General features: G+C 38.2%; 1 protein-coding gene and 1 non-coding gene across 3 annotated transcripts; both read right to left on the bottom strand.

Moving 5' to 3' along the window:
- Positions 1-8,035: 8,035 nt before the first annotated feature.
- On the bottom strand, positions 8,036-8,142 carry LOC145013571 (small nucleolar RNA R71). Its single transcript, XR_013665121.1, has one exon. It is a non-coding gene; the product is annotated as a small nucleolar RNA R71 (small nucleolar RNA).
- Positions 8,143-27,363: 19,221 nt separating this feature from the next.
- On the bottom strand, positions 27,364-34,727 carry FANCM (DEAD/DEAH box RNA helicase family protein). 2 transcript variants are annotated; one of them, XM_078969323.1, is made up of 21 exons: positions 34,616-34,727; positions 34,195-34,525; positions 33,702-33,851; positions 33,506-33,588; positions 33,284-33,398; positions 33,057-33,148; positions 32,899-32,953; positions 32,635-32,756; positions 32,293-32,406; positions 31,932-32,125; positions 31,695-31,828; positions 31,532-31,592; positions 31,344-31,414; positions 30,979-31,028; positions 30,728-30,893; positions 30,073-30,200; positions 29,602-29,998; positions 28,781-29,521; positions 28,629-28,680; positions 28,203-28,340; positions 27,364-28,070 (listed from the first exon to the last, which is right to left on the bottom strand). In XM_078969323.1, the coding sequence occupies exons 1-21, from the start codon at positions 34,655-34,657 to the stop codon at positions 27,542-27,544; spliced, it is 3,765 nt and encodes a 1,254-aa protein (XP_078825449.1). In that variant the 5' UTR covers positions 34,658-34,727; the 3' UTR covers positions 27,364-27,541. The 2 variants fall into 2 exon arrangements, with proteins under 2 accessions (XP_078825449.1, XP_078825448.1); XM_078969322.1 differs by having other exon boundaries at positions 31,344-31,592.
- Between the last annotated feature and the right edge of the window lie 37,362 nt (positions 34,728-72,089).

Genomic DNA, 72,089 nt, shown 5'->3' with positions numbered 1-72,089 from the left:
TCGGGAGGCGGAAAGTGTCTGTGAAGATAGTGGTAGTCCCACATATCCTAGACCTTACAGGAAGTGGATGGAAAGGACTACTCCAGTCTACTAACATGAGTCGTCACATCCTGAATGGCTCAGGTGTTCTCCTGTGTTTGAGTGTTATTGCGTTGAACGGTGGAGAACATTATGGTGAATTGGTCAAATAATGTAGGGGGAAATATGATGGGATCTCATGTCTCCCCTGCTATTACAGCTGATACTAAGGTTGGTCAAAATGCTATGGAGGAGTCTGGAAGTGGTCATGCTGATACATCGGTTGCTGTATAGGAGGCTGGTCAAAATGGTCTTCTGTCTCGGGCATCTCATCATCATCTTCTTTGTTTTCTTCCTCTGCTTCTTCATGCTTATCTTTACCAAACTCTAGAAATATGCCCGCTTGGGTAAACTAGTCTGGAAGAAGCAAAGTGTCGGGGTCGTGTGAGTCGAATGAAGAACCGATCCAACTCAAAAGGATGTAAACCATGGTTTTGTCAGAGTCTAGCCAATTGTACGTGTAGGTTCCCCGATAAAAATTTCCCCTGTAGTGCGCTGACGCATGGAGTCGCACTTGTCTAACAAAATGGTTGAGAAACTGGGGGAGCGCCTATATCTCATGCTTTGGAGGAAAAAGAGTTCACATCTATTAATTTGACCGGGCTCGAGACGGCTGAAGATGCTTGTTGTGACAACTCGGTATGCAATTCGCGAGCAAGGGTGAATGATGTGCTTGGCCCGCTGTCGGCGTGGATTGAAGGAACTGAGATCGGAAATTTTCATCCAAAAGCGTGCATCCAAGTTACGTAGGAAATCTTGGTACACTTGATGTTTGGGGGGGGGGGGGGGGGGGATGTAGTATGGATCGCGAACACCCATGATGGAATCAAGACATGTGTATGTGAGCCTATGGTATTCCCCTATTAACTGGAATTAGAGGACTCCCACCGCATCGTCTCTAGCATACATGCTAAGAAATTCCATGGTGGGTTCCTTGTAAGTTCTGGCACAGAGTCTAAGATAACCACGCCAATCCAATTGTTGGAACAAAAATCCTACACCATCGTGCACCCCCAAGCTTCTTCATGGACCATTTATGGTAGAATTTCGTTGGCCGGATTGTACAACCTCGTAGGTTGGAGCAATAAGCTTTGATTTCAGCATTGGTAAGGGAAGGATTGTTTCCCTCTTCTCCTCCCTTTTTCGTTTACCCGCTGCTTTGTGTGATGTACCGACGACAACCTTTTGCGGGTTAGGATTAACTGAAGATCCATGGGAGCATGGCTAAGTTGCATTTTTGCCCATTTTTAAGACCTACAATAACAAAAACAATCCACCAATGTAATCTCTCCCTTACCACTCTCAAAATAATATAATAATGTTTAAATCATACACAAACAATTCCAATAAATAATTGCACCCAACTTTCGACAATTCAAAACGGTTTTAAACAACACTACTCAGTTCCATTTAGCAATTCCAGTAAAAATTTGACAGTATTTCTAGTAAAAATGAACAAATTCCAACCAAAGTTAAACACTTTTCAATCAAGTTTCCAAGCAAAATTGACAAATTTCAACCATTCTCAAACCAATCTTTCTAAATAATCTGGGTAATAACTAACGATCCTAGGCAATCTTCAAAGCATAATTGGTGGAAATTATTGTATTAGAGCAATGCAATGTAATAAAAGCCAAGGAAAGAGTATACCCGATTTGATTGTTTTTCGTCCCAAAATTGAATTTGAACCTGAAATCCGCTTCCGTGCACCCCAAGATTATTGGTTGTTCATGGGTACCAAAATACAAGACTTGTTCAATAAAACAATATTTTCAACTTGATTATTGCAAAAAATCCAGCAGCGGCTCGTGGTCGCTCAAAATTTCCGGCGAATTTTTGGTGAGATTTTGTGGTTTTGTTCAGTTAGATGTATAGACCTTTGAAAAAAGAAACACTTTGGTGGTGTTAGAAATAGGAGAGGTGGCTGGAGTTGGCCGGAAAATGGGCAGAAAGCAGTGATTTGGTGGTGATGGTGCCCCTGATTCCAGTGACGGATCGAAGGAAATTTTGGGTGGAGTTTGTAGAGGAGGAAAAATGGTGAAGAATGGCAGTGGTCTCGCTGGATTCTGACCGGTAAAACGCTGGGAAATCAACTTTTTGTGGGAAGTGAGTGTTTGTGTTCTTGAGAGTTTGAGAGAAAATGATGGAGGTTTGATAGGGTTGAATGGAGAAGAAGAGCGAATGGAGAGTTTAAATCAATGGGTGAAGTAAAGTCATACTCGGTCAATGTTGGTCAACTCATTAACCATTCGGTCAAAGAAAGTCAAAGATTGGTTAGCAAAACCGGATTTGGTCACTGGCATGTGCACGGGTCGCGCAGGTCCCGCAACTCCTACAATTACGAGAGGTGTCTTCGTTACATGATCGAGTTCAGCCGTGCAACTCTGCGCGGGTCGTGCAGGCTTCAGCTCATGTTTTCCGTTTTTGCTTCGTTTTCTTTCGTTTCTTAACTAGTTCTTCCTTTGGAAGGCTCCAAACAACTAGAAACTCCTGAATGCTTAAAAAATAACTCCAAAAGACACATCAAAACATCTTCAAAACTTCTTTATTTGAATTCAAAGACATGAAAGCACAATGTTTTCCAAAAATGCCCCTCTTTAACGTCTTTAGCGAGACGTCCTCCTAGCTTGATTCAACACCTCGGGACATCCAAATGGATGATTTCAAGAGCATTTGCATTAAAACCTTCATAAAATGGCTTCAAACAGTGCCCATTGACTTTGAAATTTTATCTCGTTTCTTCACTATGAATTTCTACCACCCCACGGTCAAAAGTTTTGATTACAACAAAAGGCCAACTCCACCTTGATCTTAACTTGCCCGGAAATAACTTCAATTGTGAATGGTAAAGTAAGACCCTATGTCCTGATTCAAAATGCTTCTGGGTGATGGACTTGTCATGGAAAAGTTTTGTTTTCCCCTTGTGAATTCTCGAGTTTTCATAAAAGTCATTTCTCAATTCTTCTAACTCTTGAAGTTGGAGCTTCCTATGTCTTCTCGTTTTATCAATATTGAAATTGCATTGCTTGACAGCCCAAAATGCATGGTGCTCTAGTTCCACAGGAAGACGACATGGATTTCCAAAAACCAACCTAAATGGAGACGTGCATATTAGGGTCTTGTAAGCGGTCCGGTAGGCCCATAAGGCATCATCAAGCCTTAAAATCCAATATTTTTCTTGTCGGATTCACCGTTTTCTCAAGGATAGACTTCACTTCACGATTTGAAACCTCCACTTGACCATTCGTTTGAGGGTGATAAGCGGTGGAGACACGATGGGTCATGTTGTATTTCCACAATAAAGTCTTCATCATCTTGTTGCAAAAAGGCATCCCTCTATCGCTAATCAAGGCCCTATACACACCAAATCTCACAAAAATATTATATTTTTAAAAGTCGATAACTGTTTTGGCATCATACAATCTTGTAGCTTTGGCCTCAACCCATTTAGAAACATAATCAACCACGAGTAAGATGTAAATGTTGCCAATTGAGACGGGAAATGGGTCCATAAAATAAATCCCCCATACATCAAAAACTTCACAAACAAGGATTGGATTTTATGGAATTTGATTCTTTTGTGAAATATTCCCTGTCCTTTGGCACCGTTCATAACATTTACAAAATAGATAACAATCGTGTGACCTGCTTGGCCAAAATAGTCCACATTCAAGAACTTTCCTCAAAGTCCGGTTAGGACCGAAGTGTCCCTCACAAGCAAATTCATGACAAAATTGCAAAATGGATTGGTGTTCTTGTTGGGGCACACATTTCCTAATGATTTGATCGGAACAATGTTTCCACAAATAAGGCTCATCCCACACATAGTATTTTGCATCACTTTTTAATTTATCTTTTTGAGCACGTGTGAATGTGTTGGGATACCTTTTCGTGACCAAAAATTTAACGATGTCGGCATACCAAGGAATAGATTGAGTAAGGGAAAAGATATGCTCATCAGAAAACTCGTTCTGCAACAGGAGAGTAGTTTCATTTGAAATGATCCTGCTTAGATGATTGGCAACAAGATTTCTGCATCCACTCTTGTCTCAAATTTCCAAATCAGATTTTTACAATAGTAGGATCCACCGGAGGACTCTTGGCTTTGCATCTTTCTTCATCATCAAGTACTTGAGAGTTGCATTATCCGAATACACAATGAATTTGGTACCAAGTAGGTATTGTCTAAAGTTATCCAAAGCGAACATTATGGCCAGTACCTCCTTCTCTGTGGTAGAGTAGTTGCTTTGAGCATTGTCTAGTGTTCTTGATGCATAATAGATCACATGGGAGGTTCTTCCTTTCTTTTGACCCAAAACGGCGCCTATAGCATAGTTTCTTCCATCACACATGATCTCAAAGGGGCGATCCTAATTCAGTGCTTGTATGATCGGGATGGATGTAAGCAACTCCTTGAGCTTGTCAAAAGCCTCTTTGCACGCCTCATTGAACTCAAAATCAACCTCTTTTTGCAAGAGTTGGCACATTGGTCTTGTTATCTTTGAAAAGTCCTTGATGAATCTTTGGTAGAAACCCGCATGACCTAAAAAACAATGAATTTCCCGAACACAAGTCGGGTAAGGTAAGCTTTGAATAACATCATTTTTTGCTTGATCTACCTCGATTCCTTTCTTTGACATAATGTGGCCCAAAATAAGACCTTGACTCACCATAAAATGACATTTTTCAAAATTTAAAACCAAATTCATTTCAATGCATCTTTTCAAAATCTTGGTGAGATTGTTCAGACATTCTTGAAAGGAGTTTCCTTATACCGTAAAATCATCCATAAAAACTTCAATTATTTTTCAACATATTCTTAGAAAATACTAACCATACATATTGTAAAGTGGTGGGGCATCATACAATCCAAATGACATTCTCTGTTATGCAAAAGTGCCAAATGCGCATGTGAAGGTTGTCTTTTCTTGGTCTTCCGGTGCCACCAAGATTTGGTGAAAACCGGAATACCCATCTAGACAACAATAATGAGATTTCTCGGCCAACCTTTCTAACATTTTGTCAATGAAAGGCAATGGAAAATGATCTTTTCTTGTGATTCCATTGAGTTTGCGGTAGTCAATACATACTCTCCACCTGTTTTTTCACACGGTTGGGGACCATCATACATTTGTTGTTCTCGACCATCATCAAAGTATGAAGATCAAAGATCAAAAATTCTGAAGTCTCAAAAGTTGAAGATACGAAAGTTACACAAAAAGGTGGTGAATTCAAAGAAATCAATGATCAAATATCAAAGAAAAGAAGAATTCAAGAGCTCCAAGTTGTGGTATCTTCTAAAAGTTGTAATTCTCTAGTTTATGTATGATTGGGTGGCTTCACAAATATACCTTGAGGTTAGAAAGCTTTCTGAGCATGGATTCGGAGGGTTGCATAAAATGAGCGTTGTTCAAAAGAAGTGGGCAGGTGTTTATGAGGATTGTGAGTATTTAGAACTGAAGGGGGTTACTTAGGAAAATTTTTAGACACAAATGCATGCGTTGAGGTCTTAGCATAATGGTTGAGCTTGAGTTGGATCGTTCTATGTGATATTGGTGATGAAGGTTTGATTTAATAATTAGATTTGCTTGAGGGCAAGCAAAGAACAAGTGTGGGGTATTTTGATATTGCCATATTTATACACATTTTTAGGCAATATTTATTTATATTTTCATTAATATTTTGGTTATTTGCATAGAATTATGATACTTATAAGGATAAATTGTAATTTGCAGCAAAAGTAAGGCATTTTCGAATTAAGGGACCAGAATTGACAACATTTGAAACTTTGGAGGCTCGAAGGGAAGAAGGATAAAAAATTCCACCAAAAAGATGTGCTCACGACGTGAGTAACTTGATGCTCACGACGTGAATCGATTGTTCCAGAAGATTTTCATCCGGGTGGAAGAGTCCTTGTCGGATATGAAAAGATCGCATTCACGGCGTAAATCCTTATGGGTCACAATGTGAACTCGGGAAATCAGAAAACTATAAATTCCCTTGCCCATTATGATTTGTGGAGTTTTTGGCTGATTAGAAGGTTACCTAAACACGATTTTGAGCAGAAGAAGAGTTTTGGAAAAGGCTTTCAACATCAAAAGGAGTAAACGTTCATAATTAGTTAATTAGTTTGATAGTTATGAACATGTTTGATAATTTGATTTGTTTTTGCTTACTTGTTACTATGAGAAGCTGAATCTAGCAGCTCTTGTCTAGCTAGATGAAGCTTCTGAATTATGTTTTAGCTCAATGACTATTGAATTTGATTAGTTGGTAAATTGCTTGTGTTTGATTATCATTACCTAGCATGTTATCTTATTTTCTTAGTTTCTTAAATTCATGTTCTGTGTAGCTTAGTAACCATTAAATTACATGAACTTGAAACCTAGTGATTTAGTGAACATTGAATTGCTAGAGCTAGGATCGACCAAAATCTTAGATAAGTCATAAAAGTAACTAATTTAGTTGTGCTATAGGACATAATTTATGACCATAATTGTGTTTGCTTAGATAAATCTTACATAGCTCACCTGTAATTAATAACTAATTATGTGTTTTGCTTATGTGTGACCATACAAGGTAGCTCATGAATTGGTAAAAAAAATTAGTAAATTTGGACTTCAATTGCTAATTACATAATAATTGGTGACCAACTTTGATAATCCATAATTATTAGCTAAACATAAATAAAGAAGTGAATTCAAACTAGACAGAAGTGTTTTGAATTAATTGATTGAATTTTGTGATTTAAGTTCGTCTGGTCTAGCAAAATCAGATAAAGCCCCTTCTTTGCTCTAAAATTAGGTTAATTTAATAGTAGATAAATTAATTAGTCAAAACCGTTCCCTGAGATCGACACCCAACTTACCCAACTATTCTATAATTTTGACTAGGTACACTGCCTAGGCGCAATTAGTTAGTTAAGGTAGTTAGGTTATAAATAATAAAATTAGGTGTACGTATTTGCACGTATCAAGTTTTTGGCGCCGTTGCCGGCGAACAGCTTATTTGATTTGTTTGATTTGTTTGCTTTAGGTTGATCGATCCTTTTTTTGGGGTAAAACCTGCAAAAACTTATTTTTCAAATTAGTTTTTTTTAGTACTAGGATCACGACGAGAACCTTAAGTTGACGACGTGAGTTCAGTATTTTTCTCGTTTTTTTTTTCTTTTTTTTACGTTTTTCTTTTTTGCGACAACACGAGGTGGTAGCCTTTACCACGCCGTGGTGGCTAGTCTGTGAGAAATTTTTATTTGGTTTTTGTTCAGTTTTACGTTTTTATTTTGTCTGTTTTGCAGGAGATGATGACCATAGGATCCAACACACCTTTGGTGCCACCGCTTGAAGATCCGGAGTCTACGTTGCACAAAAAGAATAATAAGAAGTCGCCTTTACAAGAACTGAAATCATCCTTTTTGAGGAAGTCAGGAAAGAAAATGGGAGAATCGAGTTCATCCTCAAAGAGCAAGTTTGAAGTCTTCGATAAATTTCCTAATCCACAAAAGTCCGAGTGCGAATCAGAAACAGAATTTGGACTTTATACAACTGAACCCGAGAACAAGCCGGAGAACGAAATTGCGAACATTGATGAGATGGCCATGGGGGACTACAAGAAGCGCATTCGAGACGATGTGGGGTCGGGTTTAGTATATCCTATGATTCCTACCAATGCCACATTCGAGTTAAAGGGACACATCCTTAGTGCACTTAAGGATATTCCATTCTATGGGAAGGATCATGAGGATGCTTTCAAACATTTAGACGAGGTCAATGATATTGCAGATTATTTTAATACTCCTAATATCCCAAGGGAGACAGCTTTGTTAAGGATGCTACCAGTCACTTTCAAGGGAGATGCAAAAGACTGGTTGAAGGCACTTCCATCTGGTACAATCACTACATGGGCCCAATTGCATGAGAAATTTCTATATCAGTTTTGCCCACCCTCCAACATCTCTAAACTCAAGAAGGCGATTGCCAACTTTGAGCAAAATCCGGGGGAGTCATTATACAAGGCATGGGAGCACTACAAGCGGTTGTTAAGGAATTGTCCTCAACATGATCTCAATATTCAGCAAGAGATGTCGATATTCTATGATGGGGTGAATGTCATGACTAGACAACTCCTTGATTCGCAAGGACCACCAAACGAAGAAGAACCCAAATCAGGCCAAGGAGCTAATTGGAGAATTTTCAAAGCCCTCTCGTGAGTATCACAATCCAGGGTGTGATGGTATAAAAGGCAATAGAGGTACACAAACTGAAGAGCTGGCTATTGTGATGGCAATGCTTAATAACATGGATTGGAGATTGACCCAAATGGACCAATCAATTCATGCGATTTGATTTGGTTACGAAAGGTGTAGTTTCCCACATTTGACAAAAGATTGTAATTTGGATGATTTTGGAAATAAAAAAGCTCAAGTTTGTTATTCAAGTGGGGACAAGTATGATGAATATTGGAGGAAACCAAAGAAGGAGTGGCTGCCATATGACGAGTACAAGAAACAGAAGGATGAGAAATTCAGGCAGACTGGCTGGGGTTTCTATCAAAAGGAGCATCCACCAGCTGAGAAGAAAACTAATTTGGAGTCCATGTTAGTTCGTTTCATGGAAGTTTTTGGTAAAAGACATGATGATGTTGATGCAGCATTTCAAGATCAAAGGATAATGATGAAGGAACAGGAAATTTTGATGAAGAATCATCAGGCCATGATGATAGACCAGCAAGCATCATTGAAGAATCAGCAAGCCTCCATCCATAACCTTGAAACCCAACTTGGCCAACTTACAACTTTGGTGAATGAGAGATCGTTTCCACATATTCCTGAAAAGAAGACCCAATCTCACGTCATGGCCATTGATACGGAAGAAGAGGTGATTTATGAGTTCCTGGAAGCATTAGAAGTGGAGCCAAAGCCATCTAAACCGAAGCCAAAGAAGTCCAAGCTCAAAAATGAAGAAGCTGGTGAAACGCCAGATTCACGTCATGAGCTCGATATGCTCACGACGTGGGCTTGGTCTGAACAAAATAAAATCGTATATGCTCCAGCTTATAAAACGCCTTTTCCATTCCCATCTCGAGCACATATTAGCCCACTGGAAAGGGAACATCTGGAGTTTATTCAACAAATAAAGGGTATTCCTATTAATACTCCTTTCATTGATTCGCTTTTGAAAATTCCAGAATACGCGAAGTTCCTCCAAGACTTAATAGATTCTCATCAAGAATTAAGGAGGAACTCCAAGGTCATTCTAAGTGAACAAAGCTCAATGGTTGTATTGGGAGAGATACCTAAAAAGATGGGAGATCCTGGACGCCTCACTCTTCCATGTAAGTTTGGAAATAATTTTAAGACATATGCTTTAACCGATTCTGGGGCTAGCATAAATTTGATGCCATTTTCATTCTATCAAAAATTAAATATTCAGAAGATGAAAATCCACATGGAAAACCGTTCAGTGACTCGCCCAAGAGGGATAGTAGAAGACATCCTTGTAAAAATTGGGAAATTCGTTTTCCCAGTTGACTTTTTAGTGATTTACATGAAAGAGGATGTGAATGTCCCCATCATTCCTGGTCTCCCTTTACTAAATATTGTTAGGGCTCTTTTCGATATTCGAGAATCCAAGCTCACGTTGAGGGTTGGTGATGAAGAAGAAACTTTTGGACTACAAGATGGTTTCCAAGGATATGATGTTTAAGGTGAAGTGTTGAATATTCAAGATGACAATGAGCTTGCAGAATTTGAGAAACTTATGAAGAAGAAATTAAAACAATTCAGCAAGTCAAGTGCACCAAGCCAAGAGCTTATGTTCCACTTGTATTCGAGGTGTTTGCATATAAAACACCAACATCTTGGGTGAGTAAGGAAAGTGATGACATGTCTAGTGATGAAGAGGAGGTTACATCAAAGGTGACTAGCCTAGTGGTGAAGGGGGAGGAGGATATTATGAAGCTTAAAAATGATGAAAAATTGAAGACTCAAGGGATCAAACGCAAGCTCGATGGAAACGAAGTCAAGGCTAAAAAGGAGAATTCTAAAAAGGCGTATATTCATTGAATACAAGCTTACAAGAGGTGTTTCGAGGAGTAGAAGATCCTGATGGTGGACCTTCTGAGGAGTCAACATAGGAGGCACGGAGTCCAGCTCACGACTCCTCAAAAAGAAGCGCTTCTCAGGAGGCAACCCAAGTTTGGTTTGCGTTTTCTTTCTTTTTCTTTTTGCATTTTTAGTTTTTAGGAAATCGATCATATCATCCGAATCACTATATTCATAATTAAACACTGAGTCTGAGGTCCCTAAAAATTAAGTGGTAATAATTAAGAATCTAGTTAATAGACAAATTTAGAATTAATAAAAATTTTACAGTATTCATGATGTGAATTATTACGATTCACGATGTGAGTTCAGGATGTAACAAACAATATATCATTGATCCATAATTAGCCCATTTTCTATTAAATTAAATGGCCCATTACTTTTAGTCCAGTCCAATTTTGGTGTAGATTGAATGGGCCAGTTTTAAGCTCAGACAGAATTCACGACGTGAACCTTTTAGGATTCACGATGTGAATCCTAAAATACTCATGACCACATATTAAAGAACACATAACCCATTTGACCAAAACATTTCTTTATTCCCACGAAGTGAAAGAGGCGACTGGTCCCCCCTTGTTTGATTTCGGCCAACACACGTTCTTTAATCCTCTTTTGCTTACGTAATCCTCCAAAATAGGTACATTAATCTTCTTCCCATTGTTTATTATTGCATTAATTGCTAGATTTAGGGGTTAGGGTTTACTTTTCTTTAGATATTAAAAATTGACACCCTAAATGTTGAAATCGTTACTACATGTGCCTGCAATGTACTTAGAAATGATCTAGCATAAAACCCCAAGTATTGTATTGGCCCGATTTGTACATAAATTGGATAGTTTCATGGTGTGATGACGAACTCATGACGTTAATTCCTCGGAATTCACAACATGAATTCTTCGGAATTCACAAGGTGAATTCTGGACTGGACATTTTTTCTTTCTTTTAATTCTACTCTCTTGGTTTGTTTTTGTTGGTTTTGTTTGCTGCTTATTATTGCAGAAATGGCTCCTAGAAGGTAAGTACCGATTGGAGTGGCGGGTTTACATTCGTTCTATAATTTCCCAACAACGATGTCCTAAGAAGTCTTGACCCATTAGACTAATCGGTTGGGGTGGCTTTACAACCGGGATATTGCAGTTGCACCCACCATCAATTGGACACGGTTGAGGGAAGTTGGACTCATGGATAGATGGTCCCCGTTTCTGGCCAAAATATTTATTGGAAATGGTTATTCGTTCACTTGCTCGAGATGGCTCAACCTTTTTCGCATCCAAGAGCGGGTATATAAGGAGTTTTGTGTTGATTTTTTCTCAACAGTGACATTCCAAGAGAATGTCCAAGACCCCCATTATCAACAAGCTTTCGTAGTCCATCTCGGGGGTGAGTATTGGGAATGCAGCCTCATGGAATTTTCTTGGAGGCTGGGGATATATACTCCCCAAAAGGCTATGACTCCCGAGTTTGGCATGTTTTTGAGGGATGCAGCTAGAGGGTATGCGGATGGTGTCACTGGGTTTGGTTTCTGGCATAATATTGCCTCCGGGATATTCCATTCCGAAGTGTCCCCCGAGAGCAACATTCGATCTCCTATCCACCGAGTACTACACCGACTTATCACTTTATCCATCAATCACAGAAGGCATGAGGATAAGGTGACAAAGCAGATTTTATTCTTTTTATGGTGCATTTTGCAGCCAGGAGTGTGTTGCAACATTCCCTACTTTTTCGCATGCTTTCTGGCTGACTCTGTTGCCAGTTCTCGCCCCGGGAGCACTATTTGTGGAGGGCAATTCATTATCCGTTTAGCCCGATCGTATGGGTTTCTTGTTCCCGGTATCACTCGTTCCATGACTTGCATGGATGAACATGAGTTTGGTATGGTTTATTTGGAGACCATGCAGGTGGTCAAAAATTATGGAACTCACTGGGGTATTTTGGGTTCGAATGATGAGGATGGTGGTGAGCAGCAGGGTGATCAACCCACACTACAACCAAGGTCGAGGAGAAGAAAATTGAGAGGATGAGGGGAAAGAGGATAGCCAGTTCGCCAATCAGCACCCACTGGAGGACCCGACTTTGGGGGTGATATGACTGGGTATTTTGACCAACTTTCCTTGAGCATGAACTGGATTGGTGTGTCATAGCTAGAAATTTTTGTGCCTTGTAACTACAACACTTAAGTCACATTGTGAATCAAATACATAAGAGCATGTATGATGGATACTCTATGACAACAGAATTTCAAACAAACACCCCATGCAAGCATTTCAAGTAGTCAACAAGCAATTGGAAACCCTAGGAGTTCTTGTTTAAGTCCATTTTCGACTAGGACTTCCTTATTGGGCCCAATGGACCAATAATCTTCCAATTTGACTATCTTGGGCTTAGAACTCTTAGATGGGCTCTAATTGGACCCAATTCCATGTATTTCAATATTTTGGGCCATATTGGGCCTAGAATGAAATAAATTAATTATATGAGCCATTTTGGGGCATAATTAACCCAATTGAGCCCTAATAGGTCATAAAAATCACACTTATATTTATTAGGACCAAAAATCACTACACATTACTATGAAAGTGGGCTTAAGCCTTTAAGGCCCAAAAATCTCCTCTTTCCCTCTCCATTCTCGGCCCAAGCCCACAAAGAGGAAAGAGTTGACTTTGTGTGTGCCACCTCACAATTATTCAAGGGATTTCCATGCATTTCCCATACTTCCATGCAACACTCTTTTCTTCTCCCTCTTTATTTTGCTCTCGGCCGACTTCAAATACACACACACATTTCATTCACCATTCTCTCAAGAAACTCCCTCATTTCTCCTCCATATTTTTGAAGATCTAAGAAGAGTTCAAGGGCTTCTTCCATAAAAATCATCATCTAAGGTAAGACATCTCTTAGATACAAAATCTAACTACTTCATTTCATCCAAAAATCGCCTCTTAATTCATTCAAACTCATGATCTAGCACCTAAGAAGCATCCAAGTTCGAGATCTTCCAAGGAAGGTTGCTAGGATCGAATTCTTCTCATCATTTCCTTCCAAAACCGAAACCACACCCAAGGTGAGCTTCATACCCCCTCTTTTTCGGTTTTTATGGGTTTTTATGGGGGAGAATACAAGCAAATGTGTAGATCTATGAGTAAATGTATGCCTTGTGTGATTTTTATGCTTGTATGTATGATTTTATGTGTTATGTGATGAATATGTTGGCTAAAAATACCTAAAAACCGAGATCTACAACAAGAGGAATGAAATAAACTTAACTTATACCATTTTACACTAATCAAGTCAAGAAAAACAATTTATTTGATTAGGATGGACATTTTTAGACATAAAACCCAATTTTAGGCTCAAACTGTCAAAAATACAAAAACTAAGGGCCCAAAATGACAAATGAAAATTTATGGATGTTGAAAAGATTCCAAACAGTTTTTAATATAATTTTTCTGAATAACAACACTTTTGAGGGGCTTAAAATGTAAATTTTAAACATAATGGGCTAAAAATGGGCTTTTCGGCCCAATAAGCCCCAAATTGCGAAATTTGTGGAATAGAGGGGCTGAAAATGCAAGTTTCCGTAAAACAGGGGATTACAAGTGTATTGAAACTATTTTAAAGGTCAAAAATTCTTTTCAAATTCAAAAGGGATCAAAAATGCAAAAAATTTCCATGTTGGGCCAAAATTGTAAAGATTGCGAAAAATGGGGGTTCCAACCGAGAAAACCTCATTTTGAAGGACTTAAGCTGTTTATTAAGTAAATCTTGGCTGAAAATGTATTTTCAATAAGTTTTGATACTAAAGTGTCAAGAAAAATGGTTTAGGGACTAAAATGGAAATTCTTTTATATAAATGATTAAAAGTGTAAATTTTATCCAAGTAGGGTCACAAAAAGGTAAACTTTTACTTATAAATAAATAAATCCCATTAGATAAAATACGAGCACTACGACTACCGGCGAAACGTAATATCAAATACACCTTCAACACCAATATCGTTACCAAACGATTTGATTCGGTCTCGAATCAATTACAAAACAAAAATCAATAAACATTAGTACTTCAATAAAACACGCAAAATTTACGAGGAGTCAATACTCAATCTTTGGGCTTGAAAGTTTCAAATCGTGCTTGTTGGGCCTAGCTAGCCCAATGACATGATCTTTAGGCCCGAAGGGAACGCGCTTACATGTTATTGGGCCTTCTATGACCTAATTCCATGTAAAAGGACTTTCAATAGCTTTATTGTGCTGTTGGGCCCCAAGGGTCCATTGGTACTGCTAGAAAACTCGAGAAGTCAAATGCAAGTCGCACCAGGTGCCTTTCGCATTCACGATAGCCTTGAACGACTTATGGAAATAACGGGGGCTTCGTACCTTCCTTTCTCCTCAGTTGTAGGGCTATGAGAAGTTAGGGTGGTTGGATTAAGTGAGTCTTATGGACGACACCTAAAGGATCGTTTGTAATTGGTAGTTATAAACTAGTCATTTTCGTTAATGCGTGATTATAACGACTCACAACCCATAATTAATCCAATGTCACCTGGGTAATCATAAACAATCGTCGTATCGGTATAACAATAAATAAGACTTGTAATTCTATGTATTGGGAAAACATCAGGTTTTCCCGGGAAATCAACACTTTTAACTATGTGATGTGTACAAGGTTTAACAATTATACACGCTTACAAAATCGACAAGCATACTACGGATCTCCACACTTTTTCTTATATACAATACTTGTTTTAGGAAATATCCGATTTTCTGTGTTTTCAAACTTCACAAAAATCATTATTTTTCAAACATGACTTATGAACTCACCAACATTTCATATGTTGACGTTTTCCAAAATAGTTGTATTCTTAGGTAACAGGTAAATCGAAGAATAGGTATCCAGTGATGTCATGGTGTTTTGTTTAAATTAGTATTGAACGGTTTAAGTTATGGAAATGTAATGTTCAAAACAATGTACTGAATGTAAGCAATATCTGTTGTTATATTTCAATGTATGGTGATGAATGATGTTATGATTCATGTATAATCATTGTGATGGTATTCAATTGAGTCACAATAGCCCTCGGACGTTTCCGTCGTTTGGTTCGGGGGTGTGACATGGTGGGGCAATGGAGAATTTGGTTCAACATTTCCATGTGGAGCAACCTCCTCATTTAGGGTATCATTACCCAATTTTCCCTAGGATGAGCGAGTATCGAGGCCAAGGAGGAAATGGGGCAAGCACTAGTGGAGCTCGGGATGAAGAGGAAGATGATTGATCGCTAGTTTGGTTTTTATTTATTTTAGTTTTTAGTTTCTAGTTTATTTGGTTTTAGTTGTTTGGTTCGAACACTTTGTACGGATTGTTGAACAATTGTTGGTTTATTATTATGTTACCTTTATTTTCTTTTGTTTGTTTGATTACAGCTTGCTAAGGAGTCTTGGGAAGGGAGTAAAGTCGAGTCAAGAGTCGTCATCGTCTAGTCAAGGGTTGTTACAAGTCTAGAGTTAAGAGTCGAGACCCATAACTAAAAATAAGTGTGGGGTGAATCGAGAGAGAGGATGAGATTAGCAAGGAATCATAGAAATTATGCATTTAGAAGTGTTTTTATCAATTTAGAAATTGGAATGGGATGCCAAAAGTAATAAGAAGAATGGGCAGTTTCATTTTTCATTCGCCCAGTTTTCACAACGTGGGCATACACTATTCACGTCGTGAGTTGAGTTATTATAGATTTCAGAATCCGCATTCCTACGACCTCACGTCGTGAGCCTATATTACTCACATCGTGAGTTTCCCATTTTCACTATATTTGGGGTTTTTATGACGCGCATGTTGGATGTTTCCTCTACTATACAAAGTGGCGTATGCTTTCCCATATTATTCTATACATTTTGAAGACTTACACCATTCTTATGGGAGATTGAAGTTTCGATTCATTGCTTTTTCGCTTGTTGGCTCACTTACATCTTTCGCAAGTTCAAGTCCAAGTTTCTATTTAGATGAAGTTCCTTATTCTAGATGCACATGTCAACTACACGTTTAGTGTTCAATCTTGCCACTTCTATCCCAGGGGAGTCTGTTCCATTTTCTCCCTTTTATTGCTTTTAATTTTATTTTATGCATACAACGAGGGCATTATATGTAATAAGTGTGGGGTAGGGGGTCGAAAAAGTAAATTGCTAAAAATTATAGGTAATTTTAAAATTTTCGTAGGTTTGAAATAATAATCTAATTAATTCTAGTAATAATAATTTAAACTTAAGTTGCTAGTATTGCATTAGGATGATCTGATAAGAACTCAAATGTTTAGTTGAGCCAATATACGTTATAGTGCATTATGTGGCCTCCTTTATTCTAGTGAAATCATGGGACAAAAACACAACCTCGCTTAGCGTGAGGGATGCAATATGCTTAGCAGCCTAAACCTGAAATGTATCCAGGAAAGCTTAGGTAGTCATTGCACGTAGATTAATACCTTAACCAATAAGGGTTGAAGTAAAGCCCCCCTGCTTAAGCATGTTGGTTTTTGAGTGATATATACATATATATATATATATATATATATATATATATATATATATATATATATATATATATATATATATATATATATAAGCGAGTACATGTAAGAGAGAGAGAGAGAGAGAGAGAGAGAGAAATTACCAAAAGTAAAGAAATTGAAGAATTTTGGAGCATAAAAGTATCAAAGTAAGAAGATCAAAGATCAAAAATTCTGAAGTCTCAAAAGTTGAAGATACGAAAGTTACACAAAAAGGTGGTGAATTCAAAGAAATCAAAGATCAAATATCAAATAAAAGAAGAATTCAAGAGCTCCAAGTTGTGGTATCTTCTAAAAGTTGTAATTCTCTAGTTTATGTATGCTTGGGTGGCTTTACAAATATACCTTGAGGTTAGAAATCTTTCTGAGGATGGATTCGGAGGGTTGCATAAAATGAGCGTTGTTCAAAAGAAGTGGGCGGGTGTTTATGAGGATTGTGAGTATTTAGAATTGAAGGGGGTTACCTAGGAAAATTTTTAGACACAAATGCATGCGTTGAGGTCTTAGCATAATGGTTGAGCTTGAGTTGGATCGTTCTATGTGATATTGGTGATGAAGGTTTGATTTAATAATTAGATTTGCTTGAGGGCAAGCAAAGAACAAGTGTCGGGTATTTTGATATTGCCATATTTATACACATTTTTAGGCAATATTTATTTACATTTTTATTAATATTTTGGTTATTTGCATAGAATTATGATACTTATAAGGATAAATTGTAATTTGCAGCAAAAGTAAGGCATTTTCGAAGTAAGGGACCAGAATTGACAACATTTGGAACTTTGGAGGCTCGAAGGGAAGAAGGATAAAAAATTCCACCAAAAAGATGTGCTCACGACGTGAGTAACTTGATGCTCACGACGTGAATCGATTGTTCCAGAAGATTTTCATCCGGGTGGAAGAGTCCTTGTCGGATACGAAAAGATCACATTCACGACGTAAATCCTTATGGTTCACAATGTGAACTCGGGAAATCGGAAAACTATAAATTCCCTTGCCCATTACGACTTGGGGAGTTTTTGGCTGATTGGAAGGTTACCTAAAGACGATTTTGAGTAGAAGAAGAGTTCTGGAAAAGGCTTTCAACATCAAAAGGAGTAAACGTTCATAATTAGTTAATTAGTTTGATAGTTATGAACATGTTTGATAATTTGATTTGTTTTTGCTTACTTGTTACTATGAGTAGCTGAATCTAGCAGCTCTTGTCTAGCTAGATGAAGCTTCTGAATTATGTTTTAGCTCAATGACTATTGAATTTGATTAGTTGGTAAATTGCTTGTGTTTGATTATCATTACCTAGCATGTTATCTTATTTTCTTAGTTTCTTAAATTCATGTTCTGTGTAGCTTAGTAACCATTAAATTACATGAACTTGAAACCTAGTGATTTAGTGAACATTGAATTGCTAGAGCTAGGATCGACCAAAATCTTAGATAAGTCATAAAAGTAACTAATTTAGCTGTGCTAGAGGACATAATTTATGACCATAATTGTGTTTGCTTAGATAAATCTTACATAGCTCACCTGTAATTAATAACTAATTATGTGTTTTGCTTATGTGTGACCATACAAGGTAGTTCATGAATTGGTAAAAAAAATTAGTAAATTTGGACTTGAATTGCTAATTACATAATAATTGGTGACCAACTTTGATAATCCATAATTATTAGCTAAACATAAATAAAGAAGTGGATTCAAACTAGACATGAGTGTTTTGAATTAATTGATTGAATTTTGTGATTTAAGTTCGTCTGGTCTTGCAAAATCAGATAAAACCCCTTCTTTGCTCTAAAATTAGGTTACTTTAATAGTAGATAAATTAATTAGTCAAAACTGCACCCTGAGATCGACACCCGAGTTACCCAACTATTCTATAATTTTGACTAGGTACACTGCCTAGGTGCAATTAGTTAGTTAAGGTAGTTAGGTTATAAATAATAAAAATTAGGTGTACCTATTTGCAAGCATCATGGCCCAGGACCCCAAATGCTCTACACTAGTCTGCCACTGATCTCCAACATATCACCATTAGACAATTCAAAGAATTAATGGGTTAAATGGTTCATCAACATCAACAAAGTACAAGGACGAAACACCACAAGGATTGTTGGGTTTTGAGCAATCTAACACTTCCTAAGTGTGCATGCAACCCTAATAAACCTTGGATCTATGTTTGTCTAAATACATGCAAAATAATAATTTTTCCAAGGTTCATAACCTATCTAACATGGCATGGGGTACTTTTAAACATAAAAGAATTAGATGAGATTACATACCTTTTGATGATGAGTTTGATTCCTAAGGAGTTTGAGGGCCAAGCACCAATAGTGTGAATGCCTCAAATGGAATCACAAATTACCACAAACTCTTGGAAAACTTTGAGAGAGTGTATACACACTTATAAAATCGGCCACACACAAACACACATGAGCTAGCTAGCCATTTCATGCAACATAAGCATGCTTATATAGTGTACATGATTATGGTGAAACCCTAATAACCCATGTCTTTTCCTTTCCAAGGATCCATGGGTTAAAAGCTCCATGGATCATCCATGGACTTCCATATTAGCTTAGCCCATTAACAAAGAGTATTAGCCCACACTATATAAAATATAATAGCCCACAATTTAATTAGTCTTCCTTTTAATCTCTAAATTAATTCATAATTAATTTAAGACTAACACTAATTAAATAACTTCATATTAATATATTATAACTTACAATATATTAATAGACATATGTGTATAACTCTCATAAAATTATCCATAAATAGTTCGGAAGAAATGCAACCCAAATGGACCATGTCGGGTCGGGTCAAGTTCCAACAAGGATATCTCATAGCATCATAGATATTAAAGCTTATTGTTTCACCATCAAATTCCATTGTTAAGCTGCCCGCATACACATCAATCTTTGTTCTATCCGTTTTCAAAAACAATCTTCCAAGAAAGAATAGAGCCGACTTGGAGGAAACTTGTTCCTCTAGATCAATCACATAGAAATCTGTCGGAAAGACCAATTGGTTCACTTGCACCAAAACATCTTCTAGGACACCTCAAGGAAAAACACTTGATTAATCCGCAAGTGAATTTATGACACTAGTTTCATTTAAAGGACCAACATTTAACGATTCATATACCGAATAGAGAATCACATTAATAGAAGCACTTATCATAAAGTCTCAATCTTTAGCATGTTGGTGAAGCTCTTTGGCATAGAACCTCTTATTTAGCTTGATTTAGGTCATTAGCACCTTGTATGTACATAAAGTCTGCAACTTTACGTGATAAAAATGCATTGGGGGACTAGATCTACAATATGGAGCCTTAGCATGGCTTAAAAAGCCTATGTATGGATGAAGGGCTGAATGGACTCGACGAGTGTCAAGACAACTCGGTGAGTCCGATGAAGATAGTTGTAGACTCGGCGAGTCTGATGAAGATTTCCTTGGGCTCGGCGAGGCAGTCAAGTGACTCAGCGAGTTGGATAGGGTTTTCCCAACCTTTGGAAACGTATGAACCCGATGAGTTGGCCAAGGGGTTTACGGCCACTGACACTAGGAACTCGACGAGTCGCTCATGTGACTCGGCGAGTTGGCGAGTTATGCAAGGAACTTGACGAGTGGCTAGTTGTACTCCACGAGTTGAGGTCAACATGGACTGTTGACTTTGCCGGTTGACTTTGACTTTGACCAAGGGCTGACTATTGGACTTCTAAGGGTATTTTGGTAAACTGGATTTTTATAGCAAAGGGGGATTGGTGAATATAGGTGTTGGAGTTGGAGCAACATCTGGAAGATTTTGACGCTACCTTTCGAGCTACTTGCGAGGTGAGTTATCCTCACTATATCAACAGGGTCTAAGGCACCAAGGTCGGCCCTTCCTCGGATTGTATACTGGTTTGTTTGATATGTTTATTGATCTGCTAGATCTACATCCTGGTAGTTAGGATGGTATTATGTTAGTGACCTGGTTTAGGTCGGTATCCTGGTATATAGGATGATGCTATGATTAGTGGCCGGTTAGGTCGGTATCTTAGTTAGGATGTTGCTATGTTGTATGATCTGCTAGATCGGGTTGTTTGTCTATCGACTGTTATGTGATTATTTGTTATATGTGCACATGGTTGTTTGATTGGGGTTTTGGTTGAGGCGGTCCTACTTTGTGATGTAGGCCAATATACCTAGGATGGATTGGATAGACTGCAGGCCCAGGAGAGCACCTAGTCAAGCCGAAGGCCCGGCGAGCGGTTCGGATAGGCTGAAGGCATCGAGAGGGCAGTCCAGACATGCCGAGGCTCGGAGAGTGGGCAAGATAGACTGAAGGCCCGGTGCAGGCGGTCCAGTCATACTGTTGACTCAAAGAGTGGACCAGGTGGACTGAAGGCCCAGTGCGGGCGGACCAGTCACATTGTAGACTCGTGATACATGGTTGTTCTGTTAATTATATGTTATATGATATGGTTATCTTTATGGCATTGGTATTTTGGGGGTAACTCACTAAGCTTTTGGGATTATAGTTTTAGTTTATTGTTTCAGGTTGAGTGGATGGTCGCGAGAAGGCGAAGGCGTGACCGTACACTTCCTCAATGGATGATTATGATTTATGGGAACTCTTATATTTAAACTATTTTGGAAACAAATTGTAATAATTGAATATTTTTAAATGATTTAAAAAGTTTTAAATTTGCTCGAATTTTATGGATGTTACAGAAATGTTATGTTTTTTTCACAAACAGAATAAAAACAAATTGTACTTTGTATGTATTGAGGTCTGGCAGATGCAAATGGGACAAAAATTGCGACTTTTTGTCTCACTCAGGGTATTGTTAAAAAAAATAGCCTTAGAATATCGCATCATCCTATCTCTAGAAAACTCAATCAAAGTAGGTTGTGTTTTTCTAGACTTACTCAGCTTCATCTTCAATAAAAATTTAGGCATTATTTAACACCTTTTTTTCACCTAAAACAAAAAAAAAAAAATAGGTTTCAATTGGCACTAAGTGCATCATATAAGAAATCTGAGGATGTTTCGTAGAATTAATCAGTTGAAATGCACCATAAGTAACAAATTTTGCAAAATTTACCTCTACCACGCTTATTGGAAAAATGATTCAATTGAGCACAAGATCTAAAAGATATGTTAAATAAATACATTTATAGTCCACCGGAATGTTTTCGACTTGTAAGAGATTGAAATTGTATGCTTCCTTAGTTTCATATTCAACTAAATCTTTCCGGCCTTTATAAAAGGAGGTCCAACAACGACGATGCACTAAAAACGTTTTGTATTTTCTCTTAATGTTAGTATTGATATCCCATCTACAAAGTGATTATTTAGCTTTTGGAAATACATTATTGCATGCTTTCATGCAAGTCATGTCTTTATATGTGACAATTACATGTAGAGACATGCATCTATCTATTGTTGATTTTAAACACTCTAGTTCCCAGGTGTAGTTGGATTCTGTTTCTTTATGCATGTAGATAAATGCTACAAAAAAATGTTTGATTAGTTGGATCTTTTTATTACAATAACGTAACTAAGTCCACGCCCTACATTTTGCACCGAGTCTATTAATTGTTCACAATAATTAAATACCAAAAAAATATTTTTTTTATTAGATGCCAGTAAAATTATTGACTAATAACCATATTAATAAATCTAAAACTTTATGTCATGCTAGTTTCAAATTCTAATGTGTCGCTGATGAAGTAAGTATTTTCATTATTGTCATCTTGAGATGCATTGTTAGTGTAAATATCATTAGCCTAATCAATACATACATATATAAATAAGTGATTTATAAAACCATAAATATCTAATAATAATAAACGAACATAACTCGTCATTTAACTCATCAAACGATGGCAAATATTACGGCCAAAACTCATTTTTTTTTACTTAGCTTATCGTTTTTCAAAATTTCGTAGAATAAAAATGAAGTTTGGGACACATTCATTTATAGTAAAACTTTAGGCATGAAAAGAAATACTATATAAATTATAGAATAAGTTAAAGGGACATACATGTAAATATACTTATATTCATTTACATCACATGAAATGAAGATAAGGTATTTATTTTGGTTAACGCTATAATACCCCCCCCCCCCTCCTTATTTTTCCAATTCCACCCCCATAATGTGATTTTTTTGTCTTTTTTTCCTTATTTTGTTTTTTTGTTCTATTTAATTATTTTTTATTTATTTATTTATTTTATTATTATTATTATTATTATTATTATAAATTTCGATAATCGTATAAAATTCGGACAATATTTAAAAAATCCGGATGACATTTTAAAATTCGGACGACATTATAAAATTTGAACGGCTATATAAAATGGAACAAAAGCAAAGTTTGTCTTTATTTATCATAGATATTAATTGGTTTAGTATTACAATTGTGTGGTGTGTTATGCGAATTGAAAGCATTTAGTCAAACACTATAATAATGTTTCCCATGCAGCCGAATGTTCTGATCTGTATATACGGAGAACCTTGGACAAAAAATCAGGCATTGGATATGCTCCTTGTAAATAAACCATTGCATAATGGTTAGGGTGAACGTGGGCGATAACAACATATGCAGGATTTGGTATGTCTTACGGGCCATATCGATGTAGGAACCATGTTGAAGAACCTTGCTTGCTTATATAAATAACAATAACACCATATCTGTTAGCAATGAGTATACCAGTGTCTGGCATAACCAACCAATACTCTAATACCGCAAAATCCAATCCAGAGTAATTGAACGTGTGACTTATGCGGTTTACAAAATCAACATCGCCATAAATCATAACGTACTCTTGATAGTGTGATAATAAGTCGTTGTGTTGATCGTACCTAATTTGAAGCCAATCATGTTCACTACGACCAAGAGCAATTGCTATAGACTGAAATCCAAATTTTCCACCTCCTTTGGCATCTGTAATGTTTCGGACGTATGGATGAAATTGATATGGAATTTCATTCATAAGTGGGTTTGAAGTATAAAATGGTTAATCTTGGTTAAACTATGAGTTGGACATTGAAGGTTCTCAAAACGAGTACGTGCTAAATGGTTGATCTTGGTTAAAGTAGGAATTAGACATTGAAGGTTCTCGAAACGAATACGCACTATGCCTCTCTGGTTCTTGATTTTAGTCAAGGTCACTGGTATCCATATTATTTGTTCTATTCGTAGAAAAATGACGTCTACGGGTATTAGAAGGGGTGGGCTTTGGTATGGGTGGGGTGTTGTGGTCTACCTTTTTGGATTTTTGTTTGCTCGATCGTGGATGTCCACGAGTATTTTTATGAACATCTCAATAAATAAGTAAATTGTTAGCACATTATTATACAAATTAATATATTAAAGAATAGCTTTCTTTTAACAATTCCACACCCTCTTCGAAACCAAAATTAGCATCATCAGTAACGTTGACATTGATTAAATCAAGCTTACGCCAAAATTAGCATCACCAGTAACGTTGACATTGGAAATGCACGCCATATCTTCAATGACGTTAGGTGAACAAAGAATAGATATTCAAAGGCATTGGTTGTATCATTTGCACGATGGTTAAATATACATCATTTTGAATGCAAAAATCCGAAGACAACTTGCATTTGACTTCGGTCTCCAAGATCATTCATTTGAAATTTGTAACACTCATTATAAATTGTTTTTATTGTAGAAACATTTTTGGAATTTTGTCTCTTCAATGTCGATAGAATATCATGTGAGAGGACATTTTTTATCTTCATTTCTTCAATCATTTTTATTCATCTGGGGTTAACCGCCTTGTATATGGGTGGACCTGCATATACATTGCAAGTTCATGACTATGTTCATCGTTTTTAACCGTTATGGGTGGACCTCCAAACATCATCCGACTTATAGTAACAAGCAAAAATTTGAATGGACAATTTGTTTTTTAGACCTTGTACTTTTGGTGGACGTCTCCAGACCTCAAGGTACACCACCCCGATCACACAAAAAAATAATTTTTGAAACATATCCACTTCCTTTTGTCTTTATTCTTTTAGTAACAACCACATATCCAAGAGATTGTGTCATTTCTTGCACCCACTCTTTTAAATTTTCACGATTGCTAAACACCTAACAAATATAAATATATACTTGGTTAGTTTAAAAAAAAAATTCACTACAAATATAACATATAACAACTTATAAATAAACTAAAATTATCCATCAAAAATACATACCAGATTAGATAAAGATTATTCCAATCAAATCAAAATGTTTTGCTTTAAATCATTATTTACGGGACTTACTTTGGCTTTTTTTCACTTTTGTGTTATGTAGAGAATATTAATGAACGAGTAATGAGTTTTAATTTTTTATAATAATAATAATAATAATAATAAGTTTTAATTTTTTTTAAATAATAAAGATAGTATAAGAAATAAAACAAAAAAAAGGAAAAAGGGGAAAAACCAATATATATATATATATATATATATATATATATATATATATATATATATATATATATATATATATATATATATATATATATATATATATATATATATATATATATGTCAAAAAAAAATGGTTGATTAGATTGAGTTTAGAGGGGTAAAAAATAAAAAGAGGTATTTATAGCAGAGCCTATAAAAATGTAGGATAAGTTAAAGGAACATGAAAATATACTTATATTATTTTGATTTGTCGTAGTGGTATTCATTTAAAGATATGGTATTTGTAGGGGTAAGTTAGAGGACCATAAAAATAAAAATATGGTTATATTATTTTGATTGGATGGTAATGGTACTCATTTACACTGCAATGAAAAAAATATAGAGTATTTATTGTAAATATAGGGTAAATTAGTTATATTATTTTGATTTGATCATAATGGTATTCGTTTATACCGCACTGAAATAAAGACAATGTAATTATTGTAAATGTAAGGTAACTTAAACGACCATAAATATAAATATAGTTCTATTATAATTAGTTATATTATTTTGATTTGATCGTAGTAGTATTCATTTATACCGCACTGAAATAAAGACAGTGTATTTATTGTAAATGTAAGCTAACTTAAATGACCATAAATATAAATATAGTTATATTATTTTGATTTGATCGTAAATATGATCATATTTTAATTTTATTTTAAAGTCGCTTATATATAATACTAGGCTATAACCCATTGGAACCACAATTACCAAATTAATTAATTTTTTCATAGTAAAAAATCATAATAATTAATCAATATTTTAAATAAATTATTACCAAACACAGCATAAATAAAAATAACAGTTTTCATTATCTCGGTTTTGTTATACACAATGATATTTTTATTTTATTAGAAATACGTTAATATTAACAATTAAATATGAAGTATTAATAAGATATATATATATATATATATATATATATATATATATATATATATATATATATATATATATATATATTAATTTTATTAATTATCAAAGACATCAACTATATGAATATTATAATTATTACGCGGAGCATTCAGTGGAATATATGCATTCGGTCGAGCATTATGCATTATTTCCCACTCATCAGAACGCTTTGATATGTTGTGACGCCAAAGTGGCAAAAATCTAGGCATTGGATGCAATTCTTGTAAATCAACTTTCACATAATGGTCATTGTCAACATAGCGATAATAGTAGATCTATGATGAGAGATGTTTTGCGGAACATATCATTAGTAATAAAATCCAATAAATAAAATATTAAAAATATAATTGCCTAATCATATTTAATGAATGAAAGATTATGGTTTTTAGGCAATCATCAACTCCTTTATAACTATTTTAATTTCTTTTTAAATAATTGATTTTTATTTTAATGTTTATAATTCTAGCAACATTTTTAACAGTGAGAACAAAACAAATAAAAGAAATGAAAACACCTGGTTATGAAGTTACGATGTTGAATCGTTTTGCATCATAAAGATAACGATTTTTGAATCGTTTTGTAGGATCCAACAACAAAATTTTCAAAATTTTGTGAATAAATTTTACGATGAAAATGATTATTGAGCTCTAATAAATTTTTGAGTTCAGAAGATCCTCTAAATCTTAATTTCAATTTATATCCTTTTGTATTTTATAAAATTACTTTCAATCTCTATTATCTCAATTATATATATATATATATATATATATATATATATATATATATATATATATATATATATATATATATAATATTGAGAACCAAAAGATTTGTTAGAACTTGTGAATTAACTCATCATTTTTCAACACCAAAAACATCAATCTTCTCCAAATTGTGAGTCTAAACCATATCTAGCTCAACAAAAATTGACGATTTTCTTTTTTGTTTTATTATATAACTGCTGATGAGCATAATCAGCGGTCATATTGACTGTTGATGAACACAATCAGTAGTCATATGAACTATTGATGATAAATTTATAACCTTATATAATAAAGTCCATGTTAAAACTCACTCTTAGACCTTGTTTTTTTTTTTAATAAATATTATCGTATAAGATAACAACACAACTGAGATATTGATAAAAAAAACAGAATGAGGACAATTTTTTCAGAACTTATTATCAAATCTAAATTTTTTTAAAATGAAAATTATGTTCCTATTATTTAAGTCTGTTAAAAAAAAAAGTGCATCTTATTCTTCTTGTTTCTATCCCTGTCCAAAATATTCATCACAATATACAAACTCTTTACAACCACTACCATAATTTTCTCTTTATAATTACACACATCACATATTCGAGTAATATTTACACCACACCCGAAAACCTCTAACAAATGACATAAATTACCTTTAAATTCCGAGATCAAAAGACGGACAATCCAAAAAATCCAAGTTTTGATCATTCGGTTTATCATTCACCTTCCCCGACGCCTCCGAGCGCGATCTCAATTGTCTGGTAGCTTCTTCCTCCAACGCATCAAAATCAATACCTCGATAAAACTCATCACTATCAAAATCATCCATGGCTCCTCCTTCCGCCTTCCACGGCGGCTCTTTAGCAGCAGTTGATTCAGCATCTATTAAGATTTCGTTCTCTAGGTTACGAATCGGAAGTGACTCGCCATGAGAAAAACTCAACTTCCTTTTCCGAATTCCGGTGGCGGTGCTCGAGATTCCGGTGGTGGTGGTTGGGATTCCGGTGGCTGAAGAGAGCCTCTCAGCGTTGAAAGAGACGGATGTGGAATAGGTATTGTTGTGCGTAGGATTTGTTGTTCTGGATGTACTTCCTCCATCATCATACATTGGGTCTATATCAGGACTAGGGTCCATGGGGAACTGTGGTGTTCTGATTACGGGTGATTGGGTGAGTAAAGATCGTCTGCCACCCAAACAAAAAAAAGTTACATGTAGATTTTTCAAAGTGACCAAAATAACCTTTCATGCCAGATAAATATCACACTGAGGTAGAAAATAAATTACAGAATTAGAATTCAGAGGAACGTTAACATACCTATAAATGGCCATCATATCACATTCAGCAGCTTGTGTGGTTGCCACTGTAGGGTTTATCCGGTCATCTATGAAACTGCCATCATAAGAATCTTGACCATGGTCAACATCCTCATCACCAGACCCTTCTGAAGACACCCTGAAATTTTATCAACATTCAACCCTCGTTTTATTACTTAACTTGAATAATATTTTCAAACAATTTAATAGATGAAATGTTCTGTTTTTGTTACAAACAGAATAACAACAGATTCTACTTTATATGCATTGACAACAGGATAACAGGTCTGGCTGATGCAAATGGGACAAAAATTGTGACTTTTTGTCTCATTCAGGGACTCATTGTCGCTAACTAGTCTGTGCAAAAGACGTAAACGCCCTCTTTGTTAAAAAAAAATATCCCTACAATATCATCCTCTAGACTTACTCGGCTTCATCTTCGATAAAAACTCTGGCATTATTTAACACCTTTTTGTCACCTGAAACAAAAAAATAGGTTTCAATTATAAGAAATCTGAGGATGTTTGGTAGCAATAATCAGTTGAAATGCACCAAAGTAACAAAACTTGCAAAAATTACCTCTAGCACGCTTATTGGAAAAATGATCCAATTGAGCACAAGATCTATGGCCCACAACTTCTTCCACATCTGACAAATTCCCACTTTTTATATCACCATATTTTCGTAATCTTTTAAGCCTTGGCTTCGGTTGACTAATTGACTTTTCACCCGAACTTAACATCCAATCTTTACTACTCATATCATCAGACAACTTTGTCACAGGAGTTCGAGTCTCTCCCACAAAATTAGAAACAGAAACACAATTTTCTGAAGAATTATTCTGCATTTCTCCCTCATTGTTCTTATTTTGAACCAAAGATATGGGGAGATGAGGCATTGTAGGGTTATCTTTTACTTTATAATCACTGTTATCTATTGGGGACTCTGGAACAACACCAGACATTATTAGATTTGTTAGGCGAGGACTGAGTTCAGCAGCTTTCGAATCGGTTGACTCAGTGTCAGCAAGAGGGGTTTCCATGATGTTCCTTCTAGAAGATTCCAGAAGATCATCATCACTTTTTACAGGGGTAGTGAAAACGTGATTTATAATATCACATGATGTCTGTAAATCCTCTAAATGGATGTTTTGTGGAGTTGAACTTTTGGTGAGAGAAAATAATGGAACAGAAAGAATCATAACTCGTCCAAGTGAATCAATAGATGTAAAATCAGATCCAAAAAGAAAGGAGTGAACAGAAGGTTTTTTCATAGGAGATAATACGTCACTTTCAGGTTCTTTCTGTATTTCATCATCATCTGCAATATTGTAAACCAAAAGTCAAAAACATACTGAATCATAACACTGAATCCATTTTTGACTTTTTGGTTTTAGTTACCTCTTATAGAATGAGAAACTTCATGATGCTCAATGTCAATGTTTTCAGTTCTGAAGTAGCCTTCTGAAGTCTCTTCTTCATCCTTGTTATCAAAAGATAAGTCTTGTAAATTTTGCATTGTATCGATTAGCATCTCTGTTCTCATAGAATGAGAAACTTGATGAACTCTTGATGGAAATGCTTGGAAGTGAGGGAAAGCAATAAGAGAAGGCCTCCATTCGTTTTCACTTGAAGGCTGAAAATACTTTGCAAGAAGATCAATCTCAAAGTTGTTGAGTTTAAGTTTATATTTTGGTGTCTGAATAGCCTCATCATTTTTCACTTTCTTTCCACGTCGAACATATTCTTCAATCAACAGCTTAGTCAGCACTTTTTCAGGCCTAAAAGCATTTGGAATCTGTAAAAAAAAACAAATTAACAAAACACAATTCAACATGTTAAAAAAAAGAATAATAATAATAATAATCTTACCATTCTTGGACTAGAGTGAAAACGGAAGCTACTTGTTCCTCCATTTATCATATGTTTCTTGATAGATTTGCTGTTTGATTGTTTTTTCAAATAGCCTCTTACTTCTTGGCCTTTACAAGCTAAGACTAGTATGCATGTTAAGGGAACTTTTTACAATTTACATAACTAAAATGTTATACTTATGAAACAATTGTATCATTGACTAATGAAAATTTTTCATAATTGGTCCCTGTGGTTTGCAAAATATCGCACTTTGAGGACAACTATGCAAAAAATCACGCCACTAGTCCCTATGGTTTCGAAACCTTGCATGAACGCTCCTTTCCAATGTTAAAACTAACTTTTCAGCTTTTATTTTTTATGAAAAGACCAATTTACCCTTGAACAAAATCTGATTTACCCTTGAGGTTTGTTGTATATTGCATATTTGGTTCAAGGGTGAATTGGTCTTTTCATAAAAAACAAAAGCTGAAAAGTTAGTTTTAACTTTAGAAAGGAGCATTCATGCAAGGTTTTGAAATCATAGGGACCAGTGGCGTAACGTTTTCCATATTCGTCTTCAAAGTGCGATATCTTGCAAACCATAGGGACCAATTATGAAATTTTGTCTTGAATAATTAAATAATGAAATGAAGTATAAAATATAAAAGGATATCAACTCTTCCTTCACTTTTTCTACCAGTTCTTCCCATGCGTTGAATCATGCGTAAAGGTGAGACATTAGCATCGAAACAAATAACAAGATCAACTTCCATAATGTCTAGACCTTCTTCTCCAATTGATGTTGCAACAATAACATTATATTCACCAGCTCGAAATTTCTAATAACAAATTATGAAAATAATATTACATTAAAAAAAAAAACATGAAGAAGATAATGGCTACATAAAAGTTGGAGATTATTACCTCTAAAACAGCCTGCTGGATTTTTTGTGTCTGGCCCTTTGATTTTTTACCTGTGTAAAAATATAAATTTAATACAAGATTGACAGTATTCATGAACCAAATTTATAAATAAAAAAAAAATGTGTTTCACAAAGTAAGCATGGCAATTTCACCATTTATGCAAAAGAATCAATGAAAAGCTGCAAGTAGTTTAGTTAGTATAAGAGCTATGGAACAAATGGAGTTCAATTTCGAGTATTTCCCCCTTGTGAAAAATACCAAAATACCCTTTTAACATAAAATGCTACAAAAAGATTGAACACAAAGAATTTGGATTTCTACTGCACTATAATGTAAGAAAATATTTACTGGAAAAGATCACTAACCTGAGCTTTGGCCAATAAATTCTGTAGCTTTAACATATGGCCCAATGGTAGATAATGACTTCATTATCTCACTGAAAATATTAAGATGGAGATTTAAAATCTTATAACTTGAAATTCCAGCATCATGATAATCATGTTCATTGCAGAAATCAAAATGACTAGAGATTAAGAATAATGAATATTTTGACCTTACACTTCCTCTAAAATTTGAAAAAATGATAACCCTCGACTTCTTGGGATCTTGTTTTTCTGCATATGCACAATTGTCAGAATCTCCAAAAACAGAATATTAAATCACTTCAAACTCTTGGAATAAAGGTCAAGTAAAACAAAAAGGATCCAATGACATACTATTGAAATGTTCAGACAATACTTCTAACATCTTTTGAAACTTTGGACTATGAACACCATTATCCAAGTTTTGTTTCATTATAGCTTTTGCTTTCCAAAGTTCTTCTTTCGTGTTCATGAATCTAGAAAAATTCCTGAAAGTTAATCAATGTTAGCATCAATATTCCATAGTACTTGAAAGAAAAGCTCTTTAATGCTCAAATAACCAAAATGTTGATAAAAGATGGACAAAAATACCCCTGTTTCAATTTTTCTTCAAGCATATCAAATGCTGGTTGTATACCATGAGCTGAAAGGAGCTTCCTTATATGATATAGTGTGATCAGAACTAACAAAATCCCATCTATTTCCCGGATTTTGATTTCAGAAATGTTTTGTGGCAAAGCTTTGTGGAATTGTTCCTTTGACTCAAGAAAATCGTATGGGCTAAACTGCCAAATCAAGATCCATGTCAGCACATTCTCATCATGAAACTTTCTTGCATTTAGACTGATTTGAATATTGGAGTTGGAAACACTCATATGAAAGAAATTGTACTTATAAAAGAACACAGATAAGTTGGGGATTCAAAACAGCACTAAAATAGACAAAAGCTTACCGAATTTATGTCTCTTTTTGGAAGAGCTATAAAGGGAGAAAGCCTTGAAACATATGGACGTATTATATCCATTAGCAGTTTATCTACTTCAAGAGCATCATTTCCCATCTCAACCTATCACCATTATAGCAAGAATAATGATTATTGGAAAAAAAAAATCCTTAAAATAGTGTTTGTTATGATGGAAACAGGGAAGAAATGTGACTTATACTATTTGATTGATATTCATTCGAATGGAAAATTGGAAATGGACCATTCTTGAATGAAAAATAGCTTTTTGTTTTAATGAGCTAAAAAAACTCATAAATTGTAATCAAATAATGTACAAAGTTTAGCATATACCTCTATTAAATCAACCTTCCTTTCATGCACATATGGAGTCACATCAGGATCACTCTCACTTCGATGCTCAAGACAAGATATTTGCAAGTTATCAATCACTTGTTGGACCTTCTCTTGCTTGGCTGAATTGAATACTCACATATAACATCATCAACTTTATTTGTTAGGTATTGTCATTATATGTAAAGAAATGTAAGTATATTGTTATCAAGTGTGTGTGTGTGTGTTGATATTTATGTTTGAGCTAGTTGATAAATGACTTACATCCTGGTGTTGCAGTAAGAGCTAATAATCTCAAATGCACTGGAACAGCCATCAACTATGAGTACAAAGAAATCACAACATTTCAAAATCTCAGTGAAAGAAACACACTTGATGTAATGTACCAATCTCAAAGCACAAAGTACAACCCCTAAACATACCTTACGAACAACTGCACAGTATGCATAGTCTCCAATTGCACGATGAGCTTCATCAAGCACTAAACACACTAATTGTTTCATATCACAACGTCCTGCATTACACACTTTTTGTAAGAAACTAAAAAAAAATAGCATTTCCTCATTTTTAAATGTAGAAAACTTGTACTACATTTGGCATGTATTGGATTTGAAATGGGAAAGAGAAAGGGAAAGGGAAAGGGATTTGCCATATTTTATATCCTCATTAAGAACTTGTGGGGTAAGGAAGAAGATTCGTTTAGTTTTCCAAAGGCCTGATCTTTTTGAAGGACTTGTTTGACCTGTCATATCGACTGTATATTCCTGCAATCAGTTTGATATAAACTTCTTAAATACATAAAACAAGAGAATTCTGATATGTAAGAACCTAAATTGGACAATGTATGAAGAAAGAAGAAAATAAATCTCACTTGTGGAATTCCCACAATGTTATGGCATGCTTCTATTTGTTGCAAAACAAGAGGACGAGAAGGAGCAGCAAACACAATCTTTCCTGCAATACAACATCGCATAAGAACTATATTTTCCAATCTAATTTAACACCATTCTAGATTTAGAGATATAAGTAGGATTCAACTTGCAAAGAGAAATTAAGTATATAATCACCTTGAGGAAACCATCTGTAGTAATTATACATTACAACAGCAGCAATAAGAGTCTTTCCCAATCCTGTAGGCAATGACACCAATGTATTTGCAAATAAAGCTGTTCTGGTAATAGATGCCTGATAATCACGAACAGGGACGTTTTCTGCCACTAAAGATCAATTGTATAAGCTTCAGAATGCAAATCATTTAAAGAAAACCGATTCTTGGAGAGCAATTAAGCATTGGGGGTTCTTTGATTAATCACTTAAGGAAAAGAAAGGGTGCCAATAGCAGAAATCAGAACAAGTTATTTGTAGTGATTAACTAGTTAATTGTTAACTTGGATTGATAGGATCTAACATCAAAATGCAGCTTAAAAAGGTTAGTTTTTTTTATACTGATGGATATTCTGAATTACCCCCAAATCAAAATTCAACGAATCAGTAGACCCCAAATGGATTAAAGAGTGACAATTCTGCAATATATAAAGCTATGGTAAAGTAAACAGATACCTGGGTATATCCAGGTTTTTGCGGCCTCTGGGTCGATGCTAACGTCGCTTACTCTTTCATCATTGCACTCAACCTTATCTTGGGCATCATGTCGTGCATCCTGATTTGCGGATTTCAAGCCTGTCGATCCAATGAATCTATCAAGTGTGGATTGACGAGAAGAAGAGGGTTTGTTGTTTTCAATCTTAGGGTAAGAACCCGTATGTAAATTAGAATTTCGATATATGGTTGCGCTGGTAGTAGTAGTAGTAGTAACTCCAGATGATGATTGTTTAATGGCTTCACCACAGGCGACATCAATCTCTCTAACGGCTGCTTCCCAATCAAAATCCTGGTGTAAGAAAAACGAAAAATGAAATCAAGAATTGTTGGCAGAAGTGAAATGGGGTTTTGCGAGAGAGATGCTTATGGAGTAGCTTACGTCATCGTCGTCAATCATCTCAACAGGAACAGCTGATGCCATTAACCGTGTTACAAGAAGTAACCAGCGAGTGTGTGAAGTTGCAATTGAAAACAGAAACCCTTGGATAGAAAAATAGGCGGCAAATTTTTTGTGACGATGAACTTGTAAAACTCTTTAAAAGCGTGATTTTATTTTGATTAAGTTACAAATTTGGTTCTTTTATTTTATTTTTTAGACAAAACTTCAAAAATGATCCATGTGGTTTTTCAAAATATCAAGTTTAGTCTCTAAATTCAAAAAACATCAAAAATGGTCCTTGTGGTTTCAAAACTTTTAATAGATAGTCCTTTTCGCTAACTCCATTAACTTTTGGCCGTTAAGTAAGGGGTATTTTTGTCATTTCACTACCCAGTGACCATTTATGAGGTTTGTATTACTTTTTTTAAAATAAATAAATAAATAAACCCATCGATGTGACTAACAGCTTCTGTAATTTGAGGATCATCAGGGCCAACTAGATGACCTTGAGAATCATGGTCCTCCAAATATAACGCCATGAAAGCAGGAATTTCTTCATTTGGCAAATCGAAATAATGGAGAAAAGTATCGACGCGTTCTTCAAACGGGACTGAAGCGTTATAAGGTGGACAGAAATTCACAGGACAATCCCAAGAACCCTTTTTTACATCGGACCCAGGCCAGAAATATGTCGCCGCTTTCAGCCCTTGGTTCGCGATGGTCTCCCATATGGGTTCGCCTAACCACCATTTGGGTTCACGGCTTCTCGTTGTGAAGTTATCGCCTGTAGTTGGATCAGTGAATCTGTTTAATATGATTCCATGATAAGCAGGGTATAATCCGGTGGCGATTGAGTAATGATTTGGGAAAGTTCAGGGTGGGTAAACATGAATCAATCCGGTTTCAGCTTATGTGTCCTTGCTATGAACAAACAAAACAAAGATCAAAAACCAAAAAACGAAGATCTGAAACCAAAACGATGACTGTGTGCGAAACCTGCAACTCCACCTCTCCATCATTTCTGAAACCTGCAACTCAACCCCCCATCATTTTGGATTTCTGTGTATGCGATTTCACAGTCTCTACCGCCGTTTGATATGGTGCTATGGTGCAGGTGTTGGTGATTGTGGTTATAGGACCTGATTAGTGCTTCCTTTTCTAATTTGGATTTTGATAGATTTTGTGATTTATGGTAAGGGTAAATAATGAGAGAGAGACCCTTCCATATTAAATTTTATTTATTTATTTATTTATTATAAAAAAAAGTAATACAAAACCTCATAAATGGTCCTTGTGTAGTGAAATGACAAAAATACCCCTTACTTACCGGCCAAAAGCTAACGGAGTTAGCAAAAATGACCATTTGTTAAAACTTTTGAAACTACAGGGACCATCTGTGAGGCTTTTTGAACTTAGGGACTAAACTTGATATTTTTGGAAACCACAGAGACCATTTTTGAAGTTTTGTCTATTTTTTATTTTATTTTAGGAAGCGATTCGTAAACAACAATTTTTTATCATACATAACAATGTATGCATTATAGAGTTGTACAGTACAACATTTTAAAATATCAATTATTGTGTATGAAACTCGCTTTATTTTATGTATCTCATCTAAAAACGAAGTGATTTCCAAAAGATATTATTTCATAACAATGTTAGGAGACGTTTGGTTAGGGTGTCAAAAAAACGTGAAATCGATTAATCCAACCCAAACTTGAATAAGATTAATAGGATATGGTTTAATAAAATTAAAATTACTAATCGGGTTATTTGGGTTAACCAATAAAAAAGCTCAAATTCTAATTAGGTCCGGGTTTAGGGTTGATATTTAAAAATATTTTAAGTTCCACGTTAACCTGACTAAAATTAAAGTCTTTAGATATCCCACCATTATCTGCTTGTACAGTACAAAAGCAAAATAACCCTTCAATTTTATTTATGATTTACATTTGAATATTCATATTTTTTGTCTCCTTTATGTCTTTGAAACTTCTCATGCATATCTTGTGCCCATCGTTAGCCGATTAAAATGTAACATCCCAAAAATTAAGATTAAAAATTTTTGTTTTTAAATTAATAAAACTATTATCCAAAACATGATCATAAAAGTCATGGTGGAAATAGTGTATCAATGACATCACAAAACATCATAGTAACATAAAATGTGGAACGAGATGATGTGTGCATTGCAATCATTATGGGCTCTTCCCCTTCGAACCAGAAGTATTTGAAAACATAAAATGAAAAGCGTGAGCACAAAGCTTAGTGAGATCCCCAAAATATCATATACCATACATAATAACATATAATGGGCTCCGCCCAACATCGAGCCCCACTCGATATACAGATATGTTAGTCATCGGGCCTCATTTGGTATACAGATTTGTTAGTGTTGGTACATGTAAATGCTCCACAAATAATGAGTGTTTATTAGGTTGTATTTTTCCCTTTATTGTATTATTGGTGTATTTTATCTCTCCCTCCTATATAAAGGGAGAGGTGGTCACTTTCCTTTGTGTGCATTTTTATCATCATGTAATCTCTAGAGAGAGAGAATTGGTGGGTTCTCCCCACCTAGGGAGAGTTTCTCTTTCCCACCAATGTTCTTCATGGAATACTATTTTATCTCTCTTTCCTTCTCATCTTCTAAGAATTCTCATCATGTTCTTCATAGTTTTATATTTTGATACACGATAAATCTCAAGATTATTTCTTCCGCATCTACCGTTCGTATAAAATATGGGTTCTTATCAGTTGGTCATCGGGCCCCACCTAGTATACATATAAACAAATAAACACATAAACACATAATGCATGCAATAATCACAAAGATAAATAGCATACAGAATGCTCATCCCCCCCCCCCCCCCCACCGGCATCGGGCCTCGCCCGGTAAACATATAAACACATAACATATGCAAAAGTCACGTAAACATCTAACATCCTAAACATAATAAACCATAGGTCGGCATTGATGCCTTCGACCTGCAAAACACATTTAGGAAACTCACATCTAGGTGCTGAAACACTCAAAATAATCTTGGTCTGCTGGTCCGGAAAATTTACGTGCTAACATCATCAAAATAATATCTAATTAATAACTGGATCTTGACCCATAACCAAGAATCTAAGCTACTTAGCATATAACCAGGATAAAAGACCATTTAACCTTTTTTCCTTACTTGGCCCAACCCAACTACTCAAGAGGCCCAGATCCTAGATGATAACCCAAGGCCCAATATGGACCAATCTTCCAAATTGGGCCCAAAACCCATCATGGGCCTAAATCCAAGGAAGCCCACTATACTAGCAAAAGCCCAAAATCATAAGTCTAATGGCCCAACAAGGCCCAATCTTAAAAGTCCCAAGCATGGCCCAAACCCATGAACGCCAAGCCCATGTGTCCATCTGCTGAGTACGTGGGGGGTACTCAGCTTGTATGCTCAACGTACACCTCAAGCTCCCAAACCACTTCATTAAGCACTTAAGCAGTTAAGACTTTTTGCCAAACTCTCAGATCTGGTCCATAAGGGTGACTTAATGCGTAAAGTTGACAACTTTACACCCATGCATGGCTTCATGGGACCCAACGCTAAAAAAGAAGCTTAATAAAGCTCTTAACAGTGCATGGACCAATGTCTTTCACAAAGTTTCATTTTTATGAATAAGGGACCTCTATGGAGCTAAGATCTAACATCCATTGCTTATGGAGTATATCAAAAGCTCAACCTTGACTCAAAAGACTCAAAAATGCATAAATAACCCCATAAAATATATCTAGCACAAATGACCATCAAGGTGGGAGCTTTTTACCTCAAAAGGCTTGAAAATGTGAAGGTAACTCTGGATCTACAAGCTCAGGCTATTCCTCCAAGTGTGTGACAACCCAAAATTTCCATTCGGTCAAACCCTAAAGTCAACCCCTTCTTATCATAAGTTAATGTAATTATTTCTTATTTTTAAGAAATTTAAAGTTCGTTTGAGTATTTTATTATTATTTTTAAGCGAACGGTGAAAGAATGTGTTGTCTCGGGTTTTGATTTTTAAAAACCGCAAACACCGCATGTCTTAGAATTTCCCGGTCAAACTATTACGTTTGGGTTGAAAAATCACCCCAAAAACCGTGAACTCATACCTATGTATGAGTTTACTCCCCAAGACTAGCCATTATGTGTTTACTCCCCAAAATCCCAAAAGAGTAAACTCCAAAATATTCTTTCAAGTATCATCGTAGATTTTGTTCTAGATCTTCAAACTAGTAAGTGTTCTAACCATTTCAAGTTGGTTAATACTTAATCTAGTGTTTGTGAATCCATTCATCCATTCATTTATGTATTTTGATTAGATTTCCAAAAACACCAAGAACACACACTAAGTGTTCTTGGACTTTTAGCTCAAATCAAGTTTCCTAATAGTAAGTACTTCCATCCTTGAGTCTTCTTAAGCTAGTATTACATATAAACATCAAGGAAATATGCCAAGAACACAAGGCTTGAGGTGTTCAAGGTCCAAGAATGTTCTTGGGCTGTAAACACCAAAGATGGCACCAAAGTGTGCCTAAGTCTTTATCTAAGCCCTAGTTTGATGTTTAAGCTTTCCTTGACATGTTTAAACCTTCTCTTTATGTGTGTAAGCCTTGAAAAACACCAAAGATCACCATTTTTAGGTGTTTACGGTTTGGGGAGCTTCCAAAACCGTAAACACCCTAAAGTATATATAAACGGGTCAAAATCCTTCCTTAGGCTTAAAAACCAACCTAGACAATTACCTTGTTGTGTTAAGGACTTGAAAACATGGCAATTGTCACAACTAGGAATTTGAAGCCTTGTAAACATTGAACAACGATAACAAATGTAAACCAACAATGGGAAACCATGTAAGATGCTTATTCATTAACAACCAAATCTCAATCAAACACATCATACATGCACTGCAAATAATCAACAAATAATTGGGAACCCTAGAAATCCTTGTTTAAGTCCATTTTGGACTAGGATTTCCTTATTGGGCCCAATGGGCCAATAAGCTTCCAATTGGACAATCTTGGGCTTAGAACTCTTGAATGAGCTCTAATTAGACCCACTTTCATTTATTTTAACATTTTGGGCGATATTGGGCCTAGAATGAAATAAAATACCTTAATGGACCTCATTGGGCCATAACTTACCTAATTAGCCCTAATGGACCATAAAAATCATTTCTTGATTTATTTTGGGCCAATAGTTATCTAAATTATCTATGATTTGGACTTAGGCATTTAAGGGCCCAATCCTTTCATTTTTTTCTCTCCATTCTCGGCCCAAGCCCAACCAAAGAAGGAGAGTTGACTTTTCCTATGCCACCTCACATTTATCCATAGGTTTCCCATGAACCATCTCATGTTTTCATGCAAATCAACTCAAAAACCTCTCTTCTCTCCCCTCTCTCTTGCTCTCGGTCGAATCCAAGCACACACACACATTTCACTCACAATTCTCTCAAGAAAACTCTCTCCACTCCTCTCCATATTTTCGAGATTAAGGAAGCTTTCAAGGAGATTAAACCCACAAATACATCATCTAAGGTAAGTTGATGTTAGATCCATAATCTAGCTATTTCCTTTCATTCAAGAATCGTCTCTTAATTCATTCAAACTCATGATCTTGCACCTTAGAAGCATCTAATTCGAGATCCATCCAAGGAACTTGATAGGGCCGAAAATAGCACCAAACTTCTCCAAATCTTCTTCAAAACCGATCCACAACTCAAGGTGAGTTTCATACCCCCTTCTTTTCGGTTTTTATGAGTTTTATGGGGGAGAATACAAGAAAATGTGTAGATCTATGTGTAAATGTATGCTATGTGTGATTTGATGCATGTATGTGGGTGATATCATGTGTTTTGTGATGAATATGTTATCAAAAAGTGTGTAATAACCGAGATCTAAGACATGAGGAAGGAAATAAACATAACTTAAGCTATTTTACACTAATCAAGTCAATAAAAATAGTTTATAAGGTTAGAATAAACATACTTGAACATAAAACCCATTTTTGGGCTTAAATTGTCAAAAATACAAACTCGGGGTAAAAATCAACAAGTCACTGTTCTTGAAGTGTAAGGGGTCCAAAACAGTTTCCATAAATATTTTCCTGATTTTTAGAAATTTCTAAGGACTTAAAATGTAAATTTTTAACCTAATGGGCTAATTTTGGGCTTTTCGGCCCAATAAGCTCCAAAATGCGAAATTTTACAAGTTGAGGGGCTGGAAATGAAATTTTCTGTAAAATAGGGAGCAATTAGCATAATAAAATGTTTATAAGGTTCAAAAATGCTTTTTATTATAAAAAAGGACTAAAAATGCAAACTTTTTAGATTTCGTGCCAAAATTGTAAAAGTTGTGAAAAATGGGTCCTTAACCGAGAACCACTATTCTAGAGGGGCTGAAGCTGTCAATTAAATAAACTTTGGGGTAAAATCATGTTTTCATCAAACAAATCATACAAAAGTGTCAAGAAAAGTGTTTTAAGGACTAAAAATGAAATTCTTTTATATAAAAGGACAAAAAGTGTTATTTTTATAAAAGGAAGAGTAATGAAAAGGGTCAAACTCTACTTACAAACAATAAAATTAAAATACAAGATCCGCGAATTACCGACGAAAATGGAAAACAAATACACTCTCAATAACACATATCGTTACCAAACGAATTGATTCGGTCTCGAATCAATAACAACACAAAATTGTTAAACCAAAGTAATTCGTTAAACACGCGATAACTACGATTAGTCAACATACAAACTTTGGGCTTGAAAGTCTCAAATCTTGCTTGTTGGGCCTTGTTAGCCCATCAACATGATCTTTAGGCCCAAAGGGATTATGCTTACGTGATATTGGGCCTTCTATGACCCAATTCCACGTAAAAGGACTTTCAATTCATGGTGATGAATGATGTTATGATTCATGTAATGGATGTAAACAATATCAGTTGTATTATTTCAATTCATGGTGATGAATGATGTTATGATTAATGTATAATCATTGTGATGGTATTCAATTTAAATCACAAGATCCCTCGGACGTTTCCGCCGTCTGGTTCGGGGGTGTGACAGCAATACCCTTTTCCATAAGGGTTTACGGTAGTAAACCCAAAAGGAAATGTCAATGAGGTCGTAAACTCCTCCAAGGAGTGTTTTTGATGCCCTAGTCCCTTCCAAAGGCCAAACCACCAAGTATAAGTGCTTCAAAAGACTTGTAGAACCACAAAACAACACATGGTTACAAGGAGTAGAGTTTATGACCATAAACCCTTGAGTTTACTACCATAAAATCCTTGGGTAAAGGAGTTTACACTTGAACTCCAAACACCCTAGCTTTGCCCTACCAACACTTGGATGCAATCCTTGTGATCTTTAACACTTGAAACAAAGTGTTTTCATGTTCTAGAGTGTCCCAACTTAATTTATTAGTTACATTTTGGCTAATTAGTTATATATGTGTTCATTATATGATAACTAGGCTCATACGTGTGTACAAGTCTTCATTTGTCACCTAGCACCATATCCGACACTCCAATCCAATCCACTCACTACAAGTGAGTTCATACCCCTTTAATTAAACTTTGAAATACTTTTAAATGTTTTAAATGCTTTTTTTTGGGTGGGGTGGGGGAATACAAGTTCAATACTTATAGTTATTACATCAATCACATGTGATTAATAACTACAAAACTAATGATTTTATTACTGTTCAAAGTGCTTATCAAACTATTTTACTTCAAACTGTTTTACAAACTCTTTTACTTATCAAATGCTTTTACTTAAACTTTGTTATACTTATTATAAATTGCATGCCCATATATGTATAGTTATATAAGCAATGTTTAAAAGGCTTAGGAAGGCCTGCCCGTCCTATTTCCCTTTCATTGTTGAGATGTGGTCTGGTGGGATATCGGGTATCCGTCCGAATGTCGTTTCAATATTAGTTATATATCATGTGTACATATATAGTCATAAAAGTTCTTCCATATTCATACGTACCAGTTACATCATTAGTGTGTTACCATATGGGTATCATGGGATAATACTTATACAATTGCTAGATCAATGAGATGTTCAATGAGTCAGTTCATTCATGAGTCAGTACTTATTACTATGAGAACATATACATTACATAACTATGGGAACATATACAACTATACTAGAAAGAGAACATATATAACGATACTAGAACGAGTAACAATACATTACATATACATGAATACGTTGACAAGATTGTGATCCACTGTATCGGAGCATACCTTCAATGTCATGGACCAAGTTGTAGCCAGAGTCTCTTAGTGGGAGAGCGTGAGTTTGCGTATAGATCTATACTAGACTGACTATCCTACACCTTATTGGTAGCTACAGTCGGACCTGCAGGTCTGCGGGTGCCAAACGTCATACCTTTTTACGACCTACATTGTCGTGTGACCAATCGATAGTATGGTACAATTTATCACATGATACCTTAATATAAATCCGGTTTAAGGTAGTTAGTACAACAGTAGTTACTATAATACCACACTACAATACTACATTAATTTTCCTTTTTCATATACTTAGTGATCATTTCACTTAAACATTAATGTACAAACTATATTTTGACAATGATAGTTACACTTGGGAAAATTTCACACTTTTACAATAAACGAACATACAAACACAGTTACGCATTGGTAGAAGGCTACTTTTAATAGAAAATATAGGTTTTTCTAAGATATTTAAACGTTTTGATACAAACACCGACACTAAAATACTTATGGACTCACCAGCTTAATGCTGATAAACTCTTTCAAAATAACTTGTATTCTCAGGTCACCAGTAGATAGGTACCGAGGCCAGCTTTTGAGAAGATGGAGCGCATTCGAGACTCATCTCAGTATTTTGATTTACTTTTTGGTGTCTATAACTGTACAAAACACGCTTGTATTAAAATTATATATTTAATGCAATGGATGATGTTGTTTGCTTATTTATTGTTATACTATGTTGTGATACTTTACATGACGTCCTCCGCCCCAGAACGTTTTCGCCGTTCTCTGTTTTGGGGTGTGACAAAGCATTCCTCTTCTTCTTCACCAAAAAACACCAACAAACTCAATTTCAAGCTTAAATCTCACCAAATGCACTTAGGGTTTCGTTTTCAGGGTATAGGGGATGGAGGTTGGTCAATAAATGTCCAAGAGATTTTTTAAGCTATTTAAGTAGGGTGCAAACTCAAAAATTAGGGTTTGTCCAAACCATATGTACGCCCATCATACTCCCACATATGCCCAACGTACATGGGTGAAGTTCGCGATCAGGAAAGAGCTAGTACGCTAAGCGTACTCATAGAGTACACCCCGCGTACTAGTCAATGACTAAAATGTTAACAATTTTGCATTAAGGGCTAAGAAGAAAACATACTAAAACTCGAATGTTACATAAAACTTATTTTTGTCTTTATTTACCATATTACAATTCATATTAATTTTCAGTGTTAAGTATAAAAATATATCATAAGGTATGATTTATCATGTCATGTACATATTTTTGGATCAAAAGTTTTTTTTTTTCTTACATAGATTTATATGTTTTATAAGTTATAAAAATTAGAAGAGTTTTTGTATAAAAACTAGATTCTTCTTTTTATAAAATATTCAAGGAGACCATAAAGAAGAAAGAAATTTTGATTTTTATTAATTTATTCAACACACTATGATCTTAGAAGGCATGACTAGTTGATTTGATAAAGCATGAGTCTTAAGGTGATAAGACACATGGGATAAAGGCTAAAAGTACAGACTTAAAAGAACTAGTTTCTCCTTTTTTTCAAAAGCCAAAAACCGCAATTTATAGCTTCCCATCTTCATATTCTCTCTAGTTTTTGCTCTTAAAGTGTTAAGAACATAAAACTGAAGATGATACTTGAAAACTCTCTTTTAAGGCAAACTAGTTTATTTGTCTTAAGAGCTTAAGAGATTCTTTTATTACAAGAAGAAGACTAACATCTTATTAAGTTGATTTGTTGTTGGTGGAGATCTTTAGAGAACTTCTACCTTGAAGTTTCATGACACACTTCATCAACTTTCAACCTCCCATGAGAATCAAAGTGTTCAAAGGTTGTAAAACTTTCCTTTTATTATTTTTTTATATTTATAAGTCTTGCTAAATGATCTATTGATTGGAATAAAACTAGTTTTGTTTTGTTCAAATATTAAGTTTTATGTTTCCATGTTTATGTTTTTGATAACTCATTAATATAAAAGAATAATATTAGAACAAAGCATAATGAATAACCTAAATAAAATAATCTACAATCAAACTAGTGATTTACGTAATGCATATCAAATGTGGGTTAGAATAAAAATTATTAAATAAATAAATAAGTAAGAAACAATGAAAAAGACATTTTGTTTTATATTATCATTAAACTTTCATGCTTCTGTTTTCTTATTGTTTATATTAGATAAGACTTTCTCTTATGTATTCTTGTACGTTTCTTTATCACATATATTTTTTAAATAGTATTCTTGTATCATATATATTTTTAAGAAAAAACGACAACAAACTTTTAGAATTCTATTATAATGAGGTAGGAAAGGTAGAAATCAAAAATCATGTCTTCATATGAGGAATGTGTACTACGTCACTTTGATGATTTCAGGCATGTACACAAAGAAAATCTCTAGAAAGGAGGCAAAAGCACTGAAAAATATGTAACATCCCCATCTGGCACGTATCACAATATTATCCGCATTGGGTTCCCGGCACGAAAACTTCCCAGGGGTCATCCATCCCTGGATTGATTTCGCCTGAGCACGCTTAACTGCAATGTTTTTATGAGATCTGTTGTCTTCGCGGCTTTAAAACGCGTTGTGACAAGGAAGGTAGTCACACCCTTTACAATGAAATATTTCGTTCTCCTTCCAAGCTAATGTGGGATCAGGTGCATCCCACCTTCACTTGTAACATCCCGAAAATCCGAGATTTTTTTTTTCATTTTTAAAACAATAAATCATACAAATGAGTTGTTCCAAAACTGACCAAAGTGAATATATCAGTTAAACATCAGAGTAACATCATTAATTGCCAATACGGAAAACTTTGGGGATGTTGTGCGGTCACGTCGGGCCCTTCCCTTTCAAACCGATAGTACCTGAAACCATAGATATGAAACCGTAAGCACAAAGCTTAGTGAGTTCCCCAAAATACCACATACCAAAACATACAAGTGTCATGGTTTATCCCCATGGTCTTTCCTTACAGTGTCGATGGATAAAACTCGGTCTTACATACAGGTGTAAGGGGCCAAATCCTGGTCTTTCATATAACTGGAAAGGGCCAAACCCTAGTCTTTCATATAACTACCAGGGGCAGATCTTGGTCTTTCATACAATTGTCAGGGGTTAGATCCTGGTCTTTCATGCAAGCATCACAGAGACAACTAGCATTCCATGTAACAAGTAACAGGTCGGCACTAGTGCCTTCAACCCATGGATATAGTGAGAAAACTCACCTCACGGTCTGAAAGAATAGTTGCACCGATCACTACTCTAAAAGTTATCTCTACCGGTCACCTATACAATTAACAGGAACCCAAGTATTAAACTATAAATCAAATTACCCAAAATGCCCTTAGGCCAAACTTGGTCAACCTTTGTCAAAGTCAAGGTCCAAAAGTCAATATTTCTTCCCAGCGGAGTACCCCCTGCGTACTAAGAGAGTACGCCCTGCATACTCTGATGTTGACCAAAAGCGGGGCGCTTACTGCGTACGCGCAACGTACCACCAGGTACGCCCAACGTACGCAACCTAGTCCCAAAAACTCCATTAAGAGCTTGTTCTACTAAGCCCTTACGTCCAAAACTCAGATCTAATCCCAAAATGATGTACTAAGTCATCAAGTTTCCAACTTTATGACTTTGCATGGCTATGAAGTGCTTAATATCCAAAACCTTAAGTTTTTATCCCAATAAGACATCACAACTCTTGTATGTAAGGGATAGAAGGGCCAAGATCATATTTTTATGGTTCATAATAGCTTCATAATGGATAAAGTTTCCAACTTTATCCATTAGAATGGTCCCAACAAACAAGATCTAGTATTTAAGTCTTAAAGGGACCCAAAAGTGCATCTTTTACAACTTAATCAATTAAGTACAAGTCTTCAACCTTCATATTTGAATCAAAAGTGATGTTTAGATGGACAAAGTTTCCAACTTTATCCATAATAAGGTCACAAACTTTCAAGATCTAAACTTTATGCACTTAAAGTGACTAAAAGCTCATAACACCCAAAACTAGCTAGATCTAACAATTTCATCATCAAGATTCAGACTTTTTAGCTATAGAAGAAAGATCAAGGTGGACCAAGTCTGGATCTACAAGCTCTAATGCAAACTACACTTCTTCAATGAGTTCCTACTTTTACAAGGTGCACCAAGAACACTACAAAGCACTTAAAACATCTTTTTACTCACAAGGCTTAATCTAGGGTTAATGTTACAAGAGAGGGTGTTGGAGAGGTGGAGGTTGATAATGGAATGGGTTTGGGGGGAGTTAAGGAGCTTAAATAGGGATCAAACCAAGAAAATAGGGTTTGGGCGCTAATCGTGTATGCCCAACGTACTAGGGATGCCCTAATACTCCCATCATCCACATTGAGTACGCCCAACGTACGTGGCTCAACCCAAAACCTCCCTAACTTCAAACAGTCATAACTTCTTCATTCAAACTCCGTTTTTGACGATCTTTATATCCATGAAAAGATATTGAAGAGCTCTACAATATTATCAAAATATCTTGGACTAAAATAATTCTCGTACAAAAATCCATATTTCATGCTAGAACCTACCCTATAAGTTTTCCCGTTTTACCCTCTGACTCCAAAACACAATTCAAAGGTTTAGATCTCATAAACATCATTACCTCCTTCCAAAACGTCTAAACATCGCCTCATTAAGGCCCAAAGCCTTTACACAATCAACTTCTGGCCCACGGATCTGAATCACAAAATGATCCCGAACAGGGTGTTTGTAACACCCAAAGTTTCAAAGGCCAAGAAAGGAAAGAAAAGCCCTAATTTAAGGGCCGACTCGGCGAATCCAAGGAGGGACTCGGCGAGTCCGAGTGGGATCCGGGTCGAGGTGTAAGCGACCGACTCGGCGAGTCGGTCAAGGTGACTTGGCGAGTCTGGTCTGTGCGTGGAAAACCCTAAATTCGGGACTTGGAGCCTATATAAATGTCTTAATCTTCTTCCTAGGGTTCCTTACTGCCTCTTTAGCCCTGGATATCAAACCCTAGCCGTCACATCTCCTAGTTGAGCCTTGGAAGGTGCTTTAAAGCTTGGAAAAGGAAGAAGGAACTTGGAGGAGCAAGAAGGAGCTATAGATCTGGGATTGTGAGTTCATTCTGAGCACTTGGAGGTAATAAATTAGTTCCTGGACCCTTTTTGCACCTAGATCTATGTGTGGTTGTTGGGGCTCTTTAGCCATAATGTTATTATTTCGAGTTACAAGTCGGATCTGGAGTTGGTACTTCAGATCCAAGTGTGTTATGGCCTGGAGAAGCATAAAGTATCAGCCATTAAGTCGATTTTGAAGCCCCTTGGCCTTACACCCTAGTTTATGGCATATTTTGCCTAGATCTCCTTCTCTACACGTAAAGTTTGCAACTTTATGTGTGGAATAGGCTTGGGAAGGGTAGATCTACAGTTTGGAGTCCATGCATGACTCTAAAATCCTCTGCATGTAAGGTGAACTGAAGGGACTCGGCGAGTCCTTTGAGTGGACTCGGCGAGTAGCATGAAGTTGTGAAGAAACTCGACGAGTGGGATGAACAACTCGTCGAGTCGTATAAAGATTGCCTTGGACTCGGTGAGTCAAGTCGCGAAACCCCCCAAACCCTTCGAGTTGAGACTCGAATCAGTGAGTCGGGTGGAGACTCGGTGATTTGGACAGGTCTGGACTCATAAATCGGTAGACTCGGCGAGTCATGGACTGACTCGGCGAGTCGAGTCACGAATGGAAGGAATCTGATAATTTTGAACTCGGCGAGTCAGTAGGGTGACTTGGCGAGTAGAGTTGACCTGGAAGGTTGACTTTGACCAGGACTTTGACTTTGGACCAGGGTGGATTTGGTTGTCTTTCGTGGGTCAGTTAGACTCAGTGTTGCATTGATATTGGTAGTTCGGGGAGCAAGAGGAGCAGGAGTTTCGTGATTTGTCATGCAGCAACTAGTGAGATCATCAGCAAGTTCAGCCAGTGCAGGTGAGTTTCCCTTTGTGTGAATGGGTCTAAGACCACAATGCCGGCCCATGTAGTTATGAGTAGAAGACCCGGGGGTTAGCCCTAGGCACAGTATGCTAGTATTGTTTGCAGGACGAGGTCCAGTAATAGTGGGCGGGTGCCCAAGGAATTGTTTATGTATGATAGTTTATACTTGTTGTCTGTGTGATACATGTATGTGCCTGGTAGGGAGGTGAGTGTGGGCGAGGTCCCGTATCTCACCAATAGCAGAATGTGGATGGGGTTCCATATCTTACTAGTAGCAGATTAGGGGCGAGGCCCGAACTAGAACAGGAGTGAGAGTGGGCTAGGCCCGTACCTCACTACCATTAGGAGCATGGACGGGGTTCCATGACTCATCAGTAGCGGGACATGGGCAAGGCCCCGGATAGGTGAGGCCTTAGGACAGAACTAGTTGCATGTGTCAGTTATGTGTTGTGAAATGTGTATGTGATATTATTTATTGACGGGCGAGGCCCTGTGACAGGCGAGGACTGAGTGAAACAGATCTGTATCCGAGCGGGGCTCGAAGCCAGGCGGGGCTTGGAGCGGCGGGGCCGTTGTAGCGGGCGAGGCCCGAGGTAGGGGCGAGGCCCAAGATAGGGGGCGTGGCCCAATATGTGCAGTATGTGGTTATGCATGGTATGTGGTAGGGTGGGGAACTCACTAAGCTTCGTGCTTACGGTTTTCAGTTTTGGTTTCAGGTACTTCCGGTAGCGGAGGAAAGAGCTCGGGGTGATCGCATGGCACACACCATAGATTAGACAGCCTGGGAATGTTTACTCTGATAACGAACATGTGTTTTGAAAATTTATACTCATATTTTGTTTTGGAACGATAGCTTTACTTTAAGTAATGATTTATTAAAGAAATTTTTGGTCTTAAATTTTGGGTCGTTACAAGTTGGTATCAGAGCCTTGGTTTGAGGGATTCGGACATGCTCTCGGGTGTGTCTAAACTCAAACTGAGGAATTGGTAAGGAAGTTTTCAAAATGGAAAGACAGTTTTGTAAAAAGAGTTTTGAGAAAGAAAATGATTTTAGAAAAGTAAAAAGAATTCAGAAAGAAAAGAACTTTGAAAAGAGAAAAGAGGTGTGGTGCATGCAATCAACCGAGCTCAAGTAAGTACCCCAAAACACCCATAGAAGTTTATGTTTTGATTATCAGTTAATAGAATAGCATGCTAGATTAGGACTAAGGATCTAGGGAGGATACCTTATGTGCCTGATATATGTGCTTTTGATCTACATGATAGTGCTGAATAGTCAGTAGTAGGATAACCTGATTAGGTTATGCCTGAGTTTATGAGTTGTGTTGCATGCTAGTTCAGATTCTTGCTATGTGGATATGATTGCTTGAGTATGTTATGGTTAGATTTTCCCTTGTCTGAATGCTGCTTGCTTTGTGCATTGTGGGATTCTAAGTGATGGGAGTTAGCCATTAGGTGGATACGTCACATCACATGTGATCAGGGTTGAATAATCTCAGAGTATTGGATTTGGTCCTATTGCGCAGCTCTTGTTTGAGTCCAACCGTTGTAGGAACGAGTCTTTTACTTGAAGGATTATCTGAGCCTCGTCACATGTGATGGTATCCAAGTGATGGCTAATTGGCATTGCGAGGAGGCCTTCAGCAGTTGAGGACTGGTTTGAGTTGAGTCAAAGGTTTCCCTAGGGTAAGCCTAGGATGAGGTAGTGCTGGGAGCAGTAGAAGTAGAAAAGGGACCTGGTGGAGTCAAAGCAGTTCCTGAGGAAAGTACGGATAGATGTGGAAGGTAGTATGGGCCCGTACTACTGAAAGCAGAGGATCCGTACTCGATTCGGGAAAGGTCGAGACAAGACTGGGAACCTGGTAGTGAGTATGTTTGGTCTCGCAGCAGCGAGGAGTATTTTGATAGTGGTTATGTTGTACGTTTCAGTATGGTGACATTGCAAGAGGGACCAACAGGTGGATCAGGCGCCGGAGAGGGTTTGGGTTCGGGTTCAGGGGTCGAGCAGCTCGAGGAGCGGATGAGGGAGTTGATATCAGCGGAGGTTACGCGCAGTATTCTAGCTCAGACTCCTGTGATCTATGGCACGGTCAAGGAGGGTATATTGGAGATTTTGGATGAGAGGCTGGGAGCCTTCCGTACTGAGATGATGGCTTTGTTGGGAGCGCGTACCTTGACATTTCGGGAGTTCAGGGCTTGCGGGGCACCAAATTATCATGGGGCTAGGGACCCCATCGCTAGCAGCAGATGGTTGGCTGATGTTGCCAACGCATTCCGTACCAGCCGGTGTCCTGAGGAGGACAAGGTCAGACTCGCTTCCTGTCTTCTGAAGGATAGAGCGAGGGATTGGTGGGAGGAGATTGGTCACGCTTTGGGTGATGATGCCGCGTTGGACGCGATGACTTGGAGTGACTTCTCAGCGAGGTTTAGAGCAGAGTTTTTGCCGATTATTGAGGTGCAACAGTTGGCCCGAGAGTTTCAGGATTTGACGCAGACTACTGAGACTGTGGCGGAGATCACCGCCAAGTTCAGGGAGAGAGCCCTTCTTGTTCCACAGTATGTCGCGGATGAGGAGATGAAGAAGGCACGATATCACGAGATGCTGAGGCATGACATCAGGGAGTTCATGAGTAGGTCTGGATGTAAGACTTTGGAGGATATGATTTCTCAGGCTAGGGAGAGGAAAATTGATTTGGAGCAGATCCGAAAGAGGAAGCCGGATGAGGTTCAAGTAGCCGCGAATTCGGGCAAAAGGCCCAAGGGATCAGAGTCGAGATCGAGGGATTATCAGGACTGCATTCGATGCGGAAGGTGTGGCAGGACACACGGGGGCGCGTGCAGGAGTGGTAGTGGTGGTGAGTCTGGCTGTTTCAGGTGCGGTCAGACTGGTCATTTTAGCAGAGATTGTACTACTACCATCACTCAGGGATCAGATTTGATATGTTTTCACTGCAATCAGCGGGGCCACAAGAAGGCCCAGTGCCCTAGTTTGCTTTTAGCAGGACGGGTGATGGCACTTGCCCCTGCAACTTTGAGGATCACAGACGGCCATTAGGGCCGTGCGGAGGCGCCTGCAGTTGGAGGCAGGGCTTTTCAGATGGCTACTCTAGAGATGCGAGCAGCACCGGACATTGCAGGTATGCGACTTCCATTTTCAGTTCTTTTAGTTTGTGCATGATTATATTGTTATGGTTCTGTATCATTAGCGGTTGAGCATTTTATTTTCGAGCGGGTTCATTGTGATCGAATTATATGCCGTTTACATACCTTGGATATTTGGTTAGTAATTAAGGGATGGGTTGTATCGAAGAAGGTTACCTTGAGTGCAGTATCCGTAGCATGCCTTGGAGAGACTCGATATGTCTCACTGGTTTGGACCCGTGTGAGTTTTAGTATGGACATGTTAGATCCTTAGCTATGGTAAGCTTGGGATTCCTCAGCGGATTGATTATGGTAGCAAGGATTGGGGTTTCTGCTCATCGAGCATCGAGGCGTGAGCAGGATCGAAGTGGGGGAGAATCCTCCGAGTGTATAGGGTAAGGGCACGCAAATCCAGATCGGGTATATGATTTCTGAGAAGGAAAGGGGGTAGTTCAGCGTTTAGAAGTTCAGGGTTGGGAGTTTGAGAACTTCCCATCAGTGCGTGCGTATGAAGGGTAATGGTGGGTATGTGGTTCGGATTCAGGTTAAAGGGCAGCATGTAGAGCTAATGTGAGTCGGAATGGGGATCTTGAGGTCAAATAGCAGGAGATGTTTTCGTGTCAGCAGCCAGTGGTGGAAAGTGATGTAAGACTGCGGGGCGGCCGTAGCATTCACTAGCAGTTAGTGGTGGAGGTGTTGTCAGATTACGGGGCAGCCATAGCATTTTGTAGTAGCTTCATTGGCGGAGTCGGGGCGAGGCCCTTATCTCCTAACATTCAGATAAGGATCGGGAATGGGGAATGGATGAGAATGGTATGGAGTTGCCTGTATAGCCATTGAGAGATGAGACCTTGGAAGAGGCCGCTCTAGAATATAGTCGGGTGAGACCCGTGGGTGAGGCCCGTATGAGGATAGCAGTATAGGTGAGACCAAAGAGCAGGGTGGCTCAGTAGTATGGTTGGGTGGGACCCGTGGGTGAGGCCCGTGAGTTTTAGCAGCACAGGTGGGACCTGGTAAGGATCTTAGCGTCTAGGCAAGGGGATCGGGGATCCCAGGAAATTGTAGTGCCAGCATGGCAGAATAGATTGAGCAGTATAGGTGGCGGAAGTATCTTCGATTGTCGCTGGGAGCGACTAGTGGTTGTGTTGGGTCAGTAATCGGTGAGAGTCGGTAATCCAGATATTGATAGGTTGGTAGGGACCAGGATGGTCTCAGTTCATTCGGAAGCCAGATAAGAATAACAGGATTTCTAGTCAGTAGCAGTGCGGGGATGCAGAGTATGGTGGGATTCAGTTAGTCGATCGTGGGGTGCTCGACACCGAATGATAGTAGGAAGAATGCCCAGTGGGTACTGGCAACAATGACCCGTACTGGGAGTGACGGGAGTAATAGATTTGGTGAGGAAAGGGTCTTCACCGCGGCAAAAGGGATAGATGGTTATGGAGCATTGCCTTGGGGAGGCAAGGAAAGCGCGTAAGGAAAGAAGGGGTGGACCCCTATGTTGCAGTACTCGAAGATTACCAGAAAGATTGTCGGTTGAGTAAGTTGTGTTTCCAGGATGTTCAGGGTCAGGATGAATCCGAAGTTATTATCTGTAAGGATTGGCGTTGGTCTGAATGACTGAACGGAAGGCCAACAAAGTTAGGCAGCTGGTGCTAGAATGGATGGTGGGGCTTTGGAGGTTGATCGCCGACAGTAGAGTATAGTAAACTTCGAGGGCGAAGTTTAGTTTAAGTGGGGGAGAGTTGTAACACCCAAAGTTTCAAAGGCCAAGAAAGGAAAGAAAAGCCCTAATTTAAGGGCCGACTCGACGAGTCCAAGGAGGGACTCGGCGAGTCCGAGCGGGATCCGGGTCGAGGTGTAAGCGACCGACTCGGCGAGTCGGTCAAGGTGACTCGGCAAGTCTGTTCTGTGCGTGGAAAACCCTAAATTCGGGACTTGGAGCCTATATAAATGTCTTAATCTTCTTCCTAGGGTTCCTTACTGCCTCTTTAGCCCTGGATATCAAACCCTAGCTGTCACATCTCCTAGTTGAGCCTTGGAAGGTGCTTTAAAGCTTGGAAAAGGAAGAAGGAACTTGGAGGAGCAAGAAGGAGCTATAGATCTGGGATTGTGAGTTCATTCTGAGCACTTGGAGGTAATAAATTAGTTCCTGGACCCTTTTTGCACCTAGATCTATGTGTGGTTGTTGGGGCTCTTTAGCCATAATGTTATTATTTCGAGTTACAAGTCGGATCTGGAGTTGGTACTTCAGATCCAAGTGTGTTATGGCCTGGAGAAGCATAAAGTATCAGCCATTAAGTCGATTTTGAAGCCCCTTGGCCTTACACCCTAGTTTATGGCATATTTTGCCTAGATCTCCTTCTCTACACGTAAAGTTTGCAACTTTACGTGTGGAATAGGCTTGGGAAGGGTAGATCTACAGTTTGGAGTCCATGCATGACTCTAAAATCCTCTGCATGTAAGGTGAACTGAAGGGACTCGGCGAGTCCTTTCGGCGAGTAGCATGAAGTTGTGAAGAAACTCGACGAGTGGGATGAACAACTCGTCGAGTCGTATAAAGATTGCCTTGGACTCGGCGAGTCTGTTCTTGGACTCGGCGAGTCAGGTCACGAAACCCCCCAAACCCTTCGAGTTGAGACTCGAATCAGTGAGTCGGGTGGAGACTCAGTGATTTGGACAGGTCTGGACTCATAAATCGGTAGACTCGGCGAGTCATGGACTGACTCGGCGAGTCGAGTCATGAATGGAAGGAATCTGATCATTTTGAACTCGGCGAGTCAGTAGGGTGACTCGGCAAGTAGAGTTGATCTGGAAGGTTGACTTTGACCAGGACTTTGACTTTGGACCAGGGTGGATTTGGTTGTCTTTCGTGGGTCAGTTAGACTCAGTGTTGCATTGATATTGGTAGTTCGGGGAGCAAGAGGAGCAGGAGTTCCGTGAGTTGTCAGGCAGCAACTAGTGAGATCATCAGCAGGTTCAGCCAGTGCAGGTGAGTTTCCCTTTGTGTGAATGGGTCTAAGACCACAATGCCGGCCCATGTAGTTATGAGTAGAAGACCCGGGGGTTAGCCCTAGGCACAGTATGCTAGTATTGTTTGCAGGACGAGGTCCAGTAATAGCGGGCGGGTGCCCAAGGAATTGTTTATATATGATAGTTTATACTTATTGTCTATGTGATACATGTATGTGCCTGGTAGGGAGGTGAGTGTGGGCGAGGTCCCGTATCTCACCAATAGCAGAGTGTGGATGGGGTTCCATATCTCACTAGTAGCAGATTAGGGGCGAGGCCCGAACTAGAACAGGAGTGAGAGTGGGATAGGCCCGTACCTCACTACCATTAGGAGCATGGACGGGGTTCCATGACTCATCAGTAGTGAGACATGGGCGAGGCCCCGGATAGGCGAGGCCTTAGGACAGAACTAGTTGCATGTGTCATTTATGTGTTGTGAAATGTGTATGTGATATTATTTGTTGACAGGCGAGGCCCTGTGACAGGCGAGGCCTAAGTGAAACAGATCTGTATCCGAGCGGGGCTCGAAGCCAAGCGGGGCCTGGAGCGGCGGGGCCGTTGTAGCGGGCGAGACCCGAGGTAGGGGGCGAGGCCCAAGATAGGGGGCGTGGCCCAGTATGTGCAGTATGTGGTTATGCATGGTATGTGGTAGGGTGGGGAACTCACTAAGCTTCGTGCTTACGGTTTTCAGTTTTGGTTTCAGGTACTTCCGGTAGCGGAGGAAAGAGCTCGGGAATGTTTACTCTGAAAACGAACATGTGTTTTGAAAACTTATACTCATATTATGTTTTGGAACGATGACTTTACTTTAAGTAATGATTTATTAAAGAAATTTTTGGTCTTAAATTTTGGGTCGTTACAGTGTTACAACTCCCCCTTGTGTAAATTAGATTTCATCCTTAAAATCATTCCTTACTATCTCCTTACCGAACTAAACAATCATGACTAAACTCCCTGAATTCCAAAAATAACTGGGGAAGTCACCTCGCTATGATGACCGCCCACCCTTACTGTTGTCGAACCCAAAATAGCATATATCACAAGCCCTAACGAAGAATAAACCTCAACTTTTTCCCAAGCCAACGAGTATCCAACCGCTATACCTATAATTGTAAACCTTGAACAATGTTGGACTCACAGACAGACAAAACCAATAAAAAATGTCCCCACAAAGACTCAACTTCACAACCTAAACCGAACAAACCTATCCGGCCCGAACAAATTTACAGATACCCGGATACATATACACCCCAACCTATCAGATCCATGATAAAAGTCGACCCTAACATATGATGACCTTCCAATAATCGAACCCATCCTAAGCAGAACTCACATGCCGAAGAAGAATGAATCCTTGCTCATACTAACCTTAACCGATAAAGGACAACCATCACCAGTCAGCTCAAAATTAGGAATCCAATAGCTTATCTGATTTCCCTACCTACAAACCATTCTAAATCACAGTCAATATGGCTCCATTGAAATCTAATTAGAGCAAAATCCTTACGACCGTAAATTATCATGCTGACCAACATTCGCATTTTTGATCTATTGAAGATCTTTTGAGTTCTAAGCTGATCTACCAATTATCTGAAGCATCAGATTCTCGAATGGTCGCTAAAATCGACATCCTTTCAAACGAATGTACCACGATACTCTATCCAAGAGTCTGTCTGGCCAAGCTACCCTAACCTACAAGTATATAAGGCTTCATCAGCCCTCCTGTTCCAACTAGGGATATCATAACCAAACATCACACTGATGTAATGTAACTTACTTTTCTCTAAATGAATGTTACACATCCAGTTGTAGTCTTACATCATGACCGACCCCATACGTCCCACATTCTTGACCAAAACTTATTGTGGGATCAAAGAAGGATGTGGGTCGTATGGGATCAATTAGTAACATGTAAAAAACAAACACCTTTCAACAAAAAAAAATTAGCATGCATGTCCTAGTTTCATTCAAACTTGACAAACCAAAAATATAACATACATATCATCAATTTTGACCACACAAATAATCGTCACTACTAGCATGGTCCTAACATTCTCAATGTGAACCAAATGATTAATTTGAGAATTCTAGCATACTAAATATTACTAAATTCAATTGTATCAACATAAACTTCACATATTCAGGTTGTACTCTTCTCATAATATTCAATTTATAATATCACACAAAAACCAATTAGACAAGAACATAAGTATGGGTGCATGATATATTTTAAAACAAGCGGTTAAACCATCACAAGAAACGACTCACCTTTGTCAAAAGCACCCTTTTCACAATTCAATTCTTGTAGTACTTGAGGTATCGAACTTTCCCCTATTACAACATAAATAATTATATTACTATAAGTCTACAAGATCAAATATAGCTAGTCTATACCCCAAACATGTAAACTAGTTATTAGGCCAAATTCTCAGATTTTGACCCGAAACAACAGTCTATTCAAGGCCAATTTAGCATAACCAAAGCTTTCAAAAGTTACAATGTGTTTCCATATTCCAGTATTTTGGACACTTATATTTTTAGAAAGTGCTCATACAGACCCGTATGATTTTTCTAGTCTTTTCTATGAATTTTATAAAGTTGCATATCCATGCAGCGAATTTCTGACCAGTTAGGGAAAATGATGATTTTCTCCTTGGTTAGAGACAACATCAGGTCTTGGAAAAAAACAGGGACAAACTAGACTCAAAATTTAAACATTAAGAGTTTACAATCCTAAATCCGACTCCCAATGATTTTTCTAGTTTTTTTTATTACAAAATAGGTAATTCCATATTATTTCTCACCTTTGATTCATTGGGTTAATTTGTCATCCTAACCCATTAAGTCACCAAACAAAGACTTTATATGCTGGGAATGGGCATCTAACATTAGTTATAAGCTGGTATGATATAAATACCATTTGATGATGCAATTTACAACTCAAACCATGAGGTTTACAAAGAAAACCAAAGTACATCGCCTAAATGATAAGACTAAAAACAGGTTTTGTTATTATTCAACATTAAGGCTTTAAAGATGGAAACTACACTACCCTTAGCCACCTTAGAATGGTAGCAACAGGTGGTCGGATGGCAGTTATGGCCAATGACCATGGTGATTCTCGGTTCGAATCAAAATTGAAAGAAAGACGAAAAAAGGAAAAGTTCAATGGTTTACCTAACAAGTGAGATTCACAACCAAACCTTCACTCTGATCGAATTCTTCTCCTTTCTTACTCTCAATTTTGACAATGTACCGCTACCTTTCTTCATGCCAGCGTAGCCTCAACCTCACGGTTCTCCCTCTTTTTTCTGTCTCTCCCTTGCTCTACTTTCTGTAATTTTTCTCTCGTCCCCTTTTCTTCTTTTGTTAATGACGACATTGCCCCATGGGCATCTATAGATCAATCTTGGTGATCACATATTCAATCAAGTCACAAAAGAAATAGACGACCCTATACAACCCGTCGATTCTGTTCCCTTGGGGGGTTATAAGCAATTTTTTAAAACAACCCCTCTACTTACATGATTTAATTCTAAGAGCCCCTAACCATAATAACTTGACAAATTAATTTTCCTTAGTTACCATTTCATCCCTTAAACATCATTTATACAATTTTTATGATTTGCGTACACCCTATGTAACATCCCAAAAATACAGATAAAAATTTGTTTTTAATTTCATTCAAATCTATAATGCCCTGAATTCAGAAGACCTAGAAAGGAAAGAAAACCTCAAGATAAGGAAGTGACTCGTCAAGTAGATGGGTGACTCGACAAGTAGGAACGCGAATTTGGTCGCAGGATAAGTGACCTACTCGATGAGTCAGAAGACTAACTCCACGAGTTGGCCAGGTTTTGGGAAAACCCTAAATGCGGGACTTGTACCCTATTTAAAGAACATTACAGCCCTTCTTCAGCCCCCTTGATACTCTCTCAAGTTCAGAACGAAACCCTAGAGTCTCCCTTGAGTTTGTGAGCCATTTTGTGAGTCTCGAAGCATTTTGAAGCTTGGAAGAACAAGAAGAAGGTTTGAAGGTCAAGGAGGAAGGACTAGATCCAGAAGATTCACTCCAATTGTTGCTCATTTTGGTAATCAAGTTCCTTCCTTGACTTCTAGTTTGATAGATCTCTTTATAGCCCTATTTATGATGCTTATGGACCAAGAATGATTTATTGTGGGATTTAGACGTCCCCAAGATAGAACCTTTAAGATCTAGGAGTATTTAGAGTAGTAAAGGCATAAAGGTGGAAGCTTTTTGACAATAGAACTCCCCATGCAAATTTTAAGTGGTTATTATGGCCTTTTGAGCAAAAGGGGCCATGTAAGGGTGCAAAGGTAGCAACTTTGTATGATATCCCGACCCTAGGAGGCCAGATCTGGCTCTTGGATGCCTTGAGTTTGTCTGAAATTGTCTGAATAATGCTGGACATAGAGAGACTCGACGAGTAGGTTCTGGGACTCGACGAGTCAGACCAGTTCTTGCCCCAAACACCCTTCGTTAAGGGTATGATTTGGGTTTGGAAAGGGACTCGGTGGGCTCGAGCCCATAATGGTCATGAAGTTCATCATACTCGACGAGTTCAAGGAAGAACTCGGCGAGTCTAAGGCAATCTCATTAGTTTATGAAGCTGGAGTCGACGAGTTGTTCATACAACTTGACGAGTCACATACTAGACACATTCATATATGGATGATGAACTCGACGAGTCAGTTGAAGATGGTCCCATTGGCATGGTTGAAGGAGAACCCATCGAGTTCTTACTAGACTCGATGAGTAGAGTCGGGGTTGTTTTGCGATTGGAGGAGTATGGACTTAACGAGTTGGTCGACCAACCCGGCGTGTCAAGTCAATAGGATGTTGGCTTTGATCGTTAACTTTGACCAGGGTTGACTTTTGGATTATTGTGGTCTAAATGTTATCTTGGGTATTGATAGTTTGGGAAGCCGAAGGGTCAGCGGTTCAGAAGTTTTCGGTTAGCAGTCAAAAGTGTTCAACGAGTTTTTAATAGTGCAAGGTGAGTCTCCTCAATGTGTGCATGGGTCTACAACTACAATGTCGGCCCATTCTGTTCATGTTTATGAATATTCTTATATATAGAATGAAGACCTGGGGGTTAACCCTAGGCACTTATTGACATATGTTCCAGGTTACGACCTGATGTCGGGCGAGGCCCGAGGAATGTTAGGATGCTAGAGGTCTTTGTGATTCTTGCATGTGTCGGTGTGATAGGATTCGGACCGAGGGTCTGATGTCGGGGTATGCCCGAAGTATGTTAGATAATAGTATGTTTCCGGGCCAAGGGTCCGATGTCGGGGCATTTTCGAGGAAGATTCTTTTGGGTTGCCTTCACCATAGCAACTTGACAAGGTGATTTATATAGAGAGAAGAAATATTATTATTAATATGTTATAATAATAATATATTAAAGGAATAAAAATGTCGTTTAATTAATATAAGTCATAAATTAATTAGGAATTAATTTGGTGACTTAAAGAGATTAATTAAATAAAGGGGCATAAACTGTCAAATGTATGATCGTTGTGTTTTAGGCTATGAGTCCTTATGGATATGGGAAGGGATGATTTTAAGGATATGGATACCCTAGAAATCATCCAAGGCCCTATCTAGAAGGATATTTGGATTGCTTTGAGGCTAAGTTATCCAATTAGGGTTTAAGGTAAATCCCTAGGAGCTCATAGTATAAATAGACCCTTAGGGAAGGAGAAATCAACCACTCTATGCCTTGAGGAAACCCTAGAGCCGATTTCTCACCTCTCCCTCTCTCTCATATCATCTTCTTGCTTGTAGGTGTTTGTAAGCCATTAGAGGAGTGACAATTGTGACTCTAAGCTCCAAGGAAAAGAAGTTTTCAAGCAAGTAACTCAAGGTATTATTCTAGATCTGATTTCATATGTTGTAAATTGTTTGTTTACATTAGATCTATGATTCAAAGTCTTGGATATAAAGCATGTTCAATTAGAGAAACCTAGATCCAAGCAATAGGGTTTGCATGTGCACATAGGAAAGTTCTTATGGCTCAAACCTATCAGTCTTCGTGATACTTGTATGTGCCTGGTAGGGAGGTGAATGCGGCCGAGGTCTCGTATCTCATCACTAGCTGAGTATGGATGGGGTTCCATATCTCGATATTAGCAGAACAGAGGCGAGGCCCGTGGTAGGAAGGGTTTATTGGATCTCATACATACCGATGTATGTGGGCCTTTTAGATCCACCACAAAGGATGGGAACCGCTTCTATATGACTTTCACCGATGATTATAATAGATATGAGTATATTTACTTCATCAAGCACAAGTCAGAAATGTTTGAAAAGTTCAAAGAATTCAAGCATGAAGTGGAGAATCAATTGGGCAGGAAAATCAAGATGCTTCGATCCGATCGAGGAAGAGAGTATCTAAGTCTTGAATTCCACGACTATCTCAAGGAATGCGGAATAGTTTAACAATTGACGCCACCTAGGACACTGCAATTGAATGGTGTGGCAGAAAGGTGTAATCGAACCTTGTTAAACATGGTCCGTTCTATGATGAGTCGTGCTTCGCTACCTATCTCATTCTGGGGGTATGCCTTAGAGACTGCCGCCCATATCCTTAACTGAGTCCCTACAAAGAAGGTTGCCAAAACACCTCACGAGATGTGGACAGAGAAAGCTCCCTCGTTGGCACATATCAAGGTTTCGGGTTGTGAAGTTTTCGTAAGACGAGACACTCACGACAGGATCGAACCTCGTAGTGAGCGATGTATTTTCATCGGCTACCCGCAGAAATCCTTAGGATATCTCTTCTATAGACCGAATGACAATGTCGTCTTCGTTGCAAGGAGAGGGGTTTTCTGAGAGCGAGAACTCATAAGCCAAGGAGACAATGGGAGGCAAATCGATCATGATGAGATTGAAGAGTCGAGTGATGAAGGAACCTCAACCGCTGGCGCTCAACCCGAGGAGAAAAATCTGGTTGAACCGATTGACCAATTCTTACCTCTTAGACATTCCGAAAGAGTTAGAGTTCAACCCCAATTGTATGGTTTTCATATTACTACCGAAGGGGACACGTATATTAGTGACAATACACTAGTAAATCTAGGTGAACCTAATAGCTATAAGGAATCCATGGCAAGCCCAAAGTCTGCTAAATGGAAAGAGGCGATGGACAGCGAGATTCAGTCCATGTATGACAACCAAGTTTGGAATTTGGTTGACAATGTGCCCGGACGTAAGACGGTTGGGTGCAATTGGATCTTCAAGAAGAAGAGCGACATGGATGGGAATGTACACACGTATAAAGCAAGACTGGTGGCGAAGGGCTTTACTCAAACTCCCGGAGTTGACTATGATGAGAACTTCTCACCAGTTGCCAAGATAAAATCTATTAGGATGATGCTAGCCATTGCTGCATTTCATGATTATGAGATATAGAAAATGGATGTCAAGACCGCTTTCCTTAATGGGAAGATGGCTGAGGATGTTTACATGGATCAGCCAGAAGGTTTTGTCGATAAGAAGCATCCCAATAGAGTGTGCAAGCTTGAGAAGTCCATTTATGGACTTAAGCAAGCATCTCGCAGATGGAATCTTTGCTTTGATGAGAAAGTCAAAGAGTTTGGATTTGTACGAAGCGAAGATGAATCGTGTGTATATGTCAAAGCCAGTGGGAGTATAGTTAGCTTTCTTGCTTTGTATGTCGATGACATACTGCTCATGGGAAACGACATCCCGACTCTGCAGGAGGTAAAGTCCTGGCTCAGGAAATGTTTCGCTATGAAGGACCTCGGAGAGGCATTCTATATTTTGGGAATAAGGATAGTGAGAGAACGAAGTAAGAGACTAATAGGACTTAGTCAAAATACTTACTTAGATAAAGTACTAAAACATTTTAGTATGGAAAACTCGAAGAAGGGAGAACTACCAATACAAAGTAATGCCAAGTTGAGTAAGACTTAAAGTCCGAGAACTGAAGCCGAGATAGCCGAGATGAGCCGAGTACCTTACGCTTCCGCAGTTGGCTCAATCATGTACGTTATGACTTGTACTTGCCGTGATGTGGGCTCTGCTTTGAGCATGGTCAGTAGATATCAAGGGAACCCTGGAAGAGCTCATTGGATTGCGGTTAAAAATACCCTTAAGTACCTTCGGAGAACCAAGCAATGTGTCACACCCCGAAAACCGAAGGCAGAAACATTTCCGGGGTTGACTACACGTTGAGTATCAAATCCAATGCACATAGTAAGTAAAGTACACAACCATTATAAAAGTTCACATTTGTTTGAAGGTAAAGTTGTAAAGGTGTGATACATAGTATATACGAACAAAAGTAAGATGAGTCTTCAACGCACTCCGTCTTTGCCGAAAGGAATCATCGGGTACCTGTCTAATGCGGACCTGAGAATACAAGCAGTTTGAAAATCAACATAACGCTGGTGAGTTCATAAGCGGTTTTGTTTTCTGAAAATGTACAAGTTCCTTTTTGTTTCTGAAAAAGTTACAGACCAAGAAAATCCCATATTTTCTTAAAGTTAGTTATCAAATCTAAAGTGTAATGTAAAATATGTATACTAAAAACATGTTTACCCTTGTGAATTGTAAAGTTTAGTTATCTGAATTTGTTACACGAATCTAGTTATGTACAAATTTTACCCCATGAAGATCACATATTTTCCTGAATGTTGGTTACCAAATGTGAAAGATGTATACCGTAAACTTGGTTGTCCTTGTGAAATGTATTAGTTTAAACACGTATATAAAACTAATATATATAAAGTAAACATAGTTACTTTATTCATTATTACTATTTAGTAAATCTCCGTTATTCAAATTGTGAGTTCCATAACCACACGATAGACTAGATGTGGCAATAAGTAGTCCACATCACCTTATGAATTTCGTCACCCTTGAACCTTCCGGTTCGGCTGTAGCTAGCAGCCAAGTGTAAGGCAGTCAACCCCATATAGATCTATACACTCAAGTCACGTTCTCCCTCCAGGAGATTCTGATTACGGGGGCGATCCTCCACTTGCGTATCTATGTGGAGTGTTACCGAGGACTTGTCTCCAATTTATAGGAATAACAAATTTACTAGTAATAATATAGAAAAGTACTGATGAAAACGATGATCCTCCCCTCGCGTATCTCTGTGGAGTGTTACTGAGGACAAAACATTGTACTAGGTTTCATGTTTCAAGTTCAAAGGTTATGCTTTTAACTGATATAATGTGGAAAACCATCTTTGAAAATATAAAATACAACATTTTATAATGTTTTTCACAAATAATACGATAGCGTGTTCTGCGAGTTCAAACTGTTATCTATTATGATTATCAGTGTTAAAAGCATATGAATTATGGAACGCAAAACATGTAAAAACAAGTTTAAAGTACAAGTATTCCTTGTACTTTGCTTGTATTCCCCCCTGAAAATAGTGAAAAACATTGAAATGAGTAGGGGTATGAACTCACTGCTTAATGTAGGGTTCGAGTGTCAACGGATGCCCTGAACGCCTATGGCCCCTATTATTCATGTGACGACACATAAATGAGTTAGAACTAAGGTTTTTCATGACTAAACATGATGGGAAAACATCCTTAGGGCTTGGAATTACTAAGAATAAGTGTTCTATGATCCAAACTTAATGATTTATGCAAGTTTAGGGCCAAATATGGGCATTAGAGTGGGTGTATGGCCTTGAAAATGAGTGTGCGGCTGGGGAGTGCGGCCAGGAGTGTGTGTGAGGCAGCACACAAGAGTGTGCGGCCGTACAGAGGGTGTGTGCGGCCGTACACTCCTCATTTGAGTCCATATGATGATTTTGAAGTGTATGCTCTTCATACTTGGGAGTTTTGAATGTGTGCTACCCCCATATGAAGGTGTGCAGCCGTACACCTTCAAGGGATGATGAATATGATGAACATAATGAGTTTTAAGCTTGGGATTCAAGTGTTTACCACTATACTTAGCTTGAAGATGGAGTAGATCATGATTATGAAGCCTTCCAAGTGTTCTTGGTTGATGATTTAGAGAGAGAAAGTAGAGAGAGGGAAGAGAAACATCTAAATGAATGAATGAAGGGGTATCCATCCATATATTGGGGTTTGAGGGTGAGGGTGTTTGCGGTTGGGTGTGTGGCCGTACACACAGGTGTGTGGTTGCACACACCTTATTTGGTGAGTTTGGCCCGATTTTGTGATACTAAACACTCTCCAACCCATCCTAAGACTCATATCTAGATTATACTAAGTCTAGAGCACCCATATGGAACCACAAGATTTAATAAAAGACAATGAACTCAAGTTTTAGTGCTGAAACACAGATCAATTACATGGGTTAGAACTTTTGGGTTGTCACATTATCCCCTTGTTAGAGGGAATTTCATCCCGAAATTCAGAATTAAGATACAAATCATGGATTTGGAAAGAGATGCAGATACTTCTGTCTCATTGAGTCTTCACGCTCCCAAGTGAATTCCGGTCCTCTCTTGGCATTCCAGCGAACCTTCACTATCGGGATGCGACTTTGTTTCGTGCATTTGATCTCTCGATCCATGATTTCGATTGGTTCTTCCACAAAGTTCAGGTTCTCATTGATCTCGATTTCATTGAGAGGGATCACAAGGGTTTTGTCGGATAAACACTTCTTAAGATTAGAGACGTGAAAGACGGGATGAATGTTGCTGAGTTCATGGGGTAATCGGAGTTTATAGGCTACCGGATCGATCCTGGCGAGGATCTCGAAGGGTCCAATGTACCTCGAATTAAGTTTTCCACGTTTCCCAAAGCGTATCATGCCTTTCCAGGGCGAGACCTTTAACAAGACACGGTCTCCAACCTAGAACTCCAGAGGTTTCCATCGGTTATCAGCGTAACTCTTTTGGCTGTCTCGTGAAGCTTTTAATCGTTCCCGGATTTGGAGGATATTTTCGGTGGTTTCACGAATGATTTCAGGACCAGAGAGCGCACTGTCGGGGAATTGACTCTTAGCTAGCTGCGTGTCCCCTAACTCGGCCCAACATAGAGGGGATCTGCACTTGCGACCATAGAGGGTGATAAGGAGTACTCATGTCTAGTTTGGTTCCAAGAGCCATCTGGAGAGACTGCCAAAATCTAGAGGTAAACCTGCTATCTCAATCAGAGATAATGGACACAAGTACACCGTGCAATCGAACTACCTCCTGGATGTAGAGTCGCATGAGTCTTTCCCTCTTGAATGATTCTTTGATCGGGATGAGAGCAGATTTTGTCAAACAATCGACACTTGGGTAACTTGGTAATGAAGTCCATGGTTATCATTTCCCATTTCCATTCGGGTATATCGGGTTGCTGGAGCAGACTCGAGGGTTTCTGGTACTCAACTTTCACTTTGGCGCAAGTCAAGCACTTGCCCACAAATGTACCGATCTCAGATTTCATGTTGTGCCACTAGTATTGTCTCTTGAGGTCTAAGTACATCTTGTCTGAAACTGGGTGAACAGAGTATCTAGTCTTGTGTGCTTCCTCCATGACAATTTCCCTGAATCCTCCGAACTTTGGGATCCAGACCCGGTTCATGAAACAGTAGACTCCGTCACCTCTGATCTCACATTTCTTTTCCATTCCCCTCAAAGCTTCGCTTGACACGTTCACGAGTTTTAGGGCTTCTAATTGGGCTTCTCGGATTTGCATGGGTAAATGAGAACGGATAGTTATCGTCAGGTTTTTCACTTTGCGGCTCGAACTCTCCTTTCGGCTAAGGGCATCTGCCACCACATTGGCCTTGCGGGGATGATATCGGATCTCGCACTCATAATCACTGAGTAGTTCTACCCATCTCCGTTGCCTCATGTTTAAGTCTTTCTGATCAAAGATGTGTTGTAGGCTCTTATGGTCAGTGAAAATCGTACACTTGGTTCCGTAAAGGTAATGTCTCCAAATCTTTAGTGCAAAGACTACGGCTCCTGGTTCCAAGTCATGAGTGGTATAGTTGACCTTGTGTGCCTTCAGCTGTCTCGAGGCATATGCTATCACTTTTCCCCTTTGCATAAGCACACAGCCTAAGCCCTGATTAGACGCATCACTATAAACAACGAAGTCCTCCGTTCCTTAGGGCAGGGACAAGACCGGTGCACTACACAAGGCTCGCTTTAATGTTTGGAATGCGTTTTCTTGCTTTTCACTCCAACAAAAGGGTACACCTTTCTGTGTCAGAGTGGTTAGAGGTTTGGCGATACTGGAAAATTTCTGGATAAATCTCCGATAATAGCCGGCGAGACCTAAGAAATGACGAATTTCTGTTGGTGTCTTCGGCGCCGTACAATTCTCTATCGCTTTGATCTTGGAAGGATCCACATGAATACCCTCCTCTCTTACCACGTGACCAAGGAAAGTTACCTTCCGAATCCAGAATTCACACTTGGAAAATTTCACGTACAACTTTTCGGATCTAAGGGTTTCCAATACTGACCTCAAGTGTTGCTTGTGATCTTCTTCACTTCTGGAGTAGACAAGTATGCCATCAATGAACACGATGATGAACTTGTCTAAGAAGGGACGACACACCCAGTTTATCAGGTCCATGAATACTTCCGATGCGTTTGTTAGACCGAAGGGCATCACTACAAACTCGTAGTGTCCATACCGAGTCCTGAAAGCTGTTTTGGAAACATCACTCTCATGAACTCGTAGCTAATGGTACGCTGACCTAAGGTCTATCTTTGAGAAGTAGCTGGCTCCTTGAAGTTGGTTGAAGAGGTCGTCTATTCACAGAAGGGGATATCGGTTCTTGACGGTCAACTTGTTCAACTCAAGGTAGTCGATACACATCCGGAAGGATCCATCTTTCTTCTTCACAAACAAAACCGGAGCTCCCCAAGTTGAGGAACTCGGTCTGATGAATCCTTTACTGAGTAACTCGTTGAGCTGGCTAGATAACTCCTGCATTTCTGCTGGAGCTAAACGATATGGAGACTTGGCTACAGGGGTAGCTCCAGGAATTAAGTCGATGCGAAATTCAACTTGACGTTCAGGAGGAATTCCCGGAAGCTCTTCGGGAAAGACATCAGGAAAGTTGCAGACTTTGGGGATGCTCGCGAGGTCTTTAACTTCCTATTTCTCGTTGACTACATGGGCTAGGAATGCTCGGCACTCCTTTCGCAAGAGTTTCTGAGCTTTGATGCAGGAAATGATACGAAGGTTGGAGCTGGGTTTATCGCCATAGTTCATGAGAGTTTGGCCCGTAGGAAGATTGAGATGGATTGATTTTTCATAGCAAAGGATATCAGCATGATTGGGACTCAACCAATCCATTCCAATGATAACATCAAAGCTCTTTATGGAGATTGGCATAAGATCAATGGGAAAGGAATGATCGTTCAGGGTAAGAGTACAACCTATGAATATATCGCGAGTGCTTTCTTTCTTACCGTTAGCCATCTCGACGGTAAACATTTTGGTTAATGATTGGGGATTATGTTTAAGGTTATGCTTGAACGAATGACTAACAAAGCTTCTTTCGGCACCCAAATCGAAAAGAATACTAGCATAAGAGTTGTCGAGAAGGAACGTACCCGAAACAACGATGGGATCGGCGACTGCCTCCTCTCGTCCCATGGCTAGAACTCTCCTGGTGTTATTAACTGTCGCCTTCTTGGGGCAGTTTTTTTTGAAATGTCCGAATTCTCCACAATTGTAGCAGGCTTGACCAACACCTGCTCCAGAAGATTGATTTGCTGATTAGGCTGGTGCTTTGAGGATCGGATCGTGTGCCCCTTTCTACCACAGTTGGTGCATATAAGTTCACGGCAGGAGCCGGGGTTATGGTGGTATTTACACTTTTCACATTGGGGAAGGCTACCAACATACCTATTTAGTAGGTGCTTGAGCTGTGGATCCCACAACAGAAGAAGCAGCAACAGGGGTAGTAGCAGCATGGACTGCTACTGTCTGCTGTTTCTTTGAGGACCCTTGAGAAGATTGGCCCTTCTTATTCTTCCAAAACTTCCTTTTATCACCACTACTCTTGGTTAGTTCAGGGGTGGCGATTGTTTCCTCAACATCATCACTGTGGTCGATCAGGGTCTGGGCTAAACTCTTAGAGCTGTCATACATATCCGGCCTTGCAGATAAGACATTTCCTTTGGTCGGTTGGGTCAGCCCCCAAATAAATCTCTCTATCTTCTTACTCTTCGGGGTAACCAATCCCAGACAGATTAGTGCCAGGTCATCAAATCTTGAAGTGTATGCGGCAATATCGGAATCCTTCTAGCTGAGTATTTCTTTCATGGCTTCCCATCCCATAGCATTAGCTACAGGTAGGGTCAAGGATTTGACTCGGCCGTTCCACCAAGTTAGGGCTTTATCGATAAAAGTACAGGCTGCAAACTTTACTTTGTCAGATTCCGAATAGGCACAGATTTCAAAGATAGATTCGATTTTCTCGAACCATCTAGTGAGGGAAATGACGCCTCCAATGCCATCAAAGGGCGTGGGTTTCGCGTTCATGAAATCTTTATAGGAACCCTCCTTTCGGTGTCCCTAGCTATTTTCTTGGTTTTGGGGCTGGGGACCACCTCCTGAACCACTAGGGTTCATTTGAGACATGGCAGCTGCTACTGCAGTAGTAACAGCTGCCTGATGCATCACAGGGTCATATTGAAGAGGAGGTGGTGACAGAGGAGAATTGTTGGTCTTGGAGCTGGGTCTCTTTCTTAGAGGCATCTTGATCTAATAAGATCAGGAAAGAGAGGATGGTAAGTCCTCTGAATTGAATCAAGAGATATGACAGATATATATTCCGAATAAGAAATAAAGCAGGAAAGAGTTATCAAAGCAGACAATTTATCGCTAGAGGAATATTCAAGGAACAACACGTGAATGATGATTTTTACAAAGGATTTGCTCGAGAAATACTCCCATAGTATTTCATGATTCGCTACGGCCATGATTCGATGTTTGGGGTATTAGGGTAAATTTTAGGCATGCTGAACACCACAGTCACTCCCAAGCACATATTGGCCGTGTCTCGAATGAATATAGTTGGCCAGGCTATATTGATCCTAGACATGACTACATAACTGCCCAGGTTTAACCGCAGCGTACAACACCCATTTACTTATCTTTTGTTCTACTTGTAGTTACGGATCTTGATGGTTCGGTATACTTGTATACTTTTGAAAATACTTATATTTTGAAGTATACTTTTAGTTCAGAGCACTTAGGGCCCTTAGTTTTTATAGTTTTATACCATGTAAGGTTTGGTATACTTCATTCACTATAAACAAGGGCTCTGATACCAATTTGTCACACCCCGAAAACTGAAGGTGGAAACATTTCCGAGGTTGAGTCCACGTTGAGTATCAAATCGAATGCACATAGTAAGTAAAGTAAACAACCATTACATTACATATATAAAAGTTCACATTTGTTTGAAGGTAAAGTTGTAAAGGTGTGATACATAGTATATACGAACAAAAGTAAGACGAGTCTTCAACGCACTCCGTCTTTGCCAAAAGGAATCATCGGGTACCTGTCTAATGCGGACCTGAGAATACAAGCTGTTTGAAAATCAGCATAACGCTGGTGAGTTCATAAGCGGTTTTGTTTTTTGAAAATGTACAAGTTCCTTTTTGTTTCTGAAAAAGTTACACACCAAGAAAATCCCATATTTTCTTAAAAGTTAGTTATCAAATCTAAAGTGTAATGTAAAATATGTATATTGAAAACATGTTTACCCTTGTGAATTGTAAAGTTTACTTATCTGAATGTGTTACACGAATCTAGTTATGTACAAATTTTACCCCAGGAAAATCCCATATTTTCCTGAATGTTGGTTACCAAATGTGAAAGATGTATACCAAAAACCTGGTTGTCCTAGTGAAATGTATTAGTTTAAACACGTATATAAAACTAATATATATAAAGTAAACATAGTTACTTTATTCATTATTACTATTTAGTAAATCTCTGTTATTTAAATTGTGAGTTCCATAACCATACGATAGACTAGATGTGGCAATAAGTAGTCCACATCACCTTATGAATTTCGTCACCCTTGAACCTTTCGGTTCGGCTGTAGCTAGCAGCCAGATGTGGGGTAGTCAGCCTCATATAAATCTATACACTCAAGTCACGTTCTCCCTCCAGGAGATTCTGATTACGGGGGCGGTCCTCCACTCGCGTATCTATGTGGAGTGTTACCAAGGACTTGTCTCCAATTTATAGGAATAACAAATTTACTAGTAATAATATAGAAAAGTACTGATGCAAACGATGATCCTCCACTCGCGTATCTCTGTGGAGTGTTACTGAGGACAAAACATTGTACTAGGTTTCATGTTTCAAGTTCAAAGGTTATGCTTTTAACTGATATAATGTGGAAAACCATCTGTGAAAATATAAAATACAACATTTTATAATGTTTTTCACAAATAATACGATAGCGTGTTCTGCGAGTTCAAACGGTTATCTATTATGATTATCAGTGTTAAAAGCATATGAATTATGGAACGCAAAACATGTAAAAACAAGTTTAAAGTACAAGTATTCCTTGTACTTTGCTTGTATTCCCCCTGAAAATAGTGAAAAACATTGAAATGAGTAGGGGTATGAACTCACCGCTTAATGTAGGGTTCGAGTGTCAACGGATGCCCTGAACGCCTATGGCCCCTATTATTCATGTGATGACACATAAATGAGTTAGAACTAAGGTTTTTCATGACTAAACATGATGGGAAAACATCCTTAGGGCTTGGAATTACTAAGAATAAGTGTTCTATGATCCAAACTTAATGATTTATGCAAGTTTAGGGCCAAATATGGGCATTAGAGTGGGTGTATGGCCTTGAAAATGAGTGTGCGGCTGGGGAGTGCGGCCAGGAGTGTGTGTGAGGCAGCACACAAGAGTGTGCGGCCGTACAGAGGGTGTGTGCGGCCGTACACTCCTCATTTGAGTCCATATGATGATTTTGAAGTGTATGCTCTTCATACTTGGGAGTTTTGAATGTGTGCTACCCCCATATGAAGGTGTGCGGCCGTACACCTTCAAGGGATGATGAATAT

This window comes from Lactuca saligna, chromosome 8, assembly GCF_052625555.1.
Source record: "Lactuca saligna cultivar CGN05327 chromosome 8, ASM5262555v1, whole genome shotgun sequence".
NCBI classification, from domain to species: domain Eukaryota; kingdom Viridiplantae; phylum Streptophyta; class Magnoliopsida; order Asterales; family Asteraceae; genus Lactuca; species Lactuca saligna.
This window is presented reverse-complemented; position numbering and strand designations above follow the sequence as displayed.

Excerpts from the sequence above, each read along its gene's own strand:
- FANCM (XM_078969322.1), bottom strand. The coding sequence starts at position 34,657 with ATGGCATCAGCTGTTCCTGTTGAGATGATTGACGACGATGAC. Across the intron at positions 33,589-33,701 it reads CTACAGATGGTTTCCTCAAG|GAAAGATTGTGTTTGCTGCT; the intron begins GTGATTATATAC and ends GTTGTATTGCAG. Across the intron at positions 31,829-31,931 it reads GAAGAAAAATTGAAACAGGG|GAATTTTTCTAGATTCATGA; the intron begins GTATTTTTGTCC and ends ATTAACTTTCAG.